Below are 67,906 nucleotides of genomic sequence, written 5' to 3' on the forward strand. Positions count from 1 at the left end.
TGAATCACCTGGAGTTGTTCTAAAAAAGGAATAATACCCAGGTTCACCTACAGACCTATTAAATTATTTTCTTTTTTTCAGTTTGGCCGGGGCGGGTTCGAACCCATCACCCTCAGTGTATGGGGCTGGCGCCCTACTCACTGAGCCACAGGAACTGCCCAGACCAATTAAATTAAACTCCATGAACAGGGCTTAGTGTGGGTGCTGTTTCTGAAGGTCCCCAGGTGATTCTAACAGGCTATTTGATTGTGCAGACTACAGCCTCAGCAGTAGCATCACTCAGGAGCTTGTCTGCAATGTAAGTGCACAGGCCCTACCCAGACGGGATTCAAATCCAAACTGAATTAGAATCTGCACTTCAATGAGACTGCCAGGTGATTCACAATCACATCAGATTCTGAGAAGCAATGGTTGGTATCAGTGGTTCTCAACTTGGGCTACACAAATGATCACCTAGAGGACTTTTCTTGGCTTAACTTTATTCACATGAGAGCTCTAGGGGCTGACACTTAGGGCTGTACTCCCTGAGATTGTTATTTAATTGGTCAGAGAAGGACTCAGAATCAGAATTTTGAAAAAAATCACCCTTGAGTTTATTGCCTTTATCAGAATGTAGCCAGGGTTGGGAACTGTTATGCTATGTAGGCAAAGCATAGCATTGCGGTGAAGCTCAGGCCATGTTCTCAGCAAGAAACGCCTTCATGAAAAGGGCTGAGAAAGATGATGTTTAACAACTGTCCCTTTCTCCTTAGTGACCTCAGAATTAACAGATCTGATCCATCTAACATGGGATGGTCTAGCAATGTTTAAAAAATAAATCCTTCCAGCTTTGTGCCTGTAGCTCAGTGTCTAGGGTGCCAGCCACATAACACTGGAGCTGGCGGGTTCAAATCCAGCCCAGGCCTGCCAAACAGCAATGACAACTACAAACAAAAAATAGCTGGGTGTTGTGGCAGATGCCTGTAGTCCCAGCTGCTTGGGAGGCTGAGGCAAGAGAATTACTTAAGCCCAAGAGTTTGAAGTTGCTGTGAGCTGTGATGCCACAGCACTTTACCCAGGGCGACAGCTTGAGACTCTGTCTCAAGAAAAAGAAAGGAAAGAAAGAAAGAAAGAAAGAAAGAAAGAAAGAAAGAAAGAAAGAAAGAAAGAAAGAAAGAAAGAAAGAAAGAAATCCTTCCAATGTCTATTTATAAACATATATGTAAATTTCTGTTTTCTATCTTCCTTCTTTTATAACTGTAGTTTATTAATGACTAGCTTTATTTGCATAATAACAACACCCAAACGGGAACATGGTACTCTTCAAGACATGACTCATGTTCTAGTTTTACTCAGTATAAATAACTTTAAATATTTATATGAAAACTAAACACGAAGATATTATAGAGTTGACAATAGTTTTCTTGTGAATTCTAAAGATAAAATGCAAGACTTCAAAGAAATCTTGCACTTTTAGCTGGCGGTTCAGGCCAGACCCAGACGTCCTAATAGGAAGGGGTCATTCTCCTTCTGTCCTAGGGACTAGTTTAGGGGGAAAGTCTGAGGAGCACCGAACCAGTGTAATTATGTGAAACGTGACACTCGCGGTCAAGTGGGTTTCAAATCCTCAGCAGCTGGAGCATCTTGGCTCATCTCAGAAGCTAGAAATACTATAACATTTGTCACTCCAATCCCAGACAAAGGTCAAATGCTGCATCACACAGAGAAACTAAAATAAATTCTAGAAGTTGTTTTTGTGGCTGACTTCACTTTATTCACATGACAGCGGTCGGGGCTGACCAGGACTTCCTCTACCATTCCTTCCTACAGGTCGAACTGGAGTTTGATCACAGACAGTGTGGGTTGAAGTGTGGGGAGACACATCGGGGTTTGTTGCAATTCCACGTCATCCTGAATCCAGTTTAATTTTAACCTTGTGGCTCGTCTAACACACTTGCAGTAAGAGTTGGGGAAATCAATCTAACGCTCACTTGCAAGCTCTTGGCAGACCTTAAGAGCGGCACCTTTAGAGAACACACAGTCGATCCTAGCAGGGGGCACGTCGGACACTGCAGTGCGGCCAGAGGCGCCTGGAGGGGCTGAGAGCGGCATCCCATGGCAGTGAGGGCAGTGGGGTCTCGGGCCACAGAGCAGGCAGTGTCACAGCATGGCCTCTCAGTACTGGTAGGACCTCACGAGAAGCCACATGAGCACAACTGTAACCAGGACAATGGTGAAGTTGATGAACAGCTCCCGGGTGGACCACTCCATTCTCAGAGCTGCTGGCTGAGAGCTGCAGCAGACTTCGGAGGGCACAGCCCAAACTCCGGCTTGTCCTCACCTCCTAGCAGAAAGTCACAGAGAAAACATGGAGAGATTAACAAGCATTCCTCTAAGACGAAGTTCATTCTTTCCTCAAAAAACAGAAATGCTATGGAAAAGGAGAGTGTTACGGGCTAAACTGTGTCCCTTCAAAATCTATATGTCAAAGTCCTGACTCCCAGCACCTTAGAATGTGACAGTATGTGGAGATAGGATATTTCAAGAGGTCACTGAGTTAAAAGGAGATCCTTAGGGTGCCCCTTAATCTCACGTGACTGGTGTCCTGCAGGAAGAGGTCAGGACAGGGGCACACACAAAGGAAAAGCCACGTGACCACACGGGGAGAAGATGCTGCCTGTGAGCCAAGGAGAGAGGCCAGAAGAAACCAGCCCTGCTAACACTTAATCTGGGCCTCCTGGCCTCCTGACTGTGCACTAGAACAGCAACGTTCCTGAGTCTCCCAGCCAGCTAACCTACCCGTGGGTTTCAGAGTTCCTTAAATCTCAATATCTCTCTCTCTGTCTGCCCCCTCCCTCTTTTCTCCCCCCTTCTCTCTCTCTCTCTCCTCTCTCTTTCCTTCTCTCTCTCTGTTATGTTTCTCTAAAGAATCCTGACAAATATAAAAATCCTGACTTCTCTAATGTCATAAAGACCAACATTTTTGTCCTGCTTTTTTTCTGATTATTGTATTTGTGGTTTTGATAAATTACAAAATGTTACCTTTTTCTCTCTCTCTCTCTAACTGCTGTGTGTGGGTGTGTGTGCAGGTGCTCACTCATTTAATTTAGAGTATCACGGAGCAGGGGCGCCAAAACAGAAAAATGTGATGGTTTACAAGTATTGGTCTTGCTTTGAATTATAGACGAGGGATACCATCATCTTTCAGGTTTCAAGCTGCTATAGGTCTTCATGTAACCCTGGTGAAAGCACAAAGTACTTTCAACAGCTGTGTGGCCTCCTACAAGTCCTGCCGTGGGCACAGAGCCTACTGGGATTACCCAAAAGCCCCTCACATAACAGGCGCTCACTCCAAAGAACAAGTGTTAACCTCATGGGTACTTCTATTTCAACAAGGCTTGTGCCAGCTATTTTTAGTCAGGTCCAGGATGTGACTAGATTGTGAACACTTTAAACAGTCGGGATGGTATCTGCATAACGTGTATGTGTAGAGGCAGGAGATCACACTCTGAGAGCAGTGCAGTCAGTTCAGTTATACCTTCAGTCATGTGATATAATTGACACTTTATGCATCTAAATGACATAAAGACTTCTATATTGGGCAGCGCCTGTGGCTCAGTGGGTAAGGTGCCAGCTCCATATACCGAGGGTGGTGGGTTCAAACCCAGCCCCGGCCAAACTACAACAAAAAAAAATAGCCAGGCATTGTGGTGGGCACCTGGAGTACCAGCTACTCGGGAGGCTGAGGCAAGAGAATCGCCTAAGCCTAAGGATTTGGAGGTTGCTGTGAGCTGTGATGCCATAGCACTCTACCAAGGGTTAATAAGTGAGACTCTGTCTCAAAAAAAAAAAAAAAAGACTTCTATATTTCAGGTAATTTAGATAATTAGGTATCTATACTTTAGATATTTAGGACAAAAGTCTACTAGAAGTGAAAATGTTTAGGAAGTAAGAGTGTTTTTTTTATTTGCTCAGGGTGGGAGTCCACAAGGCCGAAAGCAGAAGAAAGGAGCCTGAATGATATTTTTAGCCATCTAACCTGACTGAATTATTCATTGTAATTACTGTATTGGTTATCTTATCAATAAACCTAGTTATTAATTGCATAAACATCTGCTGAACAGCCATTTCTCATATTATGTAATTGTTGCTACCACAAACAGGTTCAAATTAAATGGCACCCATCAGTGGGTTGTTGAATCTTGGTTTAAAATAAGGCCCATGATGACAGATTTATGTTTCATTTTCCTTTAATGTTTATCAATCTTTTGGGCCTCAGCATAAAGGAAATAGTAAATTGCCAATGAAAATCCTCACAAAGATCTGCTTGGAGGAGAAAGTAAGCAAAAGAAAGCAAAGGAATAAAGGAAAAAGAAATAATGTATGAGAAGGTGTGCCAGGGCCGAGGGGAACAGGAGGGCAATGAGTCCAGGCAGGGAGCCTGAAGGCAAAGGAGCCAGAATCAAAAACGGGCTTAGCACTGAAATCAAACACTGGTCCAAACGTCCACTTAATTGGGTAAGTTGTCAAGAAGTGCAGAGATATACAGAAAATACAAATCCCAGTATACAATGATTAACACAATCCAATCCAGGGGGGCAAAATAACAGTCCTATTAAATCTACTAATTAGATTAAGCTCTTTCATAAAGGGAATTATGGATAGGGGTCCAACAGGAATCAACTTAGAAAATGAGCGAAATAGGATTGAAGGCTGTTCTACAACTCTAGTCATGTTACCTTCACAAAAACTCAGGCAAGCGTCATTGTGACTTTTATCTTTCCCCAAATTACAGACTTTTAGAGAGAGGTTAAATTGTGTAGTGATAGCAAGTCAGAGGCAGAGCTGGAACCAGCAGACTGGGCCTAGTTACTGGAATTGTAGTCACTCTACAGGAGAGATTACAAGAATGAATTATTACTACAATGAACTGTCTATAGAGAGTTAGTGCAAATTTTCAAACACTTTGGAAAACAATTGGCTTTTTAAAAATTAAGGTTGAAAATGCTTCTTCCCTAATATCTAGAAATTTCACTTCTACCCTAAGATACTCAAGTACACATGTGCCAGGATACATATACAAGAAAATCGACGGCAACATTTTCACAATAGCCCTAACAGGAAACAACTCAGATACTCATCAACAGCAGAATGGATGACGGATGATGCTGTGTTCATACATTTGAGCATTACAGAGCAAAGACAATATGTGAACTACATGCACACAGATGGGTACATCTCACAAAAATAATTTTTGAGAAAAGGAAGAACTTACAAAAGAAACAATATAACTCCATGTATACAAGATCAAAACCAGGAAACTTATACTGAATGCAGACATAGATAGATGGCGAAACTAGGAAGAAAAGCAAGGGCCAGATGATTTAAATATCCTGGGCAGAAGAGAGAAGGGAGTGGAAGGGTCAGGAAGGGACTTCTGGGAGCCGGCAAGGATCCGTCTACTGACCTGGGTAATAGTTATAACGACCCTGCCTTATAGTTATTATTTAAACTATGTAGTTTATTCATTCTTCACATTTTTTAGTTATCTGTGAATTGACATGCTGCCATCACACTTCTTGTTTTTCTGTGGTTTACCTCTTACTATTTCTTTTTAAAAAAATTGATACAGATATAAAGGGCATTTTTTTCATTTCAGATTGATATGAAGGTACAAACAATTAGGTCACAATGTTTGTGTTTTTTGGGTAAGGTCCCTGTTGTAGCCTCTCACCATTTCTTGCACTTTAAAGGTGACTGTGAATATTTGTCATTTTATGTGTTTTTAAATAAATAAAACATAAAGAGTTAAGATGAGAATTTCTAAGGCATTCAATTCAATCAACACATATGCTAAATGTAAGGTGTAGACATGAGTTTCACACACACATTTTTAATCTTTAGAAAGAATGAACCAAAATTTTAGGCAGAAATTCTGATCAGCAAGCTTCCATTTTTCTACTGTTAAACCACAAAGATGCTTTTGTCTTCATTTTAAACCTTCCCTAAAGTCAAGTTTACACAATATGATCCAGAGTGAATCCCAATGGATAAACTAAAACCCAAAAAAGTTCTCAATAAATTGTACAGGAAGATAGACATGGTTTTCCTTGAATGAAAGCTTTGAGAAGATGGAAGATAGATTTCTTCCTATGATACAAAAAAAAAAAATTTTTTTTAATGCTAAGGGAGAAAGTGCATACCACAAGGAGATAGAACAGAAAGCAGTAACAGTCGCATGATATCTTCAGAAATGCCATGTACATTAAGAAACGTACACATTCCTCTGCCTTTCTGTTTTGCGACTTGTCCACACACACACTCTACGCTAAGCATGAAAGTCCTGCAGTTACCTGGAGAGCGCTCAGCACACACCCGGCTGCAGCAGGCTTCTCCCCTCTCTCCCCAACTCTGGCTCCAACTCTTGCTCACCTCCCCGGCTGTCTGGACTCCTGCTCTTTGGGCTGGGTCTAAAGTAGTCCACGGGAGGTGGCAATCGCTGTGATGTCACCGATGAAATATCTCAAAGGAACAACCTCCCGAGGTTCCAGGCTATTTGTGTTCAGGGGGACATGGTAATATGTTGACTTGTTCCTTTGGCTGCCAGTTTGCTACCGCCAGAACTTAACCTTCTGTTTCCAGTAGATTTTTAGCACAACTGATGTGGGTTTTAAGTTTCTCTTTGCCATCTTCACGAATATCTTTAACATCAGAAACCAAGAGTGATAGACTAATTTTAACCAATTGATGCTGCATTTGGCTGTTCCCTATTCAGCATGTGAAGGTGTAAAAATGTGACTTCATTTTACCACTCATATCTTTAACTATCTGAAGCGTGAAGAAGCCTTACACCCACACACCCACACACACCCACACCTACATGCACACCCCTCCCCCACATGCCAAAATTCAGTCAGCATCTTTATAGCTCCTTCAAAACTGACTTTAGTCCAAGCAGTGAAAGCTATCCCCTTAGTCACCTGCTCCACATAACTTTCCAGCTGAGCTGTGCACTGCAAGTTTACACATCAAGCTACAGTTCCATCCCAAGTGGCCGAGGAAACCACGGCTAGTATATCTCTTTCCATAATCTAATACAGCAGTAAACACAGTCAGCTCAACTCAGCTGTTTGGATAGATTGGGGTAGAAAGAAAACTGGTTAAAATTAGTGAAAAATATGAGTTGTAGAATATATCTGAAAGAAATAAAATTACATAACTTCCAAATATAAACACTGACTAAAACGACACTGTTAAGATGGGTTTGAAATCAACATTTATCCAATGTTTAGAGGTAAATGGAGTCCCTGAAGCATCTGAGTGGACTTGAAAGCAGATCAGTTAAGCACTTTAAATGTGACCCCAGCAATCACATCTGCTCAGCCAATCCCTTCTGTACGGAAAAGAGCAAATCTCCCCCTCTGAATTCTAATCAGAGCCAATCAAAATGATGCATTCCCAGAAAGCACAAACAAACAAAATTCTCTCTATATAGTAGAAACTCTGTAAGGTGGTCACTAAAAGACTATAACAAACTGGTCAGCATAAGGAACGAGGCCTACTGTACAGATTTGTACACGTGGTGCCTGTCTGGTCTATAAAAATTAGGTCAATTAAGGAGATGGTCAATGTAGGGAGGTGGTCAACTATGGAGTCAAACCTTTCCCATCATGCCTCTTACCCCCGGTACATCCCTAAAAGACTTTCCATCCCCTTTCCTGTTTCAACATAACCCAACGATGGGTAATCTTAATACAACATTCTGCTGTCATCACTTGCCTTTAAAATAGTGGCTTGCTGAAATGACAGATAGTGGATAATAATGACATTGGCAGTTATTTGGTGCCATCTGGAAAACTCCTTGAATAGTCAGATTTCTGTCATTTGCCTACAAACTCTTGCCAGATTATTTCAAATGCTATGAATGTTTCCCTAGTCACCGAGTTATACTCATCCCTTTTTTTAACCACTCAAAATTGTTTTGTCTAATTAAAAAGTTATATATTCATTGTAGAAATTTTGAAGATATGTAAAAGTATCTTTAAAATTTAAATTACCTTTAAGTTCACCACCTAAAAGGGGGAGGAAGGCCTTTACATTACTTTATATTCATATGTTTGAGATGGCATAGACACAATCTCAAATTCCCAGGATATTTTTGGTAAAGGAATGTGATACTTGAAAACCCTTTCTCTTTTTTAGTTTATTTGGAATCAAATTACTCATACTCTACTATGTGTGGGTATTGGGTTTATGGGACAAGCATTTATTTTGTATATGTCAGATTTGAATTAATCAGTGTTAACTACAATGAAGGAATACTATATTACCAAACCACTGGCCAATACTGTCAATTTCAAAGTAACTTAGAGGAAAAATCCTACTGCTTATTTGGCCGAATGAACAAGTTGGCTCTGTTTGTCTGTCTGGCAGTCTCATTTAAGCAGATCCAATGGGCTACCAGGGACTATTGTGCCCAGTACATCGATAAATTACCTGACTTCAGAAGCCTCTGCACCTTGGCGGATTCTTTTCTGAGAACACAAAAGAGTAGAATGGCACTCAGAATTTAGATTGTGACTAGTTTGGCCTAACTTTCATAGGAAAAAATATACAAACCACCCCCAAATCACCTGATAACTATTCAGAGGCCTAAGGGAGAGTTTTACTGTAAGGATCTATAGGCTCATTTAAAAAAAGAAAAAAATCAATAGTATTGTGTCTCATTTAAGAAGTTGAGAATAGGGCGGTGCCTGTGGCTCAAGGGGTAGGGCGCCAGTCCCATATGCCGGAAGTGGCGGGTTCAAACCCAGCCCCGGCCAAAAAACAAACAACAAAAAAAAGAAGTTGAGAATGACGAGATTTTGGCCATTGCAATTAACCTGACTTAGTTCTGCTGATACTTTCCTTCCTGTGAGCAATTCCCTGACTTAGCAGCATCAGTCCATATCAACTGTCTTTCGAGGTGCTGTCTACCTGTCAGCAGGAGGACATACTATTAAAAATAATCGTGTATTTTTTACTTTATTTCTATGCCTGTTAATCTGGAATTTAGCCAAGGACCAAAAACATCAAGAAAACAACATTCCCGTTGAGACCGGCATTGAATCTCTAATTGGTATTTGTCCCCTACCATCATCATCATGTACATGCTCGGGTGTAAACATCAGACCCTTTGAGAATCAGTGCTGAGCTCTTGTGCTTGATTAACCACTAAACTCCCTGGTTTAATAGATTCCCACCTTGCTGCCACCTTTTTACTCTGAGAACTGAAGAGTGAAGACCACATGTCAGCCCCTGCATTGTACAAAGTGTATGACATGATGGAAGAAGTCACAAGGCCTGGATGAAGGCAGTAAGCTCGTCCCACGTCCCAGATGAGTGGGATTATGGTGGTGCCTTTCTGTCTCCACATCCAGCTGGTCATTGAGCCACTGAGAAAGAAAGTGGCAGCTTCTTCCCACCTTTACCTTCCCAAACATGTGAGTACGGCGCACAGAGCAAAGGAAAGCTACTTTTCTTTATGTCACTATTGCCACCATTATCATGTAGGCATTGCCCTTCTGGCCACAGGCAAAGCCTGAGAAAAGTTCGTGAAGATGCTTGAGCAGTCTCTGTACTGCTAATTCACATGATTTAATCTGAGCCATTTATAATAAAGTGGTAAGCACATGGACCTCAGAGTGACAGAGACCTGCATTCTTATTCTCATTTCCCACTTATTAAGTAATATTAAGAAACTATCCTTTGGTCTTGGTCTCAGTTTCTCCTATAGGAATACTAATAACTCTCAGAAGTTTGTGGTAAGGATCCAATTAATAATGTATATACAAATCACACTGGGGCTCAGTGCCCGTAGCACAGTGGTTACAGGCTGGCGGGTTTGAACTTGGCCTGGGCCAGCTAAACAACAACAACAACTGCAACAAAAAATAGCTGGGCGTTGTGGTGGGCGCCCGTAGTCCCAGCCACTTGAGAGGCTGAGGCAAGAGGATCGCTTAAATCCAAGAGTTAAAGGTTGCTATGAGCTGGGATGCCATAGCACTCTACCCAGGGCAACATGGTGAGACTCTTGTCTCCAAAAAAAAAAAAAAAAATCACACTGGAATTTGATACCTCACCAATATGTATAAAAGCAAGCACAGAGCCTGGCAGGCCCATAATTTAAATCATGCTTTTCTTTTTCCTTTTCCTTTTTCTTTTCTTTCTTTCTTTTTTTTTTTTTGACACAAAGTCTCACTCTATTGCCCCAGGCTAGAGTGAGACTTTGGCATCAGCCTAGCTCACGGCAATCTCAGATTCGTGGGTTCAAGAATCAGCCTCCTGAGTAGCTGAGACTACAGGCACCCACCACACCGCCTGGCTAGTTTTTCTACTTTTAGTAAAGATGGAGTCTTTCTCTTGCACAGGCTGGTCTCAAACTCCCGAGCTCAAGTGATCCTCCTGCCTCAGGCTCTCAAAGTGCTAGGATTATAGGCATGGGCCACCTCACCCCACCTAGGTTCACTTTTTTATTCATAATAATGAAAACAGGCTGGGCACGGTGGCTCACGCCTGTAATCCTAGCACTCTGGGAGGCTGAGGCAGGTGATTGCTTGAGGCCAGGAGTTTGAGACCAGCCTAAGCAATGACCAAGACCTTGTCTGTAAAAAAATAGCTGGCACCTGTAGTCCCAGCTATTTAGGAGGCTGAGGCAAGAGGATCGCTTCAGCCCAAAAGTTTGAGGTTGCTGTGAGCTGTGACACCATTGCACTCTACCACTGAGGGGTACAAAGTGAGGCTCTTTTTCAAAAAAAAAAAAATTAAAAATAAATAAATGACAAAGAACTCCTTTCTCTTGAATAAGTGCAAAACTTCTCTTGATTAATGACCAAAGAAAAGTGGGCTGAGTGTCACTTAGTTAAATCCTTAACCTAAGCATGAGTAAAAGGAGCAGCCTCCCTGCCTCTCTCTCTCACCACATGCATGCCCCTCAGATGCTGCCCAGTTACTGATATGGCAGAGCTGGGGAAGGGTTCTGCAGAAGGCCAAAGTCTTAACCTCTGCCATTACTCAGTTGAAGTCATTCAATTGGCATCAGGTGAACACTACTATATACAAAACATTGTTCTAGACACACAGGAAGTCATAATGGCACAAATGGGACCACTGCTCCCCAAAAAAGAAAGTTAGGTACACACTATTCACAGAAGCCAAGTTATGGAATCCACCTAAGTGTTCCTCAAGGGATGGATGGCTAAAGAAAATGTGGTGCACACATACAACAGAATCCCATTTAGCCTTTAAAAAGAAATTCTGTCATTTGTGACAATATGGATGAAACTGGAGAGCACCATGATGAGTAAAATGAGCCAGGCACAGAGAGACATGGAACCTAAGAGAAACGCATGGAAACAGAGAGTAGAATGGAGGTCACAGAGGCTGGAGGGCTGGGAATGGCAAGATGAGGACTGAAGGGTGAAGGGTGCAAAGTCAGTTAGGAGCAGTAAGATTTTTCGTTTAGATCTATTGTACCGCATGGCAAACATGGTTAATAAGAGTGTATTGTATATTTCACAATTACTAAGATAGTAAATTTCAAGTATTCCCACCATGAAAATGATATTTGAAGTGATGGCTATATTAATAATTTAAATCTTTTACATTGTTTTTATAAATCATAATCTCTTTATACCCCATAGACATATATGACTATAAATTATCAATTTATAATAAAATTTAAAAATTAAAAAAGAAAGGTGAACAAGGATACAAGATGATGTGAGAGAAATGGCATCAGCATGACATCAAGAAAGGCAACAGAAGTCCCTGCGGGAGAAATTTCTTTCTCCTAAGATGTTAAGAAAGCAAAGAGTAGACAGGGTGTGAGGAGGAAGGAGGCCCAAGGACAACCAACTACAAGACTTGAGTTGAACCTCAAAATAAGAAAACAGCTACTGAGGACTAAAATAACAGTAATAACCACACCAATACCACCCAGCTCTTGCTACAGAGGCATCACCTGATTTAGTCCCTTCAACAACCCTCTGAGGTGAGCATAACATTCCCAGGCCACGGAGAAGAAAACTCAGACCCAGAGAATTGAATGACAGAAGTGAGAGCAAACCAGCCAAAGGTTAAAGTCTTTGGACCCAGCCCCAAGTCCAACTCCTGCGCAACAGCACATTCAGGACAATGAGGAGAGTTTCCTCTGTCTCAGGTGCTGCCACCTCTCTATGACTGTCCACTTTATTAATAAAGATGACAGAAAATATGTGTATTTCTGGGCGGCACTTATGGCTCAGTGGGTAGGGCGCTGGCCCCATATACCAAGGGGTGGCGGGTTCAAACCTGGCCCTGGCCAGCTAAAACAGCAGTGGCAACTGCAACAAAAATAGCCAGGCATTGTGGTGGTCACCTGTAGTTCCAGCTACTCGGGAGGCTGAAGCAAGAGAATCGCTTAAGCCCAAGAGTTGGAGGTTGCTGTGAGCTGTGACGTCACAGTGCTCTACCGAGGGCTCACACAGAGTGAGACTCTGTGTCAAAAAAAAAAAAAAGTGTATTTCTGTAGGTTACATACAAGTGCTACTATATGTGTGCTAATTTATTATGTGTAATTTATAGCACCTTTTAACACATGAGGTAAACTGGATGGAGTAGGAAACACATTCTTCTTAGTAAAGTATCTCAAGAATGCAGGGGCAAGTACCCAGTGTACTCTATGCTAATATGAAGCCAGTAGATAATTGAATACACACCCACATAAGAGAAAAACTCAAACCCATTGAAGGTGGGGGGCCAGGGTTCCGGGAGAGAGAAGGAAGGAAGGGGATGGGTGTGCTCCCACTTAACAGGCACAGTGTTAGGGTGTATGGCACACCTCTTGTGGGGGCACAATTATAAGAGGGACTCTACCTAACAATGTAAACTAATTTTTTGTACCCTCAAATTGTAATAGGCCAACAGCCCCTAAAGGCCCCTAACTGTCTCAGCCTGAGTCCCCGCACGTCTCAAACCCCCCTCACCCCCTGCAAAATCCAGGAACAGGTTTCAGAATAGAATAAGGAAGTTCCCTGAGTTCCCAAAGACTCCTAGCCACAGGTAAAACAATGGTGAAAGCTTACTCAAGCAGTTTTCCAAGCTACTGAGTCTCCCAAGCTGTCCCAGTGCCAACTGCCTCGCTGTAGCCCCCTGACTGTAACCCCGCCCTGAGCTAACTGTCACATTCTGCTTCTGTGTTTGCTTGCTTGCATAGCAACAAAAATGATATAAAAGTCAGCCTGCTCCTCACTTCGGGGCCATTTGCCTTCCCAGCAGTGTCCCCTGCACAGGTGTAATAAATCACCATCTATTTATACCTGAAGTGGGGTCCAAGTTTTTTTTATAGATGGCAACGAGTACAACAAGATTAACCTGAAACAATTTTTTTTTTTTTAGAGACAGAGTCTCACTTTATCACCCTCGGTAGAGTGCCATGGCATCACACAGCTCACAGCAACCTCCAACTCCTGGGCTTAAGTGATTCTCTTGCCTCAGCCTCCCGAGTAGCTGGGACTACAGGCACCCGCCACAATGCCCAGCTATTTTTTGGTTTGCAGTTCAGCCGGGGCCGGGTTTGAACCCGCCACCCTCGGTATATGGGGCCGGCGCCCTACCGACTGAGCCACAGGCGCCGCCCAACCTGAAACAATTTTTTAAAAGTAAAATAAAGTATGAGGTAAAAAAGGAGAGTAATTAAAATTTTATTATTTGTTGTTTGTTTCTTGTTTTTGAGACAGAGCCTCACTCTGTAGCCCAGGTTGGAGGTTTGTGGCATCATAACTCACTAAGCAATCCTCTTGCCTTAGCCTCACAAGTAGCTCGGACTACAGGTGCCCACCATACCTCACTATTTTTCTATTTTTAATAGACAGGGATGTTAATCTTGCTCAGGTTGGTCTTGAACTCCTGATCCACCCACCTCAGCCTCCTAGAGGGCTAGGATTATAGGCATGAGCCACCGTGCCCAGTCCCTTTTTTTGTTTTAACACACCCCAAAACTTCTATTCTCTTTCCAAAAAAATAGACTTTTAATTTCTATTTGGAGCCCTCAGCTATAGCTGATGGTGCTTTGCAATAATTGCCACATAATTTAGCTTTTGTTCTACCTTGATGATAAATAAATACTTATTATTTGTATTATCCACTTGTGGCACATGTGTGATTTTTGACTCACTAACTGAATTTTAACCTCAAAGACACAGTTTCTTATATTTCTCTTGTTTCTCTAGCTGGCACAGAACTGGTGAAGAAGCAGAAAGGATGCTGTTAACAGCATAGCAAGGGGCCCAGGCTGAGCCTCCATCACTTCACATCTCTCCTGAGTCCAGCCTGGCAAACATTAGTAAGGGAGTCAAGGTCACATCAAAGTTCGTGCAAGGACCTTGAAGCCTCCTAGGAGAGAAGAGTCTTCTGAAGGGAAGCGAATCAAGAAGATGCACATGGTTCAGCAACAGGGAGAATGCACAAGTCCATAACCCCTGGCACAGATTCTCTGCGCTAGTCCAGTCCTATGAGAAGCAAGGCCAAGATGGGGCTAAATGCACAAAAGAAATATACACAGGGTCCCCAAAAAATGTAACACATTTTAAGAGCTGTGATCTATGTATTCCTTTTTGAAGTTGTATTGCAAGTTCTGTTACTGGTCCAGTGTACTAAACGTGCTGTGTACATCCATTTTACCTGCAATTCGTACACTTTGGGGGAATGATTAATTTTACTTCTAACAAGATTGCTTAAAATACGCATGCTTCTTCTTTTTTTTTTTGACACTCCTTGTATATCAGAGGAAATGACTCCAAGAAAAAATATGGAGAAAGTGAGAATCTTCAAACAGCAAAGCAAGTCTGAGCCCGGGAGGAGACAGGGATGGGGGCGGGAAGGTCGGGTGGGAGCATCCTGGACTACTGTGCAGCTCCAAGGAAGCTTTGACAAGGCTGTCAGGAACTCTCGGAAGTCTCCTGTCAAAGGTGTCCCATGTCTCCCAGAGATGACAGGGAACAGCCTGTGAGAAGTGAGGGCTGTGTGTAAACGTGACTAATTTCAGAGCACAGCAGCTGGGACCTGCCTCAACTATGGTGCAGTCAGATCTGAGAGGTGCATTCTCAGCCACCCTATCCACATCCCACCCTCCTACTTCCCTACAGCCTGGTCCTGGGAGAGGAAAGGACTACGGGTTAAAGACCCATCATAATTAACCTCCACAGTGTGGAGCACTTACAGGGGACGGAGAGTCTCCCTGCACGTGTCCTCTCACAGACCTCAGCACATCCATGAAACGGCCGAGTAAGGGCCTTCAGCAGAAGCAGGAATACTGTCCGATCCTTACTTACCTGTGGTCTGTGTTAAGCTCTGTAGGCCTCAGCAGCAGACAGCAGCAGAGAAAAGCCAGAACTCAAGAGCAAGAATATGGCAGGCACTACTGGTAGCTGACAGTATGTGTTCAGGAACACATGCGAGCCACCCCCTGAAGCTGCTGGAAATAATCAGGAGGAACATTACAGGGGTATGCAGTCTTGCATAATAGGTGGCAGCGAGAGCCAAAAATATGTGTTACTCCTATTTATAACAACCCATTTTAAGTCCTGGATTGGCGAGGTGACACCTGTTAGCATCATTTGACTTGGAACCAGTTAAATTTCTCTTTTCTGGAACAAGTATATTTCTGCTCCATAATAAGATTCTGCAAACAAATTACTTTCTCTCAGCACATTCGACATAGTTACGAGGGGGGAGAAAAAAGAAGCAGCCAAAAATGTGTTTACTACTAGGCTCATACCATCTGCTCTGAAAATACTCCCAGATCTCAGATAGGCTTTGTTACTTTTCTGATGAGACATAAGAATTCAGCAGTCTTTTAACGTGCTATTACTGAACTATAATTCAGAGAGATTCTAGCCAAACGTACCCACTTGAAATATTCTGTTCCTTTGTGAATTTGATCAAGGATATTTTCACTGAATCTCTTTTGAGACTCTATCAATCAGAATAATACAATTGCAGCTACAGCAAGAATAATAAGGATCAGATAAAATTACTTGTTATTTTCTGCGAACAAGTTCATTTGGCGTTAGCCTTTGGCTATTAAAGCAGAGAGAACGGAGTTGTAAAGAATCGTGAAAATCTATCTCTTCTCTCTGTGTAGGTAATGAGAAAACTCAAGCGCCTGCTTGCAGCAATGTGGAAGAAGATTAGCTGCATACAAGCTACAGGCTGGGTTTCCTGCTGGATTAGGGCTGTGCTATCTCAAAGGGCAGCTGGGCACATATTCGCAGGCCGGGGAGTAACCTAACCTTTTGCACTTTTACAGTAAGAGTGGATGCAGAGTTGCCAGGGGCTAGTATTCTGGGAATTTGGGCAGCTTATCGGGGAGAGGTAGTTCAGGCCTCCTCCATCTAGCCTGCCTTTTACCGGTTCTTGCCCCCCTTTGCCAGTGTGGAAGAGAAAACCCCACGCAGATCCTTCAGGCCACGGATCACATCTGTGTCATCGTGGGGGTACACATTTTTGCTAACGAAAGTCCAGTCAGCCAATATTTTCTTTCTCCTCTCAGATTCTGTTCCTCTTTTGGAGGACGCTACTGCATTCATCAGGCTTTTGTAGTCAACACTTCAGTCCTGCCAGGTCTACTGAGGCCCAACGTATGCACCAGCCATCCCCCCTCCAGTTCCTCCACAGATGATCACGACTGCTGAGCGCCATCACTGCTCACCCTGGGGCTTGCCCATGTCTACAAGGTACCTTCCCTCCTCCTCCTGTGCAGGGGCTCATAGCTCGTGACCACTGGAGATACAAAAGTATACTTCTGGAGCGAAATGAGAGGGAGAACGGGGAAGTGCCCCTCTGTGCATGTTACGCCCTGTTCATGGGTACTGTATTGGTCCGGGTTCTCCAGAGAAATAGAACCAATAGGATAGAGAGAATGTAAGAGGAAATTTATTATAGTAGTTGGCTCAAGTGATTGTCTCAAGGCTGAGACATCCCACAATATGCTGTCTGCAAACTGGAGAACAAAAGCTGGTGGTGTGATTCAATCAGAGTCCTAAGGCCTAAGAAGGAGGAGAATCAATGGTGTAAGTCCTGGAGTTCAAAGACCCAAGAACCAGGCTGGACCCAGTGGCTAACATCTGTAATTCTAGCACTCTGGGAGGCCAAGGTGGGATGATAGCTTTAGCTGACGAATTAGAGATCAGCCTGAGCAAGAGTGAGACCCAGTGTCTACCAAAACTAGAAAAATTATCTGAGTGTTGTGGCAGGCACCTGTAATCCCTGCTATTCAGGAGTCTGAGGCAGGAGGATCACTTGAACCCAGGAATTTGAGGTTGCTGTGAGCTAGGCTGACCCCACAATACTCCAGCCTGGGGCATCAGAGTGAGACTCTGACTCAGAGAAAAAAAAAGGCCACCCAAGAGCCAAGCACAAACATCTGAGGGAAGAAGAAGATGAATATTCCAAATCAAGGAGAGAGAGCAAGTTCACCCTTCCTCTGACTTTTTGTTCCCTTAATGGATCGGATGATGCATGCCCACACCCACACCAGTGAAGACAATTTCTTATTCAGTCCTTGATTGAAACACTGATCTCTCCCAGGAACACTCTCACAGATACACCAGAAATGTTTAATCTGGTCACCTCTTGGCCCAGTCAAACTGACACATCAGATTAAGCATCACAAGCACTAAAGGAATGCTTTTCCTTGCTCTCCCTCCAGTCTGTACAGACGTGAATTCATGGGACGTTCAGCCAGGCAGCACTTAGAAGGAATAACATCACTCTCTCTCTCAGGATGAATTCTCAGGAGGTGCCTAAGATCCCAGAGCAAATCAACTTCCATCAGGCCTTCTCTGCGTGTACAGGAGACATCGCTGACAAGTCTTGGTCTACCACACTAAATGCTCCTTAGACTCCTGCTGACGTCTGGCGCGGCAGCATCCTGCACAGAAAGCGCAGCATGGTGTGGTTTCCACCGATAACCGTTCAGTTAAGATCAGAGTAGAAACCAGTTTCTCTGCACTCCATATAGAAAGCACACTGTTCCTTAGTTCAGTGATTTCTTGTAGTTCCCAGATTAAGTTCAAATTTTCAGGGTATGATCCTCTGATGATCTCGCGTCTGAACTCACTGCCCTCCTCTCCAGCAACTGCAAACTTTCAGTTTCCCAGACTTAGTCTCAATGTTTGCTCATGCCATTCCCTACGACTGGAACATCCCCCTTCCTTCCCTCAGTGGCTCACAACATCACTGTTTCATCATTAACAATAGTATCTAATTCAAGTGTCACATTCTCTGATCCTGTAGGCGAGGAGAGATGGACCCCAGAGATCTATGCAGCCCCACACAGTACTGATTTCACCACACCGTCACCGCTGACCTTCTTGTGCAACTCCTTTCCTTGAGAATAGGGATTTATCTCTCCCCCCTGTAGACTTGGTGCCTCGTCATGTAGCACACAGTATGTAGGAGGCACCCCATATAAGTTTGTTGGATAAATACATGTGCGAATGCACAATGATTAATTAATAACTGTTCAATTCGGGGGAGTAAATAAATGTTTTAAAAGTAAAATGTTCTCATCTTTCATCAGTTTATGCTCAGAAAAGATGGTGATGTTTACAAGAGCTAGAGTGACTTGAACTACTCAGGATCTCTTGACCTAAGAATAGTATGTTCTAGGCTTCCTACCACTGAGCAAGTGTGACAGCTGTTCAGTAGGTGGCTCATGATAGTTGTAAAGGGGTGGTTTTCTGGGCTGTTGAAGTTGAGTGGCAAGCAATGTAACTTGCTTCAGATATATTTTTGAGAAAATTTAAAAAATTAGAAAAGTAAAACATAAACGATTTCTGCCATACAAAATTAATAATTATAGTTTTTATCATATTGCTTCATGTCTTTTTTGTTGTTGTTGTTTTTCTTCAGACAGAGTCTCACTCTGTTTCCCAGGCTACAGTGCCCTGGTCTCAGACTAGCTCACAGCAACCTCAAACTCCTAGGCTCAGAGGATCCTCCTGCCTCAGGCTCCAGTGTAGCTGTGACTATAGGTACCTGCCACCACACCTGGCTTATTTTTCTATTTTTTAGAAGAGATGGGTGTCGCACTTGCTCAGGCTGGCCTCAAACTCTAAACCTAAGTGATCCTCCTGCCTTGGCTTCCCAGAGAGCTAGCCACCGCACTGGGCCCTGACTCACGTCATTCTTAATAAAAGAATTAAAATATTATAAATAAAGCTGAAGTGCCACTGAATGACCATTCGCAGTTCCGTGCTCCTTCTTACCTACCCAGATAAAACAGCTGTTATGAGTATGGTGCATAATCCAGTTCCCATAATTTACCCTTTTAGATCTTGCACCCAGATTAGGCTGGCTTAATAGGTAGATTTCCCTTTCTCGTCTCTGAAACAATTTGTGTAAAATAGGTATAGTTGACCCTTGGATAATGAGGGGGTGGGGGACACTAAACCCCTATGCAGACAAAAATTCACCTCTAACTTTTGAATCCCCTAAAACTTAACTACTAATAGCCTATTGTTTACTGGAAGCCTTACTCCTAACATAAACAGTTGATCAACATATATTTTGTATTTTATACATATTATATACTGTACTGTTACAATGAAATATACCAGAGAAAAGAAAATTATATTGGGAAAATTATAAGAAAGTTAAGTGAAGAGAGCATTTTTAAATGATTTAGGGGACTGTATGCTTTATGTTATGTAGTTTTCTGGAAACAAATCTATGAAAGTGAAGCAGCTCAAATAAAGTAACGTATTTGATTGAAAAATAAAACCAAAATTTTCTGGTAAAAAAAACAGAGAATTATAAGGAAGGGAAAATATATCTACTCTTCATTAAGTGTTTTAAGTGGGTCTTCATAAATTGTCTTCATGTTGAATAGGGTTTGCAGGAGAAAGAAGAGGAAGTGTTGGTCTTCCAGTCTTAGGGGTGGTACAGGCGAAAGAAAATTCAGATATAAATAAACCTGCCAGTTCAGGCTCAGCACCTGTAACTCGGCGGCTGGTGCACTAGCCACACACACCAGAGCTGGTGGGTTGAACCCAGCCCAAGCCTGCCAAACAACAATGACAACTACAACCAAAAAAAAGCCGGGTATTGTGGTGGGCGTCTATAGTCCCAGCTACTTGGGAGGCTGAGATAAGAGAATCACTTAAGCCCAAGAGTTTGAGGTTGCTGTGAGCTGTGATGCTACGGCACTCTACCGAAGGCAACATAGTGAGACTCTGTCTCTAAATAAATAAATAAATAAATAAACAAACCTGCACAGTTCAAACCTGTGTTGTTCAGGGGTATTTCCTCTCTCTCTCTTTTTTTTTTTTTTTTTTTGAGAGTTCGCATTAAACTGCATGAGCCTGGTAACCTTTCTAGAATGTAAGTGGAAAGTTTAAACTACTGATTTCATAATTTTTCATGGTTATAGGTCCTATTTATTAGGTTTTCTACTTCTTATGAGTCAATTCTGGCAACTTATAATATTAGAAAATTTTCCATTTAACATATTTGTAATTGTATTAGTATCACTTTGCACTGTATTCCCCTAGACTTTCAATTTTTCTCTTATCTATTATTACACTTCCCTCTTTTAAAATCTTTCATAATAAAATTTTAAACACACAAAAGTGGGGGGGATGTTATAATGAACTAGCTGTTTTTTGATTAGTATTTACCTAATAACTTTCAAATTCCTTTATTTTTAACATTTCTATGTAATTTAGCTTTATATGTATCTCTACACACTGCATAAATTTAAATTTTACAAATTCAATTTAAACATCTGTATTCAAATTGGTAGGTTCAACCTATTTATTTTATTAGATTGTTTTGAAATATTTCTAACATATTCCATTTTCTATTTACTACATTATTCTTTACCTTTTTTTCCTCTTTCCTGCATGGTCTTACAAAGTTAGTTTTGTTATTGTTCATTTTTTCTTTTTTCTTCTTCTTCATTTGGAAGCTATATATTCTATTTCTGTTCTTTTAAAAATTGTTATCATGTGTACAGTCAACACTTCCCAAGATATTTTCCTGATTTATTGTCACATCCAGGATTCTTGAATTCCACTTCCTCCTTCTGAATTCACCTTTCTTCTTGCTGAAGCTCATTTTTCGATTGTTCGTTCATTAAGAGTTTGTGGATACAACACCCTGTTAGTCTCCTCATATACCTGTAAATGTGCTTACTTTTGGCTTTTCTCTTCAGTGGTAGTTTTTCTGAGTATCAAATTTCATTCACACTTATTTTCCCTGGGTACTTTGAGGCAGGAACCCCGTTGTTTAGGTCCCTCCACTGTGGCTGAGGGGTTTGCCGTGAATCTGGATCATTGGCATTGTGATAATCTTTCCTTTCTTGCCAGTGACTTCTAAGATTTTAACTGATTTTTAAGGCCTTGCATTTCATTCTATCTTTCTTATTTCTCAAATTCTATGTCTTTTTCGTGTTTCCTTGCCTTTGCATCCTGGGAGATTTCTTCTCTTTAGCCCACCCATTATATTTTTTAATTTTGTGATTATATTTTACTTTCAAGAATTCCAGTAGTAGCTCTTCTTCTTATTTGCATCTATCTTCTGATTTCATAAACCCCTAGTTTTGTTTTCTGGATGATAATCTTTCCTTTTAGAGGTTTAGTGGGTTTGTTTTTGTTTTTTGTTTTTTTGTAGAGACAGGGTCTCACTTTATCGCCCTTGGTAGAGTGCCGTGGCGTCACACAGCTCACAGCAACCTCTAACTCCTGGGCTTAGGCAATTCTCTTGCCTCAGCCTCCTGTTTTGTTTTTTTTTCTTAAATACTATTTTATTTATACTCATGTATGAAAAAAGTGGCTATACTATCATGTTGACAAACATACTGATATTGGAAACAGAATTCAGTAACAAATCATTATTTAAATTTTATAAAGAATACATGAACATTAAAACACTGGTTATAGAAAGCAGAATTGGGGGAAAACCATTAGCTATAATTTTCATTTTCACTACAGAGTAGCACTCTTTGAGAATAATCAAATCAATTAGTAATATTCACCAAAACATAATCTGAAGAAAAATATGTCCTTATCATTATTCACAATAAAAGAGTCTGCTCCATTCCGCAGGGGTGGGCATACTGTACTGCAGGGAGTACTTACTGGCTCAAGTGGATCAACGCACCATTTTGATTCTGACTCACTGAATAGAATCTCATCCATATCTGGGACCGTAACTCCATAGGAGCTGTGATAGACAGAACCATTTTTGTGGTACCCTCAGATCTCACTAAATAAGAAAAGACCCTATACAAGAAAATATCACAATCAATCTGTCTATAAATTACACTTTAAGAGCTTTCTTTAAGTATAAGGTGGAAAAGGGGGCCCTTTCTGGAGCACACGAATGAAAGTATTACTATGATCTAAAGCCTGTTGGATTGATATTATGTTGCTATAATGAACATAAAGTACACATTGAAACCACTGTCAGATTAAGAAACTTCCACAACTTGTCTCAATTCTTCAAATAATGGAGCAAGTTCCTTTTCTAGGCTGACAATTAGTCCCGTATTGGCATTACTGCTGGCTATGAAACTTACCACCAGAGGTAACCAATTAAATTGAACCACCTGGTAAGTGGTATAGTAACAGATGATACTTTTATTTTTTGAAAGGGCAAGTTTGCTTCCTTGGTCTGTTGCAAGGGCAAAAGTAGATAAGAAACCAGGTCTCAAAGCATGTTCTGGAGCATTACCATCGGGTACTCTAATAAAACAGGTTCTCCATCTCTATCAGACACAACAGTAGCATGGAGTCCTTCGACACTTGGTAACTTTTTATACAGGAATCGCTTTAGGTCACTGCCATGATGAACCCCTTTCTCCTGCAGGATCAATCTCCAGGCCTGGGTTTCTGGTATACCCGTTTCTCTCTGCTGTCACTTCAGGGACAGCTTCAAAGAAAAGGTCCTCTGCCGAGTTTGTTGGGTTTTATTTCTTCTTTTTCTTTTTTCTTTTCGAGACAGAGTCTCACTTTTTTGCCCGCGGTAAAGTGCTGTGGTGTCATAGCTCACAGCAAACTCAAACTCTTGGGCTCAAGTGATTCTCTTGCCTCAGCCACCCAAATAGCTGGGACTATAGGTGCCACAACAATGCCCAGCTATTTTTAGAAATGGAGTCTCACTCTAGCTCAGGCTGGTCTCCAACTTGTGAGCTTAGGCAATCCACCTGCCTCCACCCGCCCAGAGTGCTGAGATTACAGGCGTGAGCCACCCCACCAGGCCTGGGTTTTATTTCTAAAGTTTTAAACTCCAAGACCCTTCTAGATTATTCTGTTATCTCTCTTCCCTTGGCTGTGAATGTTCTTATTTATAGATTCTATTGACTGTTCTTCATGACACTGAGTTCCCTTGTGTTGTTTTTGTTTGAGAGCTCATCTTCAGTGAATGGTTCCTCCTATATTTGGCCTGCATGTAGGGCAGAGTCAAAGTTACTTGATTTTGTCTCATAAGTTAACTGGAATCAATCCAAATCATATACTACAATCTTGCCTTGGGATTCCCAGCTATTCAGGTGGCCCATTACAGCCACTGTATATTACACAGGTTCAAGTGCCAGTTTCATGCAGAACCTCTGTTTCAGCTACTAGGCCTCGACAAAAGTAGGTTCCCATGATAGTTTAAATTATTTCAGCTGCTGTTTAAACACAGAGCAAAGCTTTTATTTGAGAATGAAGAAAATAGCTCCTTGCCCTAAGTTAAAGACAACCCAATAATTATCTATCCTCATCATGACTATGGCATGCTGAACTCCTGATTTCATGAAGACATTGACTGCTCTGTTTCCAATCCCAGCTCTGAAGTTTCAGGGTAGATGGATTTTTTTTCAACTCTTTTATTATGCTTCATATCATTATGTGAATAATTGTGATAATAGTTGTCCTCATAGTGATGTTTAATGTTTTCAAAGTACATGGTTTCTTCAAAGCACTTGAGACTAAACATTCCTATAGGAATAAAGGGAGTTTGCATTACTATCTCTATTTTTTTGTTTGTTTGTGTGAGACAGAGACTACTCTGTCACCCAGGCTGTAGTGCAATGGCACAAACCCAGCTCACTGCAACCTCAGCTTCTGGGCTCAAGCTATCCTGCCTCAGCCTCCCATATAAGTAGAAGTACAGGTGTGCACCATTATGCCCAGCTAATTAAAAAAAAATTTTTATTGGAAATGGGGTCTTCCTATGTTTCTCGGGCCGGTCTCAAACTCCTGATCTCAAGTGATCCTCCCAGCTCAGCCTCCCAAAGTGCTGGCATTACAGGCTTATTTAAATGAAGAAAGAGAAGTAAGCCACACAGCAAGTTAAATGGTCAACCCAGAATGGAATCCTGCCTTTTATAAATGAAAGCAATGTTTATGGTCATCCAAACACGCAGATTCTAGATCAAGTGCTCATTTTACTTCATAAATGATTCCAAGTCTTATAAACAAAATGAATACTGACAAAATAATTTAATAGTTTTAAATAAATTTACATGATATTAAATCCTATAGCATCTACAAATATTTGAGAAAGAGTAATAAATATTATGTGTTCACCCCATAATGTGTAATGCTTGGTCTACATTACAATTCACTATGGCACCTGGGCATTGATACAATCTACATCACTCATGGGATATTTTCAGTCCCTTAAAGTTTCATCAACAATATGACCTTATGAAACTCTACCTGAACTTCTCAAGGAACTAGAATAATGCCAATATAATTTGATTATAGTGAAATCCAAAAGGGATCATAATAATGGGGAAACAGATAGAGATAGATAGATAATCTCCTACTGATTTTCTTATAATTCACAAAAGGTAATAAAACCAAATTAAAAAGAAGAAAAATATTAGACATGGATGGAGAGCTACCATCCCTCTTCCAAAGTGGATTGTTAATCCTCAATTCTACTGATTACTGAAAGATGTTACAGAGATTTTTCTATGCAAAAAAATCTGCCCCTGTACTCTTTACAGAAAGCAATACCTTGCTGATAAATGGCAGAACTTCTTTTTATGAATATTACACCTGGTTATCAGAAATTGAAACATGACCTTGCTCTCACATTTTATTTTATGAGAAGGACTCCCCAGGCAATTAAAGCAGTATCAAAAATATACTACTGGGACCTGATCAAACTAAAAAGCTTCTGCACAGCCAAGAACATAGTTAAGTAAAGTAAGCAGACAGCCCTCAGAATGGGAGAAAATATTTGCAGGTTAAACCTCCGATAAAGGTCTAATAACCAGAATCCACAGAGAACTCAAACTTATTAGCAAGAAAAGAACACATGATCCCATCTCAGGGTGGCCAAGGTACTTGAAGAGAAACTTCTCTAAAGAAGACAGACGCATGATCTACAAACACATGAAAAAAAGCTCATCATTCTTAATCATCAGAGAAATGCAAATCAAAACTACTTTGAGATATCACCTAACCCCAGTAAGAGTAGCCCACATAACAAAATCCCAAAACCAGAGATGTTGGCGTGGATGTGGAGAAAAGGGAACACTTCTACACTGCTGGTGGGAATGCACACTAATATGTTCCTTCTGGAAGGATGTTTGGAGAATACTTAGAGATCTAAAATAGACCTGCCATTCGATCCTTTAATTCCTTTACTAGGTTTACACCCAAAAGACCAAAAATCACAATATAACAAAGACATCTGTACTAGAATGTTTATTGCAGCCCAATTCATAATTGCTAAGTCATGGAAGAAGCCCAAGTGCCCATCGACCCAGGAATGGACTAGCAAATTGTGGTACATGTATACCATGGAATATTATGCAGCCTTAAAGAAAGATGGAGACTTTACCTCTTTCATGTTTACATGGATGGAGCTGGAACATATTCTTCTTAGCAAAGTATCTCAGGAATGGAAGAAAAAGTATCCAATGTACTCAGCCCTACTATGAAGCTAAATTATAGCTTTCACATGAAGGCTATAACCCAACTATAGCACAAGACTATGGGGAAAGGGCCAAGGAAGGGGAAGGGAGTGGGGAGGTTAGGGTGGAGAGAGGGTAATGGGTAAGACCACACCTACGGTGCATCTTAGAATGGGTACAGGCAAAACTTACTAAAGGCAGAATACAAATGTCGACATACGATAACTAAGAAAATGCCATGAAGGCTACGTTGAATAGTTTGATGAGAATATTTCAGATTGTATATGAAACCAGCACGTTGTACCCCTTCATTGCACTAATGTACACAGCTATGATTTAACAATAAAAAAGAGAGAGAGAGAGAGAAAACCATTAAAAAAGCAACAGAATAAATTTTCACAATTTGGTTGCAGCAAAATATAATTACTAACTAGAACTATCTCTCTCAACACAATATTTTTAATAAAATAGATAGCTTTCTTCTCACTTTAAAAATTAGACAGAGATAAAGTGCTTTTGTTATTATTCATTGCAACTTTTTACTTAAATAAAATTAACTTTTCTTTTTTGAGACAGAGCCTCAAGCTGTCACCCTGGGTAGAGTGCTGTGGCATCACAGCTCACAGCAACCTCCAACTCCTGGGCTCAAGCAATTCTCTTGCCTCCGCCTCCCAAGTAGCTGGGACTACAGATGCCCGCCACAATGCCCAGCTATTTTTTTGGTTGCAGCCATCATTGTCGTTTGGCAGGCCCGGGCTGGATTTGAACCCGCCAGCTCAGGTGTATATGGCTGGCGCCTTAGCTGCTTGAGCCACAGGCGCCGAGCTAAAGTTAACTTTTTTATACTAAAAGTAATTAATATGTGCAAATGTGGAAAAAGAGAAAACTCTTAGGAAGGAAAAATTAAGCAGAAAATAGCGATGTTAACCATTATTAATAAATAATGTAATAATGTAATGTAATTATTAATATTTTGTCACTTATCTTCCAGTCTTGTATATATTTATGCTTTTCTTATCTGACAGCATAATGCCACATACTCAGAACCAGTGAAGAGAGGCCGGCTGGAGAAGAAGGCCTGAGTTAGGGGTTATCTCTGTGAATAGGCCAGTGAGGGAGAAAGGATGTTTCTCTTCTGGTTTTATTACTTCTAAACAATGTTTATATTTTACTTAAAAAAATTAAATTCAGTAAACCTATATAATGGGACTAAGGGGGGGAAAGTGTGTTCTCTTTCTTAATAACTTTGTTTACAACATTCTTACCATCTTAAATTTACAAGACTTGTAGGCACTGTGAGTTGAGAGATTATTTTCCCAACCGCCATTTTATGGATGAGAAAATGCCAAGAGGAGCTAAAAGACTTGCCAGCAAGTTCATACCTATAACCTTTTTGACCTGTATGTTACAAGTTAATATTAATTTACTCTGAATGGTGAAAAGGCATGTGCGTTTTGTTGATGCACTTTGATAGTAGTCTGGATCTGGCATATGCAGTCATTGCGCTCATTAAGAGATTATTAATTCCCCTTGTTATTCCCTCCCATGGCATTCTGTTATTTTCTTTTATAGCATTTAACACAAATCTCAGTTATATATAACTTGTGCTTATATATTGTTTTCTCTCTCACCAGACTCTAAAGTGCTTCAAGTTCCTTCTTCACATTCCGTTCTCCATTACACACCCGTGTCTAGCACAGTGCCTGGTACGCAATGGGTACTCAGTGTGATGAAGCTGTTTACTGTGGCTTCCTTCACTGGCTGTTTTTTTTTTTTTTATGGGTATCTAAGTTAGCTCAACTTATTGAATATCTACTATGTCCTAGAATGTAGGCAATACAAGAAGCCCATAATATATATGTACTTAAAGTTCATACATACCCAAATTAGATATACAGTAGAACACGGTAAGTTGACCACTCAAGTTGACATACAGTAGAACCCTATAGGTTGAGTGTAAAAACCGGCCAACATACAGAGGTGGTCACCATAAGGAACCAGGCCTACTGTATTTATACATACATGTGGTATACATCCACTCTATGAAAATTAGGTCAATTTAAGGAGGTGGTCAATGTAGGAAGGTGGTTAATTATGGAGTTTCTACTGTATTATTATCTCTGTTATACACATCAAAAATATCAAGGCTGAAAAAGGTTAGGTAAATACCAAAAGGTCAGAAACCTACCAAACAACAGCAAGGGGTTCAATCTCAGATTTGATTCCAGGGTCTATAATCTGAACTCTTATGCTATCTGCTTGCTAATTTCCTAGCTTTAATGGATGTTGAGATTCAATAATAGATAAGTATTTCTTTATCTGTAACTCAAAAGTTTTCTGGACTTCTGGGTTTTGGGGTTAATGTAATATATATTATTTTATTTTATTATTTATTTATTTATATTTTTTGAGAGAGAGTCTTGCTCTGTCGCCGTTGGGTAGAATGCAGTGGTATCGTCTTAGTTCACTGCAACCTCAAACTCCTGGGCTCAAACAATCCTCCTGCCTCAGCTTCCCTAGTAGCTGGAACTACAGGTGTGTGCCACATATCAGCCACAACACCTGACCAATTTTTGTATTTTTACTAGAGATAAGTTATCGCTTTTGTTCAGGCTGGTCACACACTCCTGGTCCCAAGCAATCCTCCTACCTCAGCCTCCCAAAGTGCTAGAATTATAGGCATGAGCCTCCACACTATGCCTATTTCTAACTTTTTATTGCTCTCAAGATCATACTAAAGTGACAGCAGAGGGATTTATTTATTTATTTATTTATTTATTTATAAGGCATAAAGCCATAAGGAAAGGAGAACCGAAAGGAAAAAGCAGCAAAGAAATTTTGGAAGCTGTAAAGCAAAAAGACTGGTGTAACTGATTTAGCAAAGCTATGGAAGCTGACTCCTAAACTGGCAACAGGAAAAGCCCAGAGCCAACCTGAATTATACTGTTCAAACTGGAGGCAGTGGGGAAAAAGGATGGGTGGCTAAAATAAGGAGAATTTGTTGAGGGGTTCTAAAGAAATTGTTTGGACTAGGCGGGGTGGCTTACACCTGTAATGTCAGCACTTTGGGAGGTCAAGGTGCAAGAATTGCTTATAGCCAGGAGTTTGAGACCAGCTGGGCAACATAGGAAGACTCCATCTCTTTTTTGTTTTGAGACAGAGCCTCAAGCTGTCACCCTGGGTAGACTGCTGTGGCATCACAGCTCACAGCAACCTCCGACTCCTGGGCTCAAGTGATTCTCTTGTCTCCACCTCCCAAGTAGCTGGAACTACAGGTGCCCGCCACAACGCCAGGCTAATTTTTGGTTGCAGCTGTCATTGTTGTTTGGCGGGCCCAGGCTGGATTCAAACCCACCAGCTCAGGTGTATGTGGCTGGTGCCTTAGGCACTTTAGCCACAGGCGCCAAGCCAAGACTCCATCTCTTAAAAAAAAATTTTTTTTTTAATTAGCTTGGCATAGTGGTATGTCCCTATAGTCCCAGCTATTTAGGAAGCTTAGGCAGAAGGATTGCCTGAGCCTAGGAGTTTGAGGCTACAGTAAGCTAAGATCATACCACTGCACTCCAGCTTGAGCCACAAAGCAAGATTCTGTCTCTAAAAAAACTAAAAACTAAAAATATAACCAACATAATTAAGGAAAACAAATTGGGACTGGGTGCGGTGGCTCATACCTGTAATCCTAGCACTCTGGGAGGCCAAGGCTGGTAGATCACTTGAGCTCAGGTGTGTGAGACCAGTCTAAGCAAGATTGGAGAACTGTCTCTAAAAAAGTAGCTGGCTCGGCACCTGTAGCTCAAGCAGCTAAGGCGCCAGCCACATACACCAGAGCTAGTGGGTTCGAATCCAGCCCAGGCCTGCCAAACAACAATGACAACTACAACCAAAAAATAGCCAGGCATTGTGGCAGGCATCTATAGTCCCAACTATTTGGGAGACTGAGGCAAGAGAATCACTTGAGCCCAGGAGTTGGAGGTTGCTGTGAGCTGTGATGCCACCGCACTCTACCCAGGGCAATGGCTTGAGGCTCTGTCTCAAAAAAAAAAAAAAAAAGTAGCCAGGCATTGTGGGTACACCTGTAGTCCCAGCTACTCGGGAGGCTAAGGCAAAAGATTGCTTAAGCCCAAGAGCTGGAGGTTGCTATGAGCTGTGATGCTACGGCACTCTACCAAGAGTGACCAAGTGAGACTCCGTCTCAAAAAATAAATAATAAAATAAAATAAAATACCTAATGCCAGTCCCTTCAGTCAGTTAGTGGAAGAAGGGACTTAGGTAAGTAAACAGAGCCCAGTTAGACAAGAATCAGTCAAAAATGTGCTGAAAGTGGAAATTCCAGTTTTACCAGGAAACAACCCTTTTAATACTTTATTTCTCACCTCTGCATAACGCTGTATCTCTTTCTACTAATTTCTCCATGAAAGCTCTGTATAATATGTGCTGATTTATGACTTCTTCCAGGCTTGATCTCATTCTTACGTTTATTACTTTGTTATTTCCCTTGGATACCACTGTTATTATTTGACCCATGCAAGGGGTGTTCAGCCAAAGACATCCTCAGTCAAATTCTGACCTGTGACAGACAGCGAGGCCCAGGTGGTGCCTTGGGGCACTCAGATTACATTTCCAAGATGTTCTCCTGTAACAGCTGTGGGCCTTTGATGAAAACACTGAGCAACACAAACCCTCCTCAGCACAAAAACAGCCAGCACCCTTTTCTCCTGGATCAAGAAGAGGCTCACCAGTTGCTCTGTGGCCTTTACCCACACAGCTGCAGAGGCGCACAGGGCCATGGAACAGTACAAGAAGAGGACTCTGCAGGGGGTGGGGCTGCCACAAGGGCCCTTTCCTTTTCTATCTGTTACACCACCTAACACATAGTAGGTGCTTAACAAAGTCAAATTAATTATTTAAAAAATATGCTTGGCATCTGTAGCTCAGTAGTTAGGGTGCCGGCCACATGCACCAAGGCTGGTGGGTCGAACCCCACCCAGGCCTGCTAAACAACAATGACAACTGCAGCAAAAAACAGCCGGGCGTTGTGGTGGAGCCTGTAGTCCCACGTGGGAGGCTGAGACAGGAGAACCGTTTAAGCCCAGGAGTTGGAGGTTGCTGTGAGCTGTGACACCAGAGCACTCTACGGAGGGTGACATAGTGAGACTCTGTCTCGGAAATAAAAAAAAAAAAAACACTGTTTCTCTGTCGTGAAGGCCCTTTGCTTTTCTCAGATTAACACATTCCTTCTTATCCATCCTTTAAAATCCAGTTCATCTGTCTCTGTAGTGCTTTCTTTGACCTCTCCAAACTATTTCCTGTCCCCACAGCTGTACTCTGAACCGATTTCTGCTGCTTGAAGTTACTTGTTTGCCTGCCTTTCCTCCGGGAGTCACCACAACATGAGGAACTGTATTAAAGGGTCGCAGCATTAGGAAGGTTGAGAACTACTGGTCTAGGGGGTTATATATAGCCTGTAAACAGGGAGGTCTTGGGAGTAAAAATCACACTTGGTCAGGAGCTGGCAGACAGAAAATACCTCCCCGTGCTGATTAGAGAGGGAGTGCATTAACAAATGAATCCCGTCCCTGCAGCTCCTGACAGGCAGCAGGGTGTCTACTTCATACTTCAGAGGGGCCTCCCTACAGGAAATACCGGCCAGGCTGCTTTTCTCCTCCCTTTCTTGTATTTCAGAGAGTGTGGTTTGGAGAAAAATAGTCTGCTCAGGCCTAGAAAATGGGAGTTCCTGTCCAGCCCTGAAGGGGGGACCCCTGTATCAATATGTTCTATTTATCTCTGTGCCCATGCTGCCTACCATAGGGCCTGTGTAGTCACTGATTCATTCAACAGGATGTGAGCACCTGCTGTGTTCCAGATACTAAACTAGGCTCTGGGGAGACAGCAATCAACAAGACAGGAGCCCACCCTACCACCAAGTTTACATTCTATTAAGTGTCACAGACACTAAGAATAAGGGGGGAAAGGGTCATAATGAGGTCATGAATATACTATGGGAGCACATGGAAAGGGTAGAACCCCCCAAAATTTGAGGGATCAAGAAAAGCTTTCCAAAGGATCCTTCCTAGAAAAACAAAGAATATCTGAAGAGTAAATACAAGTTAGACAGAAAAAGGGGGAATGAGTATTCCAAGAAATATAGCAAGTTTGGGGAATGAACAAAAGGAAAAAGGAAGGGGAGAAAAGAAAAAAAGAAAGAAGAGAGAGAGAGAGAAAAAAGGATGCTGGGAAGGATGGGCAAAATAATGAAGAGAGAAACAGAGAGATGGTACGTTCTCGTTTGCCTTATAGCATGTGCTTCTTCCAGAGGTGGCCCTACTGACAGCCCCGTAATTGCTAGAGGTCACCTGCTACCCTAACTTGTTTGGGCCTTAATACCTATTTCTGTCCCTTTATTTTATAAATATGAATATTGGAGGTCATACAAGTCAGTAGTAACAGAATCTTCCTTCTGCCTGTCATTGTACAAAGTGTTTTCCCCCCATCGGGTTTGAATTCAACAGCCCGGGCGGCACCTGTGGCTCAAGGAGTAGGGCGCTAGTCCCATATGCCGGAGGTGGCGGGTTCAAACCCAGCCCCGGCCAAAAACCACAAAAAAAAAAAAAAAAAAAAAAAAGAATTCAACAGCCCTGTGAAGACGCATCATTTTCTTTTAGGTATCAGGAAACCAAGGTTCAAATTGAATTAGTGATGGAGCTGGAAGCCAGCCCTTCTGGTGTCTCCCCTGTGTTCATCCTGTAATCTCAGCTCCTTCCAATGTGACCAAAGTCACACCATTAGGAGCAGAGCCAGGAGATGACTTATCCAAACTCCTTCCAGAAGGCAAGAGCATCTGACAGCTGATAGGGACTGACCCTGCTAATTATTCACAGTACATCCCAATTATGAGAACACATGTGCTGAATGACTCATTTGCCAATAACCTGGGGACAGTGGGGTGATGGGGATTTACTCGGTCTTTCCCTCATTTGGTATCAGGCTGTAGTCAGCCTTGTTACAAAGATTATTAATTTTGATTATATAATAATGTGAAACATCTATAAAAGCAGAACTCTATAAACAAACTTAAAAAAATAAGCCATAGATTGGAGAAAATATTAACTGCATAGAAAAACCATCAAAGAAATAAAATACAGTTTAAGGAATTCTTACAAGTCAATAAGAAAAAGACTAAAAGACTAATAACCCAATAGAAAAATGGGCAAGGATATGAAAAGGCAACTCACAAAAAATGGGCAATCATAATAACCAAAAAAAAAAAAGGAAGAAAAGGAAAGAAAAAATGCTCTCTATTAATCAGGATGCATAGTAAAACAATAAGACAAGGCTCAGTGCCTGTAGCTCAGCAGCTAGGGCACAGGCCACATATACCAAGGCTGGCAAGTTCAAGCCCAGCTCTGGCCTGCTAAACAACAATGACAACTGCAACCAAAAAATAGCTGGCCATTGTGACAGGTGCCTATAGTCCCAGCTACTTGGGAGGCTAAGGCAGGAGATTCACTTAAGCCCAAGAGTTTGAGGTTGCTGTGAGCTGTGACACCATAGCACTCTAATGAGGGTGACATAATAAGACTCTGTCTCATAAAAAAAAAAAAGACAGACTTTCACCTTAATTAGGTTTATAAAAATTTTAAAGTCTAACAATAAGATGTACTGCTGAAAATAGGACATAAAGAGCTCCACTTGAGAAGGGAATAAGGCGGGCGGCGCCTGTGGCTCAGTGAGTAGGGCGCCGGCCCCATATGCCGAGGGTGGTGGGTTCAAACCCAGCCCCGGCCAAACTGCAACCAAAAAATAGCCGGGCGTTGTGGCGGGTGCCTGTAGTCCCAGCTGCTCGGGAGGCTGAGGCAAGAGAATCGCGTAAGCCCAAGAGTTAGAGGTTGCTGTGAGCCGTGTGACGCCACAGCACTCTACCCGAGGGTGGTACAGTGAGACTCTGTCTCTACAAAAAAAAAAAAAAAAGAGAGAAGGGAATAAGACAATAACTACTAAATCTGACAATGCTGTGACCCAGCAATGACTCCTACTTCTGGGTATATACACGCAAATAATATATGTACCAACATTATATATGTAATACGCATTAAATAAAGTCTTTCATATATGTCCAAAAGTATGAGGAAGTTCAGTGTTGTTTGCAACTAAAACAAAAAAAAGCAAATTTCAGAATATGATATTCTATGTTACCATTTCTTTTCTTTTCTTTTCTTTTCTTTTTCTTTTGAGTCTCACAGAGTCTCACTTTGTCATCCTTGGTAGAGTGCCCTGGCGTCAAAGCTCACAACAACTTCAAACTCTTGGGCTCAAGGGATCCTCTTGCTTCAGCCTCCCAAGCAGCTGGGACTACAGGTTCCTGCCACACCTGGCTAGTTTTAGAGACGGGGTCTCTCTCTAGCTCAGGCTTGTCTCAAACTCCTGAGCTAAGGCAATCCACCTGCCTTGGCCTCCCAAAGTGCTAGAAATACAAGCATGAGCCACTTCGCCTGGCCTATGTTACCATTTTTATAAATTAAATTAATTATACATTTATTAATACTTATATATGAAGCCAAAGTGTAAAAGCATGAACTAAATATATACTAAATTATTGATAGTGATTAACTCTAGGAAGAAAAGAAATAAGATAAGAAATGGGGATATAAGGGCTTCAATTTTGTAGGTTTTCAAAAAAGCTTTTTGCAAAAGTATGAATCAAATTCTTAAAAATATTTTAAAATCGGTGCAACAGGAAGTTACAGATGACCTCTAGGACCTAAGGGTGGCCGTCAGCCAACAGCTAATAAAAAGATACTTTACTAAGAAGAATATGTTCCAGCTCCATGCGTGTAAACATAAAACAGGTACTAAAACAGAAAGGTCACTATAATAAGACTGCATTAATCATGCACAGTGAAATTTTCAGAAGAACTGGAAGACAAGCTCTGTGAAGAAAGGAACCAGCTCTTACACATCTTTGTTTCCCCAAGAGGTCAGGCATGGGAACGTAAAGAGCAAGAGGAAATGAAAGGAAAATTAGGGCAAGGAAACAGATAAAAGAAATCACTCATGAGGAAGAATCAGCAGAAAACTCCTGGCACCATGAAGAACCAGTCCAGAGCAACCCCTCCAAGGGACCATGAGGCAGCTACTGCAGAGGATTCCACCTATAAAGAAATGTTAGGAATGCCACAACAAGACCAGCTTTACAGGAAATACTTCAACCTGTTCTACACACTGACCATCACAATGGATGAGCAGCAAGGTAAGAACTCAGAAATTAAAGGACAGAACCTAACTTCCACACTGATGCAAAAGATAAAACTAAGCAAGGGACTCTCACAAAATAAGATGAATAGGATACTACCACACTTATCAATTATCTCAATAAATGTTAATGATTTGAATTCCCAACTGAAGAGACATAGATTGGCTGACTGGATTAAAAAACACAAGCCATCCATTCGCTGTCTGCAAGAAACACACCTGGCTTCAAAAGACAAATTAAAACTCTGAGTCAAGGGTTGGAAGACAATTTTTCAGGCAAATGGAATTCAGAAGAAAAGAGGAGTTGAATCTTATTTTCAGATATATGTGGATTTAAAGCAACTAAAGTCAAAAAAGACAAAGATGGTCACTTTATATTGGTCAAGGGAAAAATGCAACAAGAAGACATTTCAATTCTAAATATTTGTGCACGCAATTTAAATGCTCCCAGATTTTTGAAACAGACCTTACTTACTCTGTCTGAGCAATATGATATCCAATAATACCATAATAACAGGGGACTTTAACACTCCTCTTACAGAGCTGGACAGATCCTCCAAACAGAAATTAAACAAAGATATAAGGGATTTAAATGAGAACGTAGAAAAACTGTGCTTGATAGATGCATATAGAACATTCCATCCCAAAGATAGAGAATATACATTCTTCTCATCACCCCATGGAACATTCTCCAAAATTGATCATATTCTGGGACACAAAACAAATATCGACAGAATAAAAAGAATTGAAATTTTACCTTGTATCTTCTCAGACCATAAGGCACTAAAGGTGGAACTCAACTCTTAACAAAAACGTTCGACCCCACACAAAGGTATGGAAATTAATCAACCTTCTGTTGAATAACAGATGGATGCAGGAAGAAATAAAACAGGAAAACATTAACTTCCTTGAGCATAAAAACAATGAAGACACAAGCTACCAAAACCTGTGGGATACTGCAAAAGCAGTTTTGAGAGGAAAATTCATCGCTTTAGATGCCTACATTAGAAAAACAGAAAGAGAGCACATCAACAAACTCACAACCTATCTATGGAATTGGAAAAAAAAAAATAATCTAAGTCTAAACCCAGTAGAAGAAAAGAAATATCCCAAATCAAATCAGAGATCAATGAAATTGAAAACAAAAGAATCATTCAGAAAATTAATGAAACAAGGAGTTGGTTCTTTGAAAAAATAAATAAAATAGGGCGGCGCCTGTGGCTCAGTCGGTAAGGCACCGGCCCCATATACCGAGGGTGGCGGGTTCAAACCCGGCCCCGGCTGAACTGCAACCAAAAAATAGCTGGGCGTTGTGGCGGGCGCCTGTAGTCCCAGCTACTCGGGAGGCTGAGGCAAGAGAATCACTTAAGCCCAGGAGTTGGAGGTTGCTGTGAGCTGTGTGAGGCCATGGCACTCTACCGAGGGCCATAAAGTGAGACTCTGTCTCTACAAAAAAAAAAAAAAGAAAAAAGAAAAAATAAATAAAATAGATAAACCATTGGCCAGACAAACGAGAAATAGAAAAGTAAAATCTCTAGTAACCTCAATCAGAAATGATAAAGGGGAAATAACAACTGATCCCACAGAGATAAAAGAGATCATCTCTGAATACTCCCAGAAACTCTATGCCCAGAAATTTGACAATGTGAAGGAAATGGATCAATATTTGGAATCACACCCTCTCCCTACACTTAGCCAAGAAGAAATAGAGCTCCTGAACAGACCAATTTCAAGCACTGAGACCAAAGAAACAATAAAAAATCTTCCAACCCAAAAATGCCCTGGTCCAGATGGCTTCACATCACAATTCTATCAAACCTTCAAGGAAGAGCTTATTCCTGTACTGCAGAAATTATTCCAAAAAATGGAAGAGGAAGGAATCTTCCCCAACACATTCTATGAAGCAAACATCACCCTGATACCAAAACCAGGAAAAGACCCAACAAAAAAGGAGAATTTCAGACCAATTTCACTCATGAATATAGATGCAAAAATTCTCAACAAAATCCTAGCCAATAGATTACAGCTTATCATCAAAAAAGTCATACATCATGATCAAGTAGGTTTTATCCCAGGGATGCAAGGCTGGTTTAACATACGCAAGTCCATAAACGTTATCCACCGTATTAACAGAGAAAAAAACAGAAGATCATATGATCCTCTCAATAGATGCAGAAAAAGCATTTGATAAAATCCAGCATCCTTTTCTAATTAGAACAATGAAGAGTATAGGCATAGGTGGCACATTTCTAAAACTGATTGAAGCTATCTATGACAAACCCACAACTAATATTTTACCGAATGGAGTAAAACTGAAAGTTTTTCCTCTTAGAACTGGAGCCAGACAAGGTTGTCCTCTGTCACCTTTACTATTCAACGTAGTGCTGGAAGTTCTAGCCAATACAATTAGGCAAGACAAGGAGATAAAGGGAATCCAAATGGGAGCAGAGGAGGTCAAACTCTCCCTCTTTGCTGACGACATGATCTTATACTTAAAGAATCCCAAAGACTCAACCACAAGACTCCCAGAAGTCATCAAAAAATACAGTAATGTTTCAGGATATAAAATCAATGTCCACAAGTCAGTCGCCTTTGTGTACACCAATAACAGTGAAGATGAGAAGCTAATTAAGGACACAACTCCCTTCACCATAGTTTCAAAGAAAATGAAATACCTAGGAATATACCTAATGAAGGAGGTGAAGGACCTCTATAAAGACAATTATGAAGTTCTCAGAAAGGAAATAGCAGAGGATATTAACAAATGGAAGAATATACCATGTTCATGGCTGGGAAAAATCAACATTGTTAAAATGTCTATACTTCCCAAAGCAATCTACCTATTCAATGCCATTCCTATTAAAAAAAAAATACCAACATCGTACTTTCAAGATTTGGAAAAAATGATTCTGCGTTTTGTATGGAACCAGAAAAAAAAAACTCCGTATAGCTAAGGCAGTTCTTAGTATAAAAATAAAGCTGGGGGCATCACCATACCAGATTTTAGGCTGTACTACAAAGCCATAGTGGTCAAGACAGCATGGTACTGGTACAAAAATAGAGACATAGACATCTGGAATCGAATAGAAAACTAGTAAATGAAACTAACATCTTACAACCACCTAATCTTCGATAAAACAAACAAGAACATACCTTGGGGGAAAGACTCCCTATTCAATAAATGGTGTTGGGAGAACTGGATATCCACATGTAAAAGACTGAAACTGGACCCACACTTTTCCCCACTCACAAAAATTGATTCAAGATGGATAAAGAACTTAAATTTAAGGCATGAAACAATAAAAATCCTCCATGAATGCATAGGAAAAACACTGGAAGATATTGGCCTGGGGAAAGACTTCATGAAGAAGACTGCCATGGCAATTGCAACAACAACAAAAATAAACAAATGGGACTTCATTAAACTGAAAAGCTTTTGTACAGCTAAGGAGACAATAACCAAAGCAAAGAGACAACCTACACAATGGGAAAGGATATTTGCATATTTTGAATCAGACAAAAGCTTGGTAACTAGGATCTATAGAGAACTCACATTAATCCATGTGAAATCCAACAATCCCATATATCAATGGTCAAGAGACAGGAATAGAACCTTCTCTAAAGAAGACAGATGAATGGCTAACAAACATATGAAAAAATGTTCATCATCCCTATCTATTATAGAAATGCAAATCAAAACCACCCTGAGATACCATCTAACCCCATTTTGAGAATGGCCCACATCACAAAATCTCAAAACTGCAAATGCTGGCGAGGATGTGGAGAGAAGGGAACACTTTTACACTGCTGGTGGGACTGCAAACTAGTACAATCTTTTTGGAAGGAAGTATGGAGAACCCCTCAAAGCAGTCAAACTAAACCTCCCATTTAATCCTATGATCCCATTACTGGGCATCTACCCAGAAGGAAAAAAATCCTTTTATCATAAGGACACTTGTACTAGACTGTTTATTGCAGCTCAATTTACAATCGCCAAAATGTGGAAACAGCCTAAATGCCCAGCAGCCCAGGAATGGATTAACAAGCTGTGGTATATGTACACCATGGAATACTATTCAGCCATTAAAAAAGTGGAGACTTTATATCCTTTCTATTAACCTGGATGGACGTGGAAGACATTATTATTAGTAAAGCATCACAAGAATGGAGAAGCATGAATCCTATGTACTCAATTTTGATATGAGGACAATTAATGACAATTGAGGTTACGGTGGGAGTGGGGGAAGGGGAGAGCTGAGAGAGAAAGAAGGAGGGAGAGGTGAGGAAAGGAAGAGCGGAGAGAGGAAAGGAGGGAGGGGGTGGGGCCTTGGTGTGTGCCACACCTTCTGGGGGCAAGACAGGATTGCAAGAGGGACTTTACCTAACAAATGCAATCAGTGTAACCTGGCTTATTGTACCCTCAATGAATCCCCAACAATAAAAAAAAGTATATATTTTAAAATTGTTTTTTCATTTCTGCACAATTTATTTTTTCAAAACATTACAAACAGCACATATGCTTACTATTGGACTGGAGCTAATCGATCAAAATGTATGTGCACATATGGAAATAGCACTCGTCAAGTTTTTTTGTTTGTTTGTTTTTCCGAGACAGAGTCTCAAGCTGTCGCCCTGGGTAGAGTGCCATGGCGTCACAGCTCACAGCAAACTCAAATGCTTGGGCTTAAGCAGTTCTCTTGCCTCAGCCTCCTAAGTAGCTGGGACTATAGGCACCATCCACAACTCCCAGATATTTTTTTGATTGCAGTTGTCATTGTTGTTTAGCAGGCCGGGGGCGGGCTCAAACCTGCCAGCCTTGGTGTATGTGGCTAGGGCCCTACTCACTGAGCTACAGGCACTGAGCCACATTCTTCATTTTTACCTGAAGAAGAAGGTACAGCTGCCTGTCACTGTCAGCCAAATTCACAGAAACTGGGATAAGTCCACCAAATTTTGTCAGAAAGCCAGCAATTCTGGAGAGCAGTTTCAAAATCACAGTTTTATACTTAAAAGTTATACTTAAAAGTTCAAAGAGAGCACATTAACCCTTATTTTATTTTATTTTATTTTATTTTATTTATTTATTTTTTATTGTTGGGGATTCATTGAGGGTACAATAAGCCAGGTTACACTGATTGCACCCTTATTTTAAATAATAATCAGGCTCGGCGCCTATGGCTCAAGCGGCTAAGCCATATACACCTGAACTGGCAGGTTCGAATCCAGCCCCAGCCCACCAAACAACAATGATGGCTGCAACCAAAAAATAGCCAGGTGTTGTGGCGGGTGTCTGTAGTCCCAGCTACACGGGAGGCATAGGCAGGAAAATCCCTGAGCCCAGGAGTTGGAGGTTGCTGTGAGCTGTGATGCTACAGCACTCTACCCAGGGCGACAGCTTGAGGCTCTGTCTCAAAATAAATAATTAAATAAATAATAATCAACACAACTCAGCGACCTACCCCGTTTCCCCGAAAATAAGACAGTGTCTTATTTTAAGGTGTGCTCCCAAAGATGCGCTAGGTCTTATTTTCAGGGAATGTATTATCTTTTCTGTAAGTAGGTCTTATTTTCTGAGGATGTCTTATTTTCGGGGAAACAGGGTATTAGAACATTCCAATTCAAAAGCTAATCTCCTAAATCAATCCACCTAAACTGCTCAGGATGGGCATCTTCAGGGTGGGAACTAAATTTACAAAACAGTAAGAACGGGAGACAAAGGTGAAGTTCAGGCAGGACCTAAACTGACCAGGCCAGCTGTGTCATGTCTGCCCAGCCTGACAGACTCATCTTATTCTCACTACATGTGCTTTCGATCAGAAAGAAGGGGGGAGAAGGAAGAGGTAAATTTACATCCAGTGGGTACAATGCACACTACTGGGTGACCGGCACATTTACCGCTGATGCAAACTGTACAAAGGCAATTTATGTAACCAAAATGTTTGTACTCCTGTGATAGTCTGAAATTTTAAAAATTACTTTATAACTCCAAGGACATCCATTCCACAAAACTTGCAATATCAATTTGCTTAAATAAAGTCACCAGTGTTTACCAAAAAAAAAAAAAATTTTTTTTTATAAGCCTGAGATTTCACATAGAAGTTTCAAATACTTCCCCTTCCTCTCCAAACTTAACTCCACCAATTTACTCATCTGCTCATGAAAGGAAGAATAAAGAAGATCATTTCTTCCCTGGTTGTCTAGCGGTTAGGGGGTAAAAAAATATCACTTCTAAAATTCTTTCCCTAACATTCTAGCCTCCTGTGAGAAATCTCAAAGGCTTTGAAGAGATTGCAGATATGTGACCTTTTGTTCAAGTAAGTTCTGGGAAGGAGCTAGAAATGTCAGCTGTTAGAAGGGAAAGAAGCCCTGGAACCTTTTTTAAAACTATGAATGCTTCTTGTTTTCATGGTACCCTGCCCCAGAGGCATTCCCCAATTAATGTCCTATCTCTTTATACTCTGGGAATCCTATCTAAATTTTGCCTCCATGCAAACCTTTGCATGGTGATGGGATCTAGTCCTCCTGGTACTCTTTCCCTCCAGCTACACCAAGTGAGAAGCCTTGTCCAGAAACTTCACTGTCACTAATTATTGTATAGAATAGGCTTAGTGTTTCAGTGGCCATATATTGAACTCAAAAGTAGAACCTGTAGTCTGACACAGGTCTGATGAAGAGATAGATTATTTTGCAATTAGATTGGTCCCAGGAAATCTCCAGTCTTGTGGGAAACTGAAGGAACCAGTTAACAGTTTGATTGGAAAATTGAGACAGAACCAAGGTGCTTTTTTTTAAGAGACTGAATCTCACTTTGTTGCCGCATTCTAGCATTGAACTCCTGGGCTCACTTGATCCTTCTGCCTCAGCCTCCCAAGTACCAGGGACTGCAGATCTGTTCCACCTTGCCAAACTAGAACCAAAGATTTTACACACAGTCAAGCTGTCTTCCTAGCACACACAGCCTACTAGAAATGTTTAGATTAATCAACAAAGAACTGAGGAAACTTCCACAAAAGGACATATAATGAACATTCAATACATTTGACCATAGAACTACTGAAAAAAACAAGCATTGGGGAATAGAAGATAGTAGATAAACAAAATAGAAATAATACGATTACAATAATGAGAGGAGAAGAGATAGAAGAAAAAATTTTTAAAAATGATTCTTACTGTAAATGGATCTGATCTTAAATGAAAGTACTGTAGATGGTTAATTTTTCCAAGGAGAACCTGAGGTACTAGAAAAGCCTTTAAAACAAAGATATCTATTGGCTCGGCACCTGTAGCTCAAGCGGCTAGGGCGCCAGCCACATACTCTGGAGCTGGTGGGTTCGAATCCAGCCTGGGTCTGCCAAACAACAATGACGACTACAACCAAAAAATAGCCGGGCGTTTTGGTGGGCACCTGTAGTCCCAGCTACTTGGAAGGCTGAGGCAAGAGAATCACTTTAAGCCCAAGAGTTTGAGGTTGCTGTGAGCTGTGACTCCACAGCACTCTACCCAGGACAATGGCTTGAGACTCTGTCTCAAAAAATAAATAAATAAAAAGCTATGATTTAATAATAAAAAAAACCCAAACATATCTATTAAAACTAATAATACAAACTTTCCTAAATACTAAATATGTTTTGAAAACAGTAAAGAAGCATAGTAAATATAATATAAACAATAATTAGAACACTAAATAAATAAGTTGAAGAAAGAGTCCAAGATACATTAAGTGAAAAAAAGTAAAATGCTAAAGAGTATAGGTAGTATGCTATCTTTTGTGTAAGAAAAAAAAAGAGGGAGAAAAGAAATATATATATACACACACACATATATATATATTTCGTTGCAAAAAGAAACACAAGGAGAATAATCAGAAAACAATAAAACCTGCCAGGTACAAGAAGTGGAAGGAAATGAGGAGGATGAATGGGAAGGAGAGGTGTGTTTCTCTGAGGGTAGTTTTGATTTTGCAAAGCATTTTTTTTTTGTTTTTTGTTTTCTTGCAGTTTTGGGCTGGGGCCAGGTTTGAACCCACCATCTCCGGTATATGGGGCCGGCGCCCTACTCATTTGAGCCACAGGCACCGCCCATGATTTTGCAAAGCATGTTAGTATTTCATACATTCAAATAATAAAATTAAATCAACAGGAAGGGATGAGTTCCTAAAACTGAGTTCCAACAGAGACAAATAAACCCAACTATATTTCTTCTTCTTTTTTTTTTTTTTTTTGGAGACAGAATCTCACTATGTTGCCCTCGGTAGAGTGCCATGGTGTCATAGCTCACAACAAACTCAAACTCTTGGGCTCAAGTGATTCTCTTGCCTCAGCCTTCTGAGTAGCTGGGACTACAGGCGCCCTCCACAATGCCTGGCTATTTTTAGAGACAGGGTCTCACTTTTCCTCAGGCTGGTCTCAAACTCCTGAAATCAAACAATCCGCCCACCTTGGCCTTCCAAAGTGCTAGGATTAAGGAGTGAGTCACTACGCCCTGACCAACCCAACTATATTTCAATTGAATAACATAACCACGGTAAAGGGGAGGAGACCAATAAGTGAATTTGAACACAATATTTTGACCTTAACACTCATAGGGAAGGGGCCAGTGAGGGGATAGCAAACAAATCCTGAACTCTTTTTATAATGGGTTTGTTTTTCATAGTAATATAGATATAACAATTCTGAATTTATTTTATATTTATTGTAGGATTGAGTAAATATGATCATGTTTGAGGAAGCCAGGGTTCTCGCTGAGGAGGAAAGGAGGTACAATTATGGAAAGGAGAGAAAAAAGGAAGATCTCTGTGGTGTTGAATTGACTTGGAAGGCTAAGTATGAATTCATGATTTCTAACACAAATGAGCATGCCAACAGCACTGAGCGTCCCTAGTGCCCAGATCTTAGATCACTGGTAATAGCAGCAGCAGCATCAAACTAGAGGGAAAGATGGTGTTGAAAACCATTAACATGGATCCACACTTCACACTAGAAAAGAAGGCAAATTCCAGGTGAATTAAATAACTATATGTGAAAGGTTAAACCCATAAAGCAAATAAGAAAAAAAAATGTATGAAAGTATCTTATAAAGTCAGTGAAGGAGTTCTTTTTAAAAAAAAAATGTGCACTGATACACTTTTGCAAGTGTACAATCAGGGATTTAAAGATATATGTTGTTTCTGTTAAATATTCCTTCTGAATATATATATTTCAGATTGGGGGTAACTCATTTGCAAAGAAAGTATGTTTTAGAAAGGTCGGTTTCCAGTGTATGGTGCCCCATGATCGCATTGATGTACACAGCTATGATTTAATATTAATTAAAAAAAGGTCGGTTTCAAAATAAAAAAAAAAAGTGTTCCAATTCCATCCATTCTTCAATTAAAAAAAAAAAAAAGAAATCCTTCACAGGAAGCAAGAATCCAATGTACTCAATTCTAATATGAAGCCAGTAGATGAGCTAATACCCACGTAAGAGAAAAACTCAAATCAATTCAGGTGGGGGGCGGGGAACCAGGGAGCCAGGAGAGGGAAGGCGGGAGGGAGGATGGGTGTGCTCCCACTTAATGGGCAATATGTTAGGGTGTATGGCACACCTCTGGGGGAGGGGCACAATTATAAGAGGAATTTTACCTAATAAATGCATTATAACCTAATTCTTCATACCCTCACCTGAAACTACAACAAAAAAAACCCAACAAACCAGAGTCTCACTCTGTCACCCTGTATAGAGTGCCTCGGGGTCATCATAGCTCACAGCAACCTCAAACTCTTGAGCTCAAGAGATCCTCAGCCTCCAGAGTAGCTAGGACTATAGGCCCCCTCCACAACACCTGACTGGTTTTTCTATTTTTGGAAGAGACCATGTCTCACTCTTCCTCAGGCTGGTCTCCAACTCCTGAGCTCAAGCAATCCACCTGCCTCAGCCTCCCAGAGGAGGCTGTTTTTGTTTGTGTTTTGTTTTGTTTTTGTTTTTTGAAACAGAGTCCCACCCTATGCCCTGAGCAGAGTGCAATGGCCTCATAGTTCACTGCAACCTCAGACTCAGGCTGTGGGCATCCTACTGCCTCAGCCTTCCTAAACCACTGGGATTATAGGCACTCGCCATGGTGCTTGGCTGGGTTTTTCATTTTTTTAATGAGTTGGGGGTCTTATTCTTGGACTTGAACTCCTCCCACAGTGCTGATATTATAGGAATGAACCACCACCCCCAGCTGAAGGAGTTCTTAAAGAAGACCTACAAGCAAAAACCATAAGGAGAAAAATTAATAAGATTTGACTATATCAGGGCAGCGCCTGTGGCTCAGTGAGTAGGGCGCCGGCCCCATATACCGAGGGTGCCGGGTTCAAACCCAGCCCTGGCCAAACTGCAACAAAAAAATAGCTGGGTGTTGTGGCAGGCACCTGTAGTCCCAGCTGCTCAGGAGACTGAGGCAAGAGAATCACGTAAGCCCAAGAGCTGGAGGTTACTGTGAGCCGCATGTCGCCACAGCACTCTACTGAGGGCCGTACAGTTAGACTCTGTCTCTACAAAAAAAAAAAAAAAAAAAAAAGATTTGACTATATCAAAATCTGTACAAAAAAAGTATATCATACCAGCAAATGGAATGGTAACAGATTAGAATATACTTGCAAAATACAAAACCAATGAAGGACTAAGTTTTAGGGTATACCAGGGTCACTTGACAGCACATTAAGAAAAGAAAAGATGCCAGAGCACAGTGGCTCGTGCTTGTAATCCCAGCACTCTGGGAGACCAAGGCAGGTAGGTGGATGCTTGAGCTCAGGTGTTCTAGACCAGTCTGAGGAAGAGTGAGACAATGTCTCTACTAAAAGGAAAAACTAGTCAGGCATAGTAGAGCAGGATTATAGTCTCAGCTACTTGGGAGGCTGAGGCAAGAGGATCATTTGAGACCAAGAGTTTGAGGTTGTTGTGAGCTGTACCCAGGGCTACAGAGTGCGACTCTCTCTAAAAACAAAACCAACTAACAGACAAACAAAAAGCCAGCATCTTGGCTCATTCCTGTAACCCCAGCACTTTGGGATGCTGAGGCAAGAGGATCACTTGAAGCCAGGAGTTTGAGATCAGCCTGAGCAAGAGACTCTGTCTGTATTAAAAATATAGCCAGATGGGGCAGCGCCTGTGGCTCAGTGAGCAGGGTGCTGGCCCTATATACCGAGGGTGGTGGGTTCAAACCCAGCCCCGGCCAAAACTGCAACAATAAAATAGCCGGGCATTGTGGCAGGCGCCTGTAGTCCCAGCTACTCGGGAGGCTGAGGCAAGAGAATCGCCTAAGCCCAGGAGCTGGAGGTTGCTGTGAGCTGTGTGATGCCACGGCACTCTACCATGGGTGATAAAGTGAAACTCTGTCTCTATAAAAAAATAAATAAATAAAATAAATAAATAAATATAGCCACGTGTTGTGGTGGACACCTATAGTTCCAGTTACTTGAAAGGCTGAGGCAGGAGGATCACTTGAGCCCGAGAATGCAAGGCTGCAGTGAGCTATGATTGTGCCACTGTACTCCAACCTGGGCAATAGTACAAGATCAAGAAAGGAAAAGAAGAGAAGGGAAGGAAAAGGAAGGGAAGGGGAGGGGAGGGAAAGGGAGGGGAGAAGAAAAGAAAAGAAAAAGAAAGGATATCCAATTTTTTAAAGGTCAATAATAGAAATAGGTGATGCATGAAAGAGAAAAAACAAATGACTAGCACATATGTGTCCCTCAAGCCAAGGTCTTTGTCTTCCTCCAACGCACCAAATTTTCTTCTCCTAGCCACTGAGTCTGTGGATCAGCCATTGCCCCAGTCTTGAATGCTTCTTCTGTAGAGCTTCCTATGACTGACTCCTGCTTTCTATTTGGGTCTCAATTCAAGTGTTCTCTCTTCAACAAGGTTTTTCCATCTCACCCCACCTGAAGCAGCCATCTCATTATCTGCCCCTTCATTCCATGACATCACCCTTTTATTTTCATCAAATATATATTATTCAGTAACATGTTCTTCTTTGTCTGTTAATTCATTCTTCTCTCAGTGGAAATTTAGACCCACAGAGTAGGAAATTTGTCTTGTTCAACTTTGCATGACCAGTGCTTGACACATAGTTGGAGTTTAATAACCACTTGTTAAATTAATGAATACATTAATATATGGAAAGCATAATACAATCCCTGTTGGCATAATGAACTTTCCAGACAAGGATGCTCAATTATAATCAAATGACTAATTAATGGAATCTTGCTAAGCCGTGCCAAGCATCAGATGGAGAACTGGACAGGATGACCATTTAATATACTCTTTCTAAAAATAATACCTTGAGTCAAAGGAACACAGTTCCCTTGGCTACCTTTGTTTTGACTACAGTACCTAGGGCACAGTGTGTGAGTCAAGTTGATTAAGCCAGTTGAAACTCAACCCTCTTTAGATCTGTGCACATTCTAAACACCATCACCACAGGGGCCTTGGTGTGAATTCCACCAATTCACCAAGGAGGTAGTGTTTGTGCTGAATGTTCTAGCAGACAAAAATATTCTAACCATGAATCTTTATGACTCAAGGTCACTGACAGTTGCTTCCCATTTCAATGCCTGTGGACTGGCAGTCACCACGTGATAACAGAAAACTACATTTTGCTAACCAGGTCCCATGTGAGAAAATCCAGTGAGTTTCTTGTGATTAGGTCTCAGGAGGAAGCAAGATGTCATGGGTACCACATCTGCCATTTCACTTGAAGGCACAGAGGCCTTGATTTAACAGAATAGTTAGATTGATTTCCACAGAGTACTTACATGCTTAGAAAATCTGTCCTACAGCTTCTCAGCATGCCATGCGATTTCTAATGATCCATTTATTTAACCTTCACTTGCCCACTGTAAGATGAGCCTAGTCCCTGTGGATTTGCAAGGATGTCTGTTTTGTTTTGTTCTATCTTAGATGAAGAATTAAATTAAGCATAAACCTAATTCTTAACACATTATCATCATTGGTCCATGCAAAACATTGCTCTTGCTTTATTTTATGTCTTTACTTTTTCCTTTCAGTCCTGATCCCCAAGTTACTAACTCTGATGTATTTTATAGAATGTCCTGAAATAAGCATATATCCTCATGAAAATTGTCGTGAATGTGTATAACCTTTAATATATATATATATTTTTTGAGACAGAATCTCAAGCTGTCGCCCTGGGGCATCACAGCTCACAGCAACTTCCAACTCTTGGGCTTAAGGGATTCTCTGGCCTCAGCCTCCCAAGTAGCTGGGACTACAGGTGCTCGCCACAACACCCAGCTAATTTTTGGTTGTAGTTGTCATTGTTGTTTGGCAGGCCTGGGCTGGATTCGAACCCGCCAGCTCCAGTGTATGTGGTTGGCGCCCTAGCCACCTTTAATATAATTTTAATATGTTTTTTACTTTTAATATTTTTTTACTGTATTCAGAGCTACAGGCGCTGAGCCACCTTTAATATAATTTTAATATGCTTTTATTTTTATCAGTTCAATGCCATTTTTAAGATATATTTATCGTACATGAATATCTACCTCAAAGCTTCTAACTATTTCAGTATAAAATGCACTGTTAGTGCAAACACACCAAGGAGAAAAAGACTCAAATGTCACCTCTGCAGAAAACTATCAAATCACCATAAGAGAGAAAAGGATCCATAAAATAACCAGAAACCATTTCATAAAATGACATGAATAAGGTCTCAGGTATCAGTAATAACCTTGAATATAAACGGATTAAACTTTTCTCTTAAAAAAAATAGACTGGTGAAATAGATTTTAAAAAAATGATCCAGCACAGCACCTGTGGCTCAAAGGGGTAGGACGCCGGCCCCATATGCCTGAGGTGGCGGGTTCAAACCCAGCCCCAGCCAAAAACTGCAAAAAAAAAAAAAAAAAGATCCAACTATATGTAGCCTACAAGAAACTCATCTCATACATAAACTGAATGAAAGGGATGGAAAAAGATATTCCATGCAAATTCCTACTGCTCATTAAGAGTTCAGGAGTGGCTATACTTAACACTAGATAAAACAGACTTTAAGTCAGAGACAGAAAAAAAAGACAAAGAAATTAATTATATAATGATTATATCTCATAAATATAAAAATCCTATGGGAATATATGCTCAACATTGGAGCACCCAGATATATAAAGTAAATATTATTAGATCTAAAGGGAGAGATAGATTCCAGTACAATAATAGTTGAGGACATCGAGACGGTGCCTGTGTCTCAAAGGAGTAGGGCCCCAGCCCCATATGCTGGAGGTGGCAGCTTCAAACCCAGCCCAGGCCAAAAACTGCAAAAAAAAAAAAAAAAAAAAAAAAGTTGAGGACATCAACACCCTACTATCAGCATCAGACAGATCATCTAGACAGAAACTTAACAAAGAAACGCTAGATTTAAAATGCACTTTATTTATTTATTTACTTATTTATTTGTTTGTTTGTCTATTTTAGAGACAGGGTCTCACTCTGTCACTCAGACTGGAGTGCAGTGGCACAATCATAGCTTACTGTAATTTCAAATTTCTGGGCTCAAGTGAGACTCCTGCCTCAGCCTCCCCGGTAGGTTGGAAACAGATGCACACCACCAACCACAGCTAATTTTTTAAAATTTTTTTTGCAGAGACAGACTCTTACTGCATTGCCAAGGCTGGTCTCAAATTCTTGGCCTCCAGCAATCCTCCCACCTTGACCTCCCAAAGTGCTGAGATTATAAGTGTGAGCCACTAGGCCTGGCCTTCAACTGTACCTTAGACCAAATGGACTTAACAAACATTTACAGAATATTTCATCCAAAAGCTGAAAAATACAAAATACACATTCTTGTCATCAGCACACAGAACATACCCAGGAGGCACCATATGTTAGAATGCAAACTAAGTCTCAGTAATTTTTTTTTTTATTTCGGGTTAATGTGAAGGTACAAACAAGCTGGTCACAATATTTGAACTGGTTAGATAAAGTCCTTCTTGTAGTTGTGTCCTGCACCAAAAAGTGTGCCTTATACCCCTACATTGTACCCATTACATGGGTGAACAGATTTTATTTTATTTTATTTGTTTTTGAGAAAGTCTCAAGCTGTCACCCTGGATAGAGTGCTATATCACACAGCTCACAGCAACCTCAAACTCCGGGGCTCAAGCGATTCTCCTGCCTCCGCCTCCCAAGTAGCCTGGACTACAGATGCCCACCACAATGCCCTGCTAATTTTTGGTTGCAGCCGTCATTGTTGTTTGGCGGGCTGGGCTGGATTCGAACCTGCCAGCTCAGGTGCATGTGGCTGGCGCCTTACCCGCTTGAGCCACAGGCACCGAGGCAGTCAACAGATTTTAAAAAACCAAAATCATATCAAGTATCTTCATAGACCACAATGGAATAAAACTAGAAATTAATAACAAGAGGAACTTTGGAAACTTCAAATACATGGAAATTAAACACACTCCTGAATAACTCATAAGAAGAAATTAAGGAAGAAATAAATGAGTTAATATTTATGAAGTGTTTTGATCAGTGCCCACCACAGAAAGCCTATGCATGTTTGCTTGCTTTTGTTTCCAAGTTCATCTTCCTCTTGCCTCCTAACTTCCCTGTCTGTGCTTATCACGTCCCTTCCCAGAGAAAGGGATCAATCTTTTTTTTTTAATTTTCTTCAGTTTTTGGCCAGGGCTGGGTTTCCAGTATGTGGGGCCGGCGCCCTACTCCTCTGAGCCACAGGTGCCGCCCTAGGGATCAATCTGGATCACTTCTCCCCCTACCAAAATCCTACACATCCCTCAAGGCTCCATTTGTATACCTTTTTCCCTCAAGAATTTTCCTTTTTCCTTTTAATCAGCATTACTTTTAGCTCCTTGTGCATTTCATCATTACTTTTAATCTCTCTGAAAGAAGTTGACATATTCTGCTTTGAATGGATTATATATTTCTTCAACCAAAAAAATAATAATGAGCTTCTACTATGTGTTCCAGGCACCGGATATAGGGTGATAAGAAACGCAGACACCCTGGGTTTATCAGCCAACAGGAGAGGACACAATTGTGTACATAAAATATGTGTGTGTGTGTGTGTATTTGTCGGTTTGTCTCCTCTAGAGTACCCCTCCTGAAGTCTCATTCACTTCGTTACCTTCCACATACCCTAGTCACAGTAAGCAGTCAAAAGCCATTCATTAGACTGACATATATTGAATTGAATTAAGCTAGATTGAAGGTTAACAAATAGACAATGTTTCATTTGGGTCACCAGTTAACTCTCTTGCTGGTTGCCTGTGACCAGTAAAGGAGCTACATTGCCTTTAAACCTTCAACAAAGACCTTTCCTAAATCATCACTTCAAGCTCTCCCTACTCAGGCTCTGGGTTGAAGACAGACATCTCCATTTTCTCCAGCTAAAGCCACAAAGGTCCATTCCCCGACCAAGGGTTTACCTGTGACTTTTCATAGAGTCTGTGTGAACAAAGACACTTCTCTTCTTGTGCTGCTTCCCATAAGATGAAATTTGTCATGACTCAGAGTTATAATAGACTCATGGGGTTGCTGTCAGTGAATGTGACATGGCTGAGATCTCACTCTGAAAATATCCCTGTGTCCTGAATCATAGAACATCTTAATGGTACTACACTTTTAAAAGCCTCTACTATGGAGTGATTTGAGAAGTCAGGGTAGTGCAGGATAAAAACTAAATCATACAATGAAGTTCTGATTTTTCCTCACAATGAATACTTTTAAAAAATAGAAATAAATTATCAAATACTTTCAAAATATTTTTTCTCATTTTTTAATAGGTGGGCTTGAGAGAGCCTTAAGCACACGTATGATATATGTATTTGATACCCCAGAATGAGATCAGATATTGTTTTTACTCATATTTCACAAAACAGAGATTGGAGAGATAGACAGGCTAAGGGGTTTAACCAAGGTCACAAGCTTAGTTAGTAACTAAGCTAAAATTTCAGACTTGCATCTTGCACTGTCTCCAGTAGATCATACTATACAAATAGCAATGGGTGTGTGTGGTATGTGTGCTGGGATCAGAGGTGGAAATTATCTACAAAAAACAAAGTGACTTAATCTGACCCAAGGAAAGCTTGGTACACTCTCTCACAGTGGACACAGTTGCTGTAGTGAATCCAGCAGATCTGGACCAAGGCTTCTGGGACTTGGTTTCTCAGAGTGAAGCACAACCCCCAGAGGACCGTGGACCAGACAGGGAGCCATTTCTCACCTAAATGCCGTGGAATAGGCCAACTGGAGTGGTTCAGGATACACGCTTGATTTTCAGGAGAGGCAGCAAAACTGTCAGTCCATCTGCTGTGTCTCATCTGAGCATCAGGGAGAGAGTGTGAAAGAGATGCCAAGTGGTTGATTCCTTCCACAGTGGGCAAATTTTCAGTTTCACAGATGGATGATAAAATCTGAATGCAATCTTACAAATCTTTAGAAGTCTTAGGAGCTGATCTTTGGGGCCCAGGCTAGGGGAATATGGAATTTCCAAAGTAATATAATCTTAATCAGATAAATGTTCTTTCACCCGTTATTAATTATTGGAACATCAATAACAGATCTCAGATGAACCGAGTCTCTGGGGCCTTTTATTCTTAATGCAGGTATTTTCCAAAATTTTTATTTCAACACCGCCATCTAGTGTCCACCTTCCTGATTACCAAGCCTCAGGATACTGGTTCAAGGGATCGCTATTTATCTTGGAAAGATACCTATGACATTCTGTTGACCGCAAAAAGCAAATTGCAAAATGGTGTGTACTACATGGGCCCACACATGTAGGCTATGTGTATGCACCACATGTTTATGCAAACTTTTCCACATGTGTATGTGCATAAAGATCTGGAAAAATATTCTCCAAATTATGGATGATGTCAGCTCTGGCTGACAGAACTTAGAGAACTTTCTGTTACCTCCTTATCTATACTTCTTTAGTTTCTCATAACAATAACTGATCATTGACATAAATATGGAGAAACCTTAAGTTTTAAAAAGATTGCACGAGCCAAGGTAAGCATCCACCCCCAAAAGATTATTTTCTGAAGGCAATTACATTTAGCAGATATTTATTGAACATCTGTTGCACACAGTGTACTCTTTTGATTATCAAGTACACCAACAAAGTCAGATAAGGTCCCTCTACCATAAGGCTAGCTACCACCTCATGAGTGTTTATTACATGCTAAGCACTGTGCTGAGCTCTTTGATCCTAAATCTCAAGACAATCATGGAAATCAAAGGCTCAGAAAGGTTAAGAAACTTACCCAGGGTGGCGCCTGTGGCTCAGTCGGTAAGGCGCCGGCCCCATATACCGAGGGTGGCGGGTTCAAACCCGGCCCCGGCCAAAATGCAAAAAAACCAGAAAATAGCCGGGCGTTGTGGCGGGCGCCTGTAGTCCCAGCTACTCGGGAGGCTGAGGCAAGAGAATCGCTTAAGCCCATGAGTTGGAGGTTACTGTGAGCTGTGTGAGGCCATGGCACTCTACCGAGGGCCATAAAGTGAGACTCTGTCTCTACAAAAATAAAAAAAAAAAAAAAAAAAAGAAACTTACCCAAAGTCACAAAGAATATATGGGATTTAAATACAGGTCTTTCCCCAAAGCCCAAGCACTGAACCACTACACAATTCCCCTTCAAGTTTCTAAGAAATTCTTCCATATATTCCACAAGCGTGAATATAAAAGGGAGTACATTTTTGTGAATACTTATTAAGTGTCAGGCACCATTCTTTAATCCTCATAGCAATCTACGACGTAGGTATATCTAAGAATTCAACCACATTTATAAATAAAAGTCTATCTCTGTATAACTTTCTCCAAAGTTATAAAGACTATAAACATTATCAAGGACTGTATTGAGCATTTGCTATATTCCAGGCATTGTTCAAGAACTTGGCATATCCCGACCTGTTTAATCCCCCAAACAACACCATGAGTAGTAGGTGTAATTGTCATTCTCCTTTAGCAGATGAAGAAGAGGCTCAGAGAGGTTATATAACTTGCCCTAGACTTAAGCTGGTCTAATTATAATAAGCTAGAATTTGAACACAGGTCTAAATCCAAAGCCTACCCTTCCCTCTAACTGATGCTGCCTGGGGTGCAAAGTGGTGCTCAACAAATATTTCAGATGAATAAATGAAAGATGAGCCTGACATCATCTCTGGTTTACTAAAAAAGGATCTGGGGCCTAAAGACTCTAACACGACGACTCTCCACAGTAGCTCAGCCAGTAAGAACAGAATCCAGTATGCCTAACTCTCAGGTGTCTGCTCCACTTCTCCCTGGATTCACCCATCTGCAAGCACGTAGTCACCACTAATTTATTATTTTATACTTCTGGAGATCAAAAGTCAGAAATGATTCTCACCAGGCTAAAATCAAGCTGTGGCCAAGGCTGTGTTCTTTTGTGGGGGCTGTAGGGAAGAATCTGTTTGCCTTTCTAACCCCCAGGCTCTTCCCACATTCCTTGTTTCCTGGCACCTTCATCTTCAGGCAACATCAGCCATCTTTCTCACATAGCATCACTCTGATCTACCCTTCCATAATTATGACTCTTTTTTCTTTTTTTGATTCAGAATCTCACTAAGTCACTCTCTGTAGAGTGCTCTGGCATGACAGCTCACAGCAACCTCAAACTCTTGGGCTTAAGTGATTCTCTTGCCTCAGCCTCCCAAGTAGCTGGGACTACAGGCGCCCGCCACAACACCCGGCTATTTTTTGTTGCAGTTGCCATTGTTGTTTAGCTGGCCCAGGCTGGGTTCAACCTGCCACCCTTGGTTTATGTGGCTGGTGCCCTAATCACTGTGCTATGGGTGCTGAGCCAGTCATTACAACTCTTTTTCTGACTCTGATTCTCCTGCCTCCCTCTGTCTCCTGTTCTTGTTATTAGCTGGCTCACTCCTAATCCAGGATACCTCCTCATCTCAAGACCTAACTCACATCTGCACAGTTCCCTTTGCTATGTAAGGTAATGTATTCACAAATTCCAAGGATTAGAATGTGAATCTCTTTGGAGGTGGGTGGCATTATTTTGCCTAACAGCATATTGATCTTTAGGATTTTTACCTATTTAAAATTGTAATTTTGGGCGGCGCTTGTGGCTCAGTGAGTAGAGCGCCGGTCCCATATGCCGAGGGTGGCGGGTTCAAACCCAGCCCCGGCCAAAAACTGCAACAAAAAAATAGCTGGGCGTTGGTTGTGGTGGGCGCCTGTAGTCCCAGCTGCTCGGGAGGCTGAGGCAAGAGAATCACCTAAGCCCAAGAGTTAGAGGTTGCTGTGAGCCGTGTGACGCCAGGGCACTCTATCCCAGGGCGGTACAGTGAGACTCTGTCTCTACAAAAAAAATAAATAAATAAACAAAATTGTAATTTTGAAAATTTATATCTACATTAGTTTGTTTTCATTAAATCGGCCATGAGTACTTGGGAGAAGGGCTGCTATTTAGAGTGTGAGGTCCTCTGAATTTTTTAGGGGGCGGAACAAGATGTGAACTAGAAACATCTCCTCAGCAGCAACTCAACGTGAGCCCAGGGAGAAGACTCCAGCATCCTCCGGCTGGGGTGTCCTGCCCGGAAACATTACTCCAGGAACCAAGGAGGAAGTCAGGAGCAGTGGAAGACCTGTACAGAGGCAAGTGCCTGGGGGCAGGCAGAGGCCGGTTAGCCCTCTAGTGGAGGGCTAGAGACAGGGAGCCCTGTCCTGCAGTGTTTTGTTGTTGTTTTGTTTGGACTTGGGTGCTCCTCAGAGCTACCTTGGGAACGCTTAAGAAAGTGAGTGATGATTGCAAGAGGGACTTTACCTAACAATTGCAATCAGTGTAACCTGGCTTATTGTACCCTCAATGAATCCCCAACAATAAAAAAAAAAAAAAAAAAAAGAAAGTGAGTGAATATGAACAGCACCCTGCCAAGACTGAACCACCAGGTGGGGAGGAGCTCTCATTGGTTTGTCTGCTAGCGGGGGCACCACCATTGTGGGAGGGCTGCCTAGGAGGAACAGTCCACAGGGTCCTAGCACAAAGCCAACTCTGGCGCATCTGCTAAGCAGGGCAGCCACTCTTGGGGGGGAGTTGGGTGGCTCCCATTCCCCAGGGAAAGCCACTTTATAGCCATAGGGGCACTGTTTGAAAAGTTGAGTTGTCTCCTAAGTACTCTAGTAAGAACTTCGAGCTCCCAACCCCACAAGAACTGAATATTCGAAAGCAAATAAAACAGAAAGATAGTACCAGGTCTCCTCAGCAATTAGATAGGAGCTTCTGGCTCCCTTCTTATACAGCAGAGCCAGCTTTCATGTTTTGTATCTCCTAACCTCAGAGAGCCACCTGTTGTCCAAGAAATATATGGCAATATATATTTTTTAATTTTTTCTTAGGCTTATTTTTTGTTTGCTTTGTTTGTTGTATTTTTATTTTTTCATTTTTACTTTCCTCAATAGGAAGGGTTCTTTTTTTTTGCCATTTTTGGCTGGGGCTGGGTTTAAGCCCACCACCTCTGGCATATGGGGCCAGCACCCTACCCCTTTGAGCCACAGGCACCGCCCTGGAAGGGCTCCATTTTTACTACAGTTTTTCTGACCCTTTAAATTCTTTCTTTCTTTTCTATTTCTCTCCTTTTAAAACTCTTTTTGTAGAGATTTTTCTACTTTTCTCATCTTTCCCACATAAATTTCTCAACAACTAAGATATCTCACTATTTTTTTTTCTTTGAGACAGACTCTCACTATGCCACCCTCAGTGGAGTGCCATGGTGTCACAGCTCACAGCAACCTCAAACTCTTGGACTTAAGCAATTCTCTTGTCTCAGCCTCCCAAGTAGCTTGGCCTACAGGCACTCACCACAACACCCAGCTATTTTTATTGTTGTTGCTGCAGTTGTCATTGTTGTTTTAGCTGGCCCAGGCTGGGTTCAAACCCACCAGCCTAGGTGTATGTGGCCAACACCATAACCACTGTGCTATGATTGCTGGGCCATATCTCCCTTTTTTTAAATATCCCACATAATTTTATTTTTAATTTTCTTTATTTTTGCAACTGTTTTTCTCTCTCTGGTTTGTTTTATTCTATTTTATTCTGTATTCTATCTATAGGATACAGCCTCACTCTGAGTATTGGGCTTGGGTGCCATGGTGTTGGCTTGGGTTAAGAAGACCTTGAGCCCCTAGTCTAAGACATCCTTCTAGCTTTGGCCTTGGGAAGGACAATATTGGCAGGTCTCCCACAAAAACGTACTGCTGATTTTATTCTATATTTGGTGGAGGTGGGGTCCTGCTTTTGCTCAAGCTGGTAAGGAGCTCCTGACCTCAAGGCAACCACTCAGCCTGGCCCTCCAGAGTCCTGGAGTTGAGGATGTAGGTCACAGCACCCTGCTGAACATCACTATTACTCCCATCCCTCTCTTTCTGCTCTTTGTCTCTCCTTTTTCTCAATTTTTTTCTTTCATCTTCTGCCTCCCTTTTTTTTCTTCTCTTTTTGTTTCTTTTCTCCCTTTTAGATTCTTACTCTTCTCTTCCTTTTGGACTTATATCAAAAAGACACTTCAACAGCTAAGCACAGAGACAAGCTAATTCAAAGAGAACGAGGAAGTGAAAGGGAAACGTGGGGAATGGAAGTAAAAAAGAAGAAAACCCTCATAAGGAAGAATCAACAGAAAAATTCTCAGAAAGTGAAAAACCAGAACAGATCAACCCCTCAACAGGATCCTGAGGTAGCTACTGCTACCTTTATTCCACTTAAAAAGAAATATTGAAATAACAGAAAGGGAATTTAAAATATGAATGGCAAAAACAATGAAGGGAATTGAAAAAATGGAAAATAATCAAAAATAAATACAAAAACAGACCCAAATAATGAATGAAAGATATGAAGAAATTAGAAAGGATATAGCAGAGCTTAAGGAATTGAGGGAGCCAATCAGAGAACTTAAAGATGCAATAGAAAATATCAATAACAGATTAGACCATGGAGAATAAAGAACCTCAGAGTTATGGCTGGGCACCTGTGGCATAGTGGTTAGGGCTCCAGCCACATACACTGGGGCTGGTGGATTCAAACCCAGCCTGGGCCAGCTAAAACAACAATGACAACTGCAGCAACAACAAAAATAGCCAGGTGTTGTGGCGGGCACCTGTAGTTCCAGCTATTTGGGAGGCTGAGGCAAGAGAATTGCTTAAGTCCAAGAGTTTGAGGTTGCTGTGAGCTATGATGCCATAGCACTCTACCAAGGGTGACATAGTGAGATTATGTCTCAAAAAATAAATAAATAAATAAATAAAAAGAATCTCAGAGCTAGAGGATAAGTCTCCCAACCTAACCTGGTAGAGAGTTCACTTAGAGAATTATGGAACTTTATGAAGCATTCAAACATAAGAATTACAGTTATCCCTGAAGAGGAAGAAGAATGACCCAAAGGAATGGAAGTCCTACTGGAGGATGTCATAAGTGAAAATTTCTGACTCAGTGCCCATAGCACAGTGGTTATGGTGCCAGCCGCATACACCAAAGTTGGTGGGTTCAAACCCAGCCCAGGCCAGCTAAAAACAACAATGACAACTGCAACAAAACATACCTGGACATTGTGATGGGCACCTGTAGTCCCAGCTACATGGGAGGCTGAGGCAAGAGAATTGCTTAAACCCAAGAGTTTGAAGTTGCTGTGAGCTATGACACCATGGCACTCTACTTAGGGTGACCTAGTGGGACTCTGTCTCAAAGAAAAAAAAAAGAAAGAAAGAGAATTTCCCAAGCATCACCAAAGGTTCTGACAGACTCCTTTTAGAGGGCTATCAAACCCCAGATTGTTTCAACACAAACAGAGCATCTCCAAAACACAATGTAATGTAACTGTCCAAAGTCAAGATGAAAGAGAAAATTTCTGCAAGCAGGAGTAAATGCCAATTGACCTACAGGGATGCAGCCAAGAGGGTGGCAACAGACTTCCCAGCTATAACTTTTTTATTTTTTATTATTAAATCATAGCTGTGTACATTAATGCAATCGTGGGGCACCATACACTGGTTTTATAGACCGTTTGACACATTTTCATCACACTGGTTAACATAGCCTTCCTGGCATTTTCTTAGTTATTGTGTTAAGACATTTATATTCTAGGGGTGGCGCCTGTGGCTCAAAGGAGTAGAGCACCAGCCCCATATCCCATAGGTGGCGGGTTCAAACCCAGCCCTGGCCAAAAACTGTAAAAAAAAAAAAAAAAAAAGACATTTATATTCTACATTTACTAAGTTTCACATGTACCCTTGTAAGATGCACTGCAGGTGTAATCCCACCAATCACCCTCCCTCTGCCCATCCTCTCCCCTCTCTCCCCTCCCTCTCTCCCTTCCCCCTATTCTTAGGTTATAACTGGGTTATAGCTTTCATGTGATAGCCATAAATTAGTTTCATAGTAGGGCTGAGTACATTGGGTACTTTTTCTTCCATTCTTGAGATACTTTACTAAGAATATGTTCCAGCTCCATCTATGTAAACATTAAAGAGGTAAAGTCTCCATCTCTCTTTAAGGCTGCATAATATTCCATGATGTACATATACCACAATTTAATAATCCATTCGTGGATCGATGGACACTTGGGCTTTTTCCATGAATTAGCAACTATAAATTGGGCTGCAATAAACATTCTGGTACAAATATCTTTGCTATAATGTGATTTTTGGTCTTCTGGGTATATACCTAGTAGAGGAATTATAGGATTGAATGGCAGATCTATTTTTAGATCTGTAAGTGTTCTCCAAACATCTTTTCAAAAGGAATGTATTAATTTGCATTCCCACCAGCAGTGTAGAAGTGTTCCCTTTTCTCCACATCCACACCAACATCTCTGGTCTTGGGATTTTGTGATATGGGCTAATCTTACTGGAGTTAGATGATATCTCAAAGTAGGTTTGATTTGCATTTCTCTGATGATTAAAGATGATGAGCATTTTTTCATATGTCTGTAGGCCATGCACCTGTCTTCTTCGGAGAAGTTTCTCTTCAAGTCCCTTGCCCAGCCTGCGATGGGATCACTTGTTCTTTTCTTGCTTATACGTTTGAGTTCTCTGTGGATTCTGGTTATTAAATCTTTGTCGGAGACATAACCTGCAAATATCTTCTCCCATTCTGAGGGCTGTTTGCTTCCTTTACTTATTGTGTTCTTGGATGTGCAGAAGCTTTTTAGTTTGATCAGGTCCCAGTAGTGTATTTTTGAAGCTGCTTCAATTGTGGGTGGGTCCTCTTCATAAAATACTCGCCCAGACTGATTTCTTCAAGGGTTTTCCCTGCGCTTTCTTCTAGTATTTTTATAGTTTCCTGTCTTAAGTTTAAATCTTTCATCCAGTGAGAGTCTATCTTAGTTAATGGTGAAAGGTGTGGGTCCAGTTTCAGTCTTCTACAGGTTGCCAGCCAGTTCACCCAGCACCATTTGTTACATAGGGAATCTTTTCCCCACTGAATGTTTTTAATTGGCTTGTCAAAAATCAAATAATGGTAAGTAGCTGGATTCATCTCTTGGTTCTCTATTCTGTTCCAGACATCTACTTCTCTGTTTTTGTGCCAGTACCATGCTGTTTTGATCACTATCGTTTTATAGTATAGTCTGAGGTCTGGTAGCGTGATTCCTCCTGCTTTGTTTTTATTTCTGAGTAATGTCTTGGCTATTCAAGGTTTTTTCTGAATCCATATAAAACGAAGTATTATTTTTTCAAGATCTTTAAAGTATGACAGTGGAGCATTAATAGGGATTGCATTAAAATTGTATATTGCTTTGGGTAGTATGGACATTTTAACAATGTTGATTCTTCCCAGCCATGAGCATGGTATGGTTTGCCATTTGTTAACATTTTCAGCTATTTCTTTTCTTAGAGTTTCATAGTTCTCTTTATAGAGACCTTTCATGTCCTTTGTTAGATAAACTCCCAAATCCAGCTATAACTTTTCAAGCCAGAAGAGAATGGTCAGCTACTTTTAACCTTCTTAAACAAAACAATTTTCAGCCCAGAATGCTCTACACTGCTAAACTAAGCTTCAAATTTGATGGAGAAATGAAATCTTTTACTGACATGCAAACATTGAGGAAATTCACCACAGTAAGACCATCTCTACAGGAAATACTCAGACCTTTCTTCACACTGACTATCACAAAGGACCACTAGCAAAGAAAACACCCAGAAACTAAAGGACAAAGTCTAGCTTCCATAATAGCACAAAGCATAAAACTAAGTAACATAATTTTACAATCTAAGATGAATAGAACTCCACCACACTTATCAATTCTCTCAATAAATGTAAATAGCTTGAATTCCCCCCACTGAAGAGGCAGCAGCTGACTGATTGGATAAAAAAGCACAAGCCATCTATATATGGTCTCCAGGAAAAACACCTAACCTCCAAGGACAAAACAAGAGTCGGGGGTGGGGGTGGGGGTGGTGGTGGTGGTGGTGGTGAAGTATTAGAAAACAATATTTCGGGCAGCGCCTGTGGCTCAAGGAGTAGGGCGCCGGTCCCATATGTCAGAGGTGGCGGGTTCAAACCTAGCCCTAGCCAAAAACCAAAAAAAAAAAAAAGAAAAGAAAACAATATTTCAGGCAAATGGAAATCAGAAGAAAGGAGGGGTCACAATGTTATTTTCAGATACAAATGAATTTAAAGCAACTAATGTTGCGCAAGAATGTGATAGAGCCTCGAGGGTCACCATTTTTTCTTTCTTAGCTGTTAGCTGAGAGCTGGTCTCTGGAAAAAGTGGCAGTGGCTGCTGTAGTGTAGCCATGGCAGATTATTCAACAGTGCCTCCACCCTCTTCTGGCTCAGCTGGTGATGGTGGTGGTGGCGGCGGTGGCGGAGGAGTAAACAATGCTTTCAAAAATTTACTGCAGAGAGCCCAGCAGATTGCAGCAAAAATTGAAGGTGATGCTGAGACGTCACTGAATTCAAATGACTATGGTTATCAGGGACAAAAAAGACCTTTAGAAGATGGAGATCAACCAGATGCCAAGAAAGTTGCTCCTCAAAGTGACTCTTTTGGAACACAGTTACCACCAATGCATCAGCAGCAAAGCAGGTCTGTAATGACAAAAGAATACCAAGTTCCAGATGGAATGGTTGGCTTTATAATTGGCAGAAGAGGTGAACAGATCTCATGCACACAACAGGAATCCAAAATACAGATAGCTCCTGACAGTGGTGGCCTTCCAGAAAGGTCATGTATATTAACTGGAACACCTGAATCTGTCCAATCAGCAAAATGGTTACTGGACTGTTGAAAAAGGAAGACCAGCTCCTGGCTTCCATCATGGCAATGGACCAGGAATTGCAGTTCAAGAAATCATGATTCTAGCTAGCAAGGCAGGATTAGTTATTGGAAAGGGGGGAGAGACTATTAAACAACTTCAGGAGCAAGCTGGAGTTAAAATGGTTATGATACAAGATGGGCCTCAGAACACTGGCACTGACAAACCTCTCAGGATTACAGGAGACCAGTACAAAGTTCAACAAGCCAAGGAAATGATGTTAGAGTTAATTCACGATCAAAGTGGTTTCAGAGAAGTTCAAATTGAGTATGGGTCAAGAATAGAAGGAAATGAAGGGATAGATGTTCCCATTCCAAGATTTGTTGTTGGTATTGTAATAGGAAGAAATGTGGAAATGATCAAAAAAATACAAAATGATGCTGGTGTTCAAATTTAGTTTAAGCCAGATGATGGAACAACACCTGATAGAATAGCACAAATACCAGGACCTCCAGACCATTGTCAGCATGCTGCAGAAATTATTATGGACCTTCTTCAAAGTGTTCAGGCTGGTAATCCAGGTGGGCCTGGACCTGGTGGTCGAGGAAGAGGTAAAGGTCAAGGCAACTAGAACATGGGACCGCCTGGTGGACTGTAAGAGTTTAATTTCATTGTGCCAACCTGGAAAACTGGATTAATAATAGGAAAAGGAGGTGAAACCATAAAAAGCATAAGCCAACAATCTGGTGCAAGAATAGAACTTCAGAGAAATCCTCCACCTAATGCAGATCCTAATATGAAGTTATTTATAAAGTCTATTTGCACTCCACAGCAAACAGACTATGCTTGACAACTCATAGAAGAAAAGATTGGTGGCCCAATAAATCCTTAAGGGCCAGCTGTACCCCATGGGCCTCCTGGACCTCCAGGGCCTAGAACTCCAATGGGACCATACAACCCTGTACCTTATAATCCAGGACCACCTGGCCCAGCTCCTCATGATCCTCCAGCCCCATATGCTCCCCAAGGGTGAGGAAATGCATATCAACACTGGCAGCAGCAGGCTCCTCCTGTTCTAGCCAAAGCAGGAGCAGATCCAAATTGGTGCGCCAACTACAACCCAAACTAATGGGCAAGGAGATCAACAGAATCCAGGTCCAGCTAGACAGGTTGATTATACCAAGGCTGGGAAGAGTACTACAAGAAAATGGGTCAAGCAGTTCCTGCTCCTGCTAGGGTTCCACCAGGTGGTCAACCAGATGACAGTGGAGCCTGGGCTGAGTACTACAGACAGCAGGCAGACTACTATGCCCAGACAAGTCCCCAGGGAATGCCACAACATCCTCCAGCACCACAGGGACAATAATAAGAAGTGGACAATACAGTATTTGCTTCATTGTGTGGAGGAAAAAAAACTTTGTTAAATATATGGATGCAGATGACTTGATAAAGATCTTAATTTTGCTTTGGTTTAAAATGGTGGGTTTTTTTTTTTAATGTACAAAATATCTATCACTACTGATAGGAAGTTAATATTTTTGTGTAGAAATGAAAATTGGTTTGTTTTTAGTATTTAGTGTAGATGTACACATTCCAGCAAATGTATTTGCAACCATTATGTGGTTGATGCTTTGTGATATAAATGTACTTTTTCACTGTATACTTTCACTTTTAAAATGCCTGTTTTGTGCTTTATAATAAATGATATGAAACCTCCAAAAAAAAGAAAGAAAGAAAAGAAAAGCAACTAAAGTTGAGAAAGACAAAGATTGTCACTTCATCTGGTCTAGAGAACAATACAAGAGGACATTTTGATTCTAAACATTTTTGCACCCAACTTAAATGCTCCTAGATTTTTGAAACAGACATTAATTGGTCTGAACAATATAATATCCTACAACACCATAATATCTAAGGACTTCAACACTTCTCTGACAGAACTGGACAGATCCTCTAAGCAGAAACTAAACAAAGAAATAAGGGACGTAAATGCAAGCCTGGAACAACTGGGCTTAATAGACATATACAGAACACACCATCCCAAAGCTAAGGAATATACGTTCTTCTCATCAGTCCTTAGTACATACTCCAAAATTGACCACATCCTGGAATACAAATCAAACCTCAATAAAATGGAAAGAATTGAAATTATACCTTGCATCTTTTCAGACCACAAGGCATGGAAACTAAACAACCTTACGCTCAATGATAGTTGGGAAAAGAGATAAAAGAGGAAATTTTTAAATTCCTCGAACATAACAACAAAGCCATAAGCTATAAAAACCTGTGGGATACTACAAAAGTAGTCCTAAGAGGGAAATTTATTGCATTGGATGCCTATATCCAAAAAAACAGAAAGAGAGCACATCAACAACCTAATGAAGCATCTCAAGGAAATGCGAAAGGAAGAGCAATCTAATCTAAAACCTAGCAGCAGAAAATAAATAATCAAAATTAAATCATAAATAAGGGAAAATAAAAGCAAAAGAATCATTTGGAAAATTAATGAAACAGTGCAGCGCCCATAGCTCAGTGGGTGGGGTGCTAGCCACATACACCAAGGCTGGTGGTTTCGATCCTGGCCCTGGCCTGCCAAACAATGACAACTGCAACCAAAAAATAGCCAGCTTTTCTGTCGGGCTCCCGGGAGGCTGAAGCAAGAGAACCACTTAAGCCCAAGAGTTTGAGGTTGCTATGAGCTATGACACCACTGCACTCTAACGGGGCAACATAGTGAGACTCTCTCTGAACAACAACAAAAAAGAAAGTTAATGAAACAAAAAAAATGGTTCTTCAAAAAGATAGAGTGTGAGGTCCTCTGTGAGAGAAGACCCAAGTTCCCTTACTTGTTTGGCAGTAGGCTTCTACCCCTTTGGGAGAATTCTGAGGTTGGAAGGGCATACCGTGCATATATCTGGACTGTGTGCTGTTTACCGCCAGACCAGGATCCACATGGAGGGGCCATGTCATCCTTTCGTCTAGCACCTGCTGGCTCCCTGTCCCGGAAAGTATCAATGTAAGTCATAGCTGGAGGTTAAAAAGTGGAACCTGGGGGGGTCATGGGAAAAGGAACCAGATGAGGTAGGTTTGAATAAAAGGATCAAATGAACATGAAAAGGCCACCAGACATTCATATGACCAAAACTCAGCAAGACACAGAAAATATCAACCATCAGAAGAAATTCCTTCATGCCCCTCCAAGTGGTCCCATAATGTGCAGAAGCAACCACTACTCTGATTTCTATTCTCATAGATAAATTTTACCCGTTTTTGAACTTTATAGAAATAGACTCATACATGTACTCATTTTATTTCTGGTTCTTTCACTCAACATCATGTTTTGGAGACTTATTCTTGTTACTACACGTAGCAGTAGTACATTCCTTTCTATTGCTGAGTAGTATTGCCTTTGTGAATATATCGCAATTTGTTTATCCATTCTCCTATTGGTGGGCAGTTGAGTTATTTTCAACTGGAGCCATTAAGTTGAAAGGTACAATGACACAACATTCTTGTTAATAGAGGACTGATGACCTCCTTTATCTCCAAGGTCCCCTGGAGTAGCCCCTAACTCTTCGGGACAGCAGGGCAGTGCGCATGTGATGGGAAGAGATCACATACACCCCTTCAATAGTGGAACCTGAGGTCTGGCCCCCCAAACAAACTTCTTGAACTAGTCTTCAGCTGTCCAAAAGTGGAGAAGTAACAGAAATAGACTAGACACACTAACTGGAGAATTCAGTTACTAGCTATGTACTCAGTAAGCATTATACTTTTGATAAGTGATCTATATATATTGGTAGAAGGCATAACAATACAGGGATACATTTGCACACCTGTGGTATCTTCCGTTTGCTGTCAGTCTGGAGATCATTGAACATGGACTTTGTGCTCCTCAAAAAGCAAAAACAAACTGTAGGTCAGTTAACCAAAAATCACACAATTTTGGAGTTGGAAATTATCAAAGATGAACAACTTGACAGGCTAGGCGCCATGGCTCATGCCCATAATCCTAGCACTCTGGGAGGCTGAGATAAGAGGATTGCTTGAGCCCAGGAGTTTAAGGCTGCAGTGAGATATTAATATGATGATGCCATTGTACTCTAGCCCTGGGTAACAGAGCAAGACTCTTCCTAAAACAAAACAAAACAAGCAAGCAAAGACGGGTGCCATGGCACACGCCTGTAATCCTAATACTCTGGAATGCCTAAGGCAGGTGGATCGCCTGAACTCAGGAGTTCCAGACCAACCTGAGCAAGAGCAAGACCCATCTCTAAAAATAGCCAAGCATTGTGGTGAGTGCCTGTAAGTCCCAACTACTCAGGAGGCTGAGGCAAGGGGATCTCTTGAATCCAAGAGTTTGAGGTTGCAGTGAACTATGACGCCACGGCACTCTACCCAGGGTAAAAGAGTGAAATTCTGTCTCAAAAAAAAAACAAAAAACAAACAGGCGAGCAAAAATCTTGACAGAAGAAAGGGGAGCTATTGGAACATATAAAGTGCTGCATAATGAAGGATCTGTCATCAGGAAAGTTTGAAGTATAAACAATAGGACATGCAGTGTTTGGTGTCCCTGAGTCGACAGCAGGTATGATATCGGATGGGCCTCGTGTGGTCTCCAGAGGTCCCCAGCAGCCATGTGCAGTGTCTTGACCTAAATCTGGTGACCTACCGAGGGGAAAACCAGGACTTCTGGATAGAATGCTGCTGCTGCAGTTGAGTTTCAGAATTTACACATTCTCTTCTTCCTGAGAAAGATGGTATAGAGCTGTTGGGATAGGAAACTGAGAAATGTACTCTCAGAAATGACTAGGGAAACCACAAAAAGACAGGACATAGTTGATTCAATAGGGAAGGCTTCCACCATAAAACTGCTGATGACTTATCCAGTATCATGGCTCCCACGTGGCTAACCCCAGGACAAACTCCACTCTGGGGATTCTCTATGTATTTCCTAGGTTAGATCTGGTATGATGTTAAGCTGTTAATTGTGGACTGATACGGCATTGATCCAGCATTGGGGTTTTGAAGGGTATAGGTGAGAATCAAAGAAGTTTGAGAAATCCACCACAGACCTCAAGCAGAGAAGAGAGGGGGGAAAAGTATTCAAGAATAGGAAAAACCAAAGTAATTAAAGAACAAGAGTTTTGGAGAGCATGTGTGTAGGTATGAGGACGTGAACTCTGTTCAAAATGCAGAGTATGGGAACTTAACACACAGTGCTAAAGCACTCCCAAATGATAACAAACTTTAGATGTACTATGGGCATGAAATTAGGTATAAATTGTGATCAAGTTTCAAGTGATGAAGGAAATTGGGCGGGAAATCCATAAATTTCAAAGTCCTTGCTGAAGGTTGGAGAGAAGCAGAGAGGCAGCAGTGACCACACCCAAGAGACAGAGGGAAAAAACTACACCCTGGAAAGATAACGAGATAAAAGGCACACTTGTGTTGTTGGAAATATATTTTATTAATGTAAGAAAATCATAAACTAATTTTTCCACTGGGCCAAAACTGAAATGATGCTGCTGGAA

General features: G+C 41.2%; 1 protein-coding gene and 2 pseudogenes across 3 annotated transcripts; 1 reads left to right on the top strand and 2 right to left on the bottom strand.

The window, feature by feature from the left end:
• Positions 1 to 1,243: 1,243 nt before the first annotated feature.
• Positions 1,244 to 15,508, bottom strand: SLN (sarcolipin). Of its 3 annotated transcripts, XM_053593833.1 has the most exons (3): positions 15,330 to 15,508; positions 14,381 to 14,507; positions 1,244 to 2,323 (listed from the first exon to the last, which is right to left on the bottom strand). In XM_053593833.1, exon 3 carries the CDS (start codon positions 2,248 to 2,250, stop codon positions 2,155 to 2,157), a length of 96 nt encoding a protein of 31 aa, XP_053449808.1. In that variant the 5' UTR covers positions 2,251 to 2,323; positions 14,381 to 14,507; positions 15,330 to 15,508; the 3' UTR covers positions 1,244 to 2,154. The 3 variants fall into 3 exon arrangements, with proteins under 3 accessions (XP_053449808.1, XP_053449807.1, XP_053449806.1); XM_053593832.1 differs by lacking the exon at positions 14,381 to 14,507 and having other exon boundaries at positions 1,246 to 2,323; positions 15,330 to 15,505; XM_053593831.1 differs by lacking the exons at positions 14,381 to 14,507; positions 15,330 to 15,508 and adding an exon at positions 6,333 to 6,481 and having other exon boundaries at positions 1,251 to 2,323.
• Positions 15,509 to 22,471: 6,963 nt separating this feature from the next.
• On the bottom strand, positions 22,472 to 30,702 carry LOC128588840 (ragulator complex protein LAMTOR3-like; annotated as a pseudogene).
• A 31,208-nt stretch (positions 30,703 to 61,910) lies between these two features.
• On the top strand, positions 61,911 to 63,738 carry LOC128587556 (far upstream element-binding protein 1-like; annotated as a pseudogene).
• The last annotated feature ends 4,168 nt before the right edge of the window (positions 63,739 to 67,906 follow it).

This window comes from Nycticebus coucang, chromosome 6 (genome assembly GCF_027406575.1).
Source record: "Nycticebus coucang isolate mNycCou1 chromosome 6, mNycCou1.pri, whole genome shotgun sequence".
Classification (NCBI taxonomy): domain Eukaryota; kingdom Metazoa; phylum Chordata; class Mammalia; order Primates; family Lorisidae; genus Nycticebus; species Nycticebus coucang.

What these genes read in the sequence shown, in the direction of transcription:
- SLN (XM_053593833.1), bottom strand. Translation starts at nt 2,250, where the DNA reads ATGGAGTGGTCCACCCGGGAGCTGTTCATCAACTTCACCATTGTCCTG.